The 72089-nt window shown below is 39.0% G+C and overlaps 5 protein-coding genes across 7 annotated transcripts; 3 read left to right on the plus strand and 2 right to left on the minus strand.

Moving 5' to 3' along the window:
* The first annotated feature begins 36568 nt into the window (after positions 1-36568).
* LOC145812882 (uncharacterized) lies at positions 36569-38716 on the plus strand. The gene is made up of 3 exons (XM_082908106.1): positions 36569-37601; positions 37992-38170; positions 38483-38716. The coding sequence occupies exons 1-3, from the start codon at positions 36569-36571 to the stop codon at positions 38714-38716; spliced, it is 1446 nt and encodes a 481-aa protein (XP_082764232.1).
* Positions 38717-48766: 10050 nt separating this feature from the next.
* On the plus strand, positions 48767-54621 carry LOC114307035 (uncharacterized). Of its 2 annotated transcripts, none has more exons than XM_028252395.2 (9): positions 48767-48955; positions 49207-49392; positions 50965-51044; positions 52120-52179; positions 52354-52587; positions 52671-52733; positions 54081-54149; positions 54267-54312; positions 54408-54621. In XM_028252395.2, the coding sequence occupies exons 1-9, from the start codon at positions 48946-48948 to the stop codon at positions 54476-54478; spliced, it is 819 nt and encodes a 272-aa protein (XP_028108196.2). In that variant the 5' UTR covers positions 48767-48945; the 3' UTR covers positions 54479-54621. The 2 variants fall into 2 exon arrangements, with proteins under 2 accessions (XP_028108196.2, XP_028108195.2); XM_028252394.2 differs by having other exon boundaries at positions 48850-49100.
* Positions 54622-56775: 2154 nt separating this feature from the next.
* On the plus strand, positions 56776-59750 carry LOC114307036 (zinc finger CCCH domain-containing protein 39). 2 transcript variants are annotated; one of them, XM_028252397.2, is made up of 3 exons: positions 56776-57066; positions 57147-58091; positions 59215-59750. In XM_028252397.2, the coding sequence occupies exons 2-3, from the start codon at positions 57401-57403 to the stop codon at positions 59466-59468; spliced, it is 945 nt and encodes a 314-aa protein (XP_028108198.2). In that variant the 5' UTR covers positions 56776-57066; positions 57147-57400; the 3' UTR covers positions 59469-59750. The 2 variants fall into 2 exon arrangements, with proteins under 2 accessions (XP_028108198.2, XP_028108197.2); XM_028252396.2 differs by having other exon boundaries at positions 56776-56971.
* Positions 59751-62064: 2314 nt separating this feature from the next.
* Positions 62065-66250, minus strand: LOC114307037 (aspartate-glutamate racemase family). Its single transcript, XM_028252398.2, has 2 exons — positions 64721-66250; positions 62065-62529 (listed from the first exon to the last, which is right to left on the minus strand). The coding sequence occupies exons 1-2, from the start codon at positions 65426-65428 to the stop codon at positions 62248-62250; spliced, it is 990 nt and encodes a 329-aa protein (XP_028108199.1). The 5' UTR covers positions 65429-66250; the 3' UTR covers positions 62065-62247.
* An 878-nt stretch (positions 66251-67128) lies between these two features.
* LOC114306992 (exopolygalacturonase-like) lies at positions 67129-68535 on the minus strand. The gene is made up of 4 exons (XM_082908107.1): positions 68383-68535; positions 67897-68058; positions 67461-67652; positions 67129-67323 (listed from the first exon to the last, which is right to left on the minus strand). The coding sequence occupies exons 1-4, from the start codon at positions 68533-68535 to the stop codon at positions 67129-67131; spliced, it is 702 nt and encodes a 233-aa protein (XP_082764233.1).
* Positions 68536-72089: the final 3554 nt, after the last annotated feature.

A 72089-nucleotide genomic window follows, 5' to 3' on the forward strand; every position in this document is an offset into this window, starting at 1 on the left:
TTGAACCTACTTATTTGAAAAGGAACCGATCGACCGGTGGGTCAACCGGCCGGACATCCGACTGGTTGACCGGTTGGCCCACCCCAACAGTCAAGCACAGTGAAATACTGAAATCTGGTGCGTGTTCTCAGTTTGATGAAATTTTTGTTCCATTCTCATTTTGATATCAATTTGATGAAACCATTGGAGTTAAAAAAGTGACTTTTTCATCAAATTTCAAATCTGATGCAAGGTTTGATGAACCATTGGAGATGGTCTTAGTTTCAAAATTTGTACTTTTTGCTGCTAAGAATAGTTAAAAAAGCATGAGAATTTGAGAATCATGAATTAATAGATTGGGGTGTGAAAATAAAATTGAAAATGTAGACCTATTAATTTAGAGTAGTACATGTTAGGTATTAAGTTCAATTAATAAATTCTATTTACATAACTTCAATTCTCTCAATGCATATCATTTCCTTCAATTTTTTTTATTATAGTTTTATCTCTTTAGTCAATTACATTTAACCTTTACACAAATCAATCTTTTCTCAATCCACACCACTCCGCAAAACCTAACCCTAGACACCGCCAGCATCGCCGCATATTACCGTCACTGCCACATTCTTGGGTGATTCTCCTCCTCCTTTGTCGCATTTCTTTCTTTCTTTCTTTTTTCTTCTTCTTCTTATTCTTCTAGTTGTGTTTGGTGATGTTTGGGTTCTTCTACATAATTGCCATCATCGTTAGCAATGGGCTTGAAAAAACTTGGCCTATGTTTGGTTCTCTTTTGAAATTATGATTGCAATTAAAAATTTCAAAACAGATAACCAAATATACAATTCAAAACTCAATTCAAAAATTATTTTCAAAACTCATAAAAAAACACACAACTCAAAACTCAATTCAAAACTTAAAATCAAACTCTTTTCAAGACTTTATTTTAAAAAAAAAATCAAAATAATAGTTTTTATTTTGTTTTTTTTAATTATTTTTAGAATTATGGTTTGAGTATGGAGTCGTATTTTGAGTTTTGAGTTTTGAGTTCAGTTTTAAAAAGAGAAAAATTATTTGGTTGTGAGTTTTGAGTTATATTTTGAAATTTTGAGTTCTATTTTGAAATTTTTTAGATTTATTTTTTAAAAATATTTAAAAATTTTCTTAATTTTATTTTTGTTATGATAAATATTTTATATTTTAAATATTTATTTATTTATTTTAATGTGCACTATATTTCATACATTTGTGTACTATATTTTTTTTAAATATTAAAATATTTAAAAATTTTATTTTTTATTTTAAATATGCAATTTTTATTTTAATAATTTTTTTATTTTATAAATACATTTTTAAATATTTTAATTTTTTTTTTGTTATGTGTTTGGTTACGATTTGATTGTAAAATTTTGAAAGTAGCATGGAGTTTCAAGTTATGTATTTAGTTATGATTTGAGTGTAAAGTTGTATTTAAATTTAAAATATAAAAATTAAAATATTTACAAAATAAAATAAAATATTTAAAATAAAAAAAATTAAATAAAAATTATATATTTAAAATATAAAAATAAAAATTCCTTTTATAGTTTTTAATATTTTTAAAAAACAAATTTAAAAAAATTTCATAATACAACTTAAAATTTAAAAGTTCAAAACACTTTTTAAAATATTAATTGCGTTTGGTAGAGTTTTGTAATTATGATTTGAGAGTATGAGTTGTATTTTGAGTTTGTGAGGTTTGAAACTATGATTTGAGTGTAGAAAATTTGTTTGGTAAAAAATTTTGAAAATAGTTTTGAAAAGAGTTTTGATTTGAGCGGGGAATTGTTGATGTGACATTTCATATTTGATACAAAAATTTACAACTCATAACCAAACATACAATTCAAAATTATTGTAAAGCATATAAAAAATTTTAAAAAATCAGAAAATATTTTTTTTGATTATATAAAAATTTACATATCAATTGCAAAAAAAAAAAAAAAAAAAAAAAAAATACTATTCCGATCAACTGGCCGGACGACCGGTTAGACAAAATTTGCAAAAAAAAAACTTCTGAAAATCGCGCCTGAGACAGAGTTTTCTGCAAAGTTTTGTAAACGTGATTCCAAACTTCCTACCAAACATCATATTCAAATGTAAGTATGAAATCACGTTTTCAAAACACAACCAAACGGAGCTCTTTTCAAAATTCATATTTTCCCTTTAAATCATAATTTCAAAACTAACCAATCAACCGAGCCCCGCTTTTTCAAATCAGTTTTCGTACTGTTCATCACCTAGAAGAATGAAGGTCATTTCTAGATTTGGCTTAGGGGTTGTGGTCTCTGTCTGTCATTGTTCTCAGTCTTGGTACTCTTCAATGTCTCTATTAATGCCCCTATCTTTCTCTCAATGTTTTAAGTCCCTTGGCCTTTTTTTTAAGCACCACTAGTACTAGTTCTGCTTCGGAGGAATTGCAGAGCTTTGTGTATGATTTGAAGCAGAGACTTGGAGGAGGAAGGGTTATAGATAAAACCCATGAAACAAATACGTTTGTGATTACTAAAAAAGGAACTTTTTCGGATTCCAATGGGAAAGTGTAGGTTTGAAGGAGACCCATCTGTCTTCTTTTTCTGAAAAATTGCAGAGCTCTGTGGATTTGAAACAGGGAGTTGGAGAAGGAAGGTTTGGAGATCAAACCAATGATGGAAGCGACAAGAGGAGAGGAAGGCTATGGAGGGGCGATGACCAAGGCGAGAGACTACAGCGACAGCGACAACTGGCGGTGATAGTGATTAGGGTTAGGATTTAGGTTTGTTGAAGAAGAGGGTAATTTGGCATTATTTAAATTTTTTTTTTATAAAAAAAGGTGTAGTGAAATAAAATCTGACTTTTCAATTTAGGTGTGGTATGAATTGAGCAAAATGGAGGAAATGGTGTGAATTGAGAGATTTGGAGGTGATTTGAAATGTTCTAAATAAATGTAATTTTTGACTTTTTATGAAAAAATAATGTGGAAAAAAATAAAAAATAGTTAAAAAAATAAAAAAGAAGATGTTGATTGATGTGACTTAAATAAATGTATATAAATAAAAAGAATGTATTTTTTTAGTTTACCCCCAAACACTTACTTAGTAGTTTGTAAATAGAATTATCCAAATAAATGGCCTATTAAGCCCTTTGATATAGGGGTGTGATTCTATTTGCATCAAATTTTAGTATGTCTAATTAAAATTTTGAAATTTTCATTTTTATTTGTAATAATCCCGACCTCTGATTAATGTTAATTCGCATTTAATTATGCCTAACAGTAATTTAGAAGGAATTTGGGATTAATTTGCATATGTATTGCATTAATTCTGTGTTTCTATTTGTTTGCTATAAAGTGATCTGTTTATGCGTTGACTTTGAACTGCGAATTGAAAGCCTTATCGGCGACTGATTCAGAAATTGATTAATGTGTTATACTAGTTAGATTTTATGTGGTTTTATGGTACACTTAATTAAAATTCGATTTGGAATGTATAAATTAGATTAAATAATATTGAATTGCATTAGTTTGCCTAATTACACAAATGCCACTTAGTGGCTTGATTGAGACCAACTTTATCACACCTTATTACACTTAGAAGCATCTCTCCTCAGCCATTCTCTTGACCAAACCATAGGAGAGAGAGAGAGTAGGAGAACAAGATTGAGTTCATCTAGAAATTTGCTTGAACTTAGAAGAATTGAAGGCAACTTGGAAGATTAGGCTACTAAGCTTGAAATTGAAGACCTAAAGGTAGAGAATTCATCTTTCAATTATGAATGTGTGTTGTTCTTGCTAGGTTCATGGTGAAATTGGTATTTAAAGTCAAGATTTAGCTCAAAGTGTGGTTTTGAGAGTCCATTCATGCATGCATGCATAAATTTCCGTGCTTTGAGTTTGAATTCTAAGATTTCTTCCATGCATGTGTTAATTTCACTCACATTATGGTCATTCATCTTGTTGTCCATCAAATTATCAAGTTTGATCATGTTTTGGAGGGTTTGGATTCAATGAGATTCTTGCATGTTGTATTGATGGCATGTTCTTAGAGTTCATGTTGATTTTGCACAAATTGGGTTGCTCTTGGGCCATGATTTCTTGAAATGATTTTTAATACATGTTGTTTTATGAGTTATTATATGTTTCCTCAAATACTAGCCCAGAAAAATGAGTTTTGAAGGCTTAAAGGTTGAGTTTCATGCTTGGAGGTCAATCTGGATTTTCCAGAAATTTGACCCACGCTCGAGCGGGTACTTTTACGCTCGAGCGTGAATCCTGAGTACATGCACTTCCGCTCGAGCGTCGATAGTTATGCTCGAGCGTGAAATGCGTATACCCAGAAGTTTGTGTGTTTTGAAGTCCGCTCGAGCGAGGGAACCGACGCTCAAGCAAGACTCTGAGTCTCACGCTGGAGTGGAGATCGAGCGCCCGTCGAGCGTGAAAATCATGCATCCAGCACTTTTTCATGAGTTTACAGTACGCTCAAGCCAGGAAATTCACGCTCGAGCGGACATGCAACTGTCATGACCCGAACCCGCCCCCGTGGGTTAAGGACATAACCGGCCAGTAATCATAAGATTACCTACAGCCTCAAGCCAAACCAAACGTATTTTAACAGAGTTAATGGGGGCCAAACGGAAGCAATTTAAAACTTTGTCCATCGAGTTGTGCTTACGTGGCACATCATAACAAACCATACATATTCATATTAATAACTCACAACAAAATATGTGCTACATAAGGTTCTGTACATACAGGATCATATAAGTCTAAGTCAACCCATCACGACTATATACAACAGATGCAAAGTCTTCGCCAACATAACAGAATATAAATACATAACAAAAGGGCGAAGACGGGTCTCGTGCGTAAGACACAAGGGCTGACTCTCCCAAAACTGTTGTCGTTCCACATAGACTTAACTGGGGCTGGGTTTGGACTTCCCTTGGCTCACTTACAAACACATGAATGAGCGTGAGCAAAAGCCCAGTGAATAATATCAATTAAAGAAGCTATACAGACGATATGTAGAACAACATGCTTCAAACGGCCTTAGGCCCAATTCATATTTCTATTTAACATATATACACAATTTAGGTCAAGTGACTGCAATTCCAAACAAACTGGCCTTTGGCCCATTCAAACTTTTATTTCTGTCAAAATGGTCTTTGGCCCATTCAGACGACAAAACGGCCTTTGGCCCATTCACTCGTTCATGTCAAAACGGCCTCCGGCCAATTTATTCATGTCAAAACGGCCTCCGGCCAATTTATTCATGTCAAAACGGCCTCCGGCCCATTCATTGTCAAAACAGCCTCTGGCCCATCCATTCATGTCAAAATGGCCTCTTGCCCATTCATTTTATTATTCAGATCAGACTGGCCTCTGGCCCACTCATTTGGTATAGCAAAGATTGTCCACCAATCGAATCAATGAACTTATAAAACTTACATAGAAGTAAGGAATTGGACAACAACATATTTCAGATATCTTTGTTAAGATATTACTCACAGTGATCGGTTGGTTGGTTTGCTCTGGAGCTCGACCCTACACATTCCATGAACACAAAAGGGTCACAAACAATTTGATCCGTTCTAAATTCACATTTTCCTCTTTAGGCTTCATTCTTATCTCTTTAACTCAATTACAATGCTCAACACATGCCTAAGAGTACTTGAAAGTGCAAGAGAACAGAAAATGAAACACAGAATGTCTTTTCAAAATTTCAAAAAACAGGGTCCCCGCTCGAGCGTGGACTTCCCTGCTCGAGCGGACCCTTGAGGCCTGCAAAAGTACTGGATATGTCGAATTTACGCTCGATCGCGAACTCTGGCGCTCGAGCAGAAGGCCTCTCTATATGGCTCTCCGCTCGAGCGTGAACTTCCTCGCTAGAGCAGACACCATGTCTGCAGAAAATACTGGGAACACGAATTTTACGCTCGAGCGTCAGTTTACCCGCTCGAGCAGACATCAAAATTTTGAAAAATCCAGAACATGTTCTTGAGCTTCAATTTGATGTTCAAAGGTTCCAAATACACGATTTTGGCTCAAACTTCACATATACATATTCTAACATGGTGTAAACACCAAATTACAACACAATGAAGCTCAATTTCATGAATCAAACACATGCATGTCCCAAATTAGCTCAAACTCATCACCAACACACTAAATTCAAACATTTAAGGTTCATACTTCCATGATTTTCACTTGCATGTGGAATATACACAATATCCTCAACTTAATTGGTGAAGAGGTGGTCAAATATATGGACTTAAACCAAAAATTCAACATGGATCATGCACATTGTACTCAAATATGGAAATTCATAGTAATTCCCTACATGTATGCATCTATTGACTTTAAATTCAACAAATACAACTCAATTCATGATCTAACCCACCATTTAATCTTCAATTCACAAACTCACAATTCAAAGTTATGAATTAAGGGTTGATTACTCACGTAGGAGCTTTAATCTTCCAAACTTGTGCTTAATTCTTGAGTGTAGCTTCAAGATTACCAAGTTCCTTAGCAAATCTCTACTTTGAGCCTCTTCTCTCACTAAATCCGGGCCCTCTCTCTCTCTCTCTCTATAGCATAATTTCAGAAGTTGAACTCAAAAGGAAACAAAAATAAGAGTGTAATGGCCTTAATGAGAGCTCTCTTGGTCACATTATTTTAATATAAAATAATTGAGCACTAATTCATCAAATTCAATCTGATTAATTTGATCCGAATCAATTTTCAATTAAATTTCACCGTAGGCTCTAAAAATTACGCTAATCACAATGGCGCAATCAATTTCGGGTTTCGTGGCCGATAAGGCCTTCAAATTAATTTTCAAAGTAGATAATCAAACAAATATTCCTATGGTGAACAGATAAAAATTCAAAGCCACATATTTTCATCAGTTCTCAAAGTCATTCATCACAACTACTCACACACTTGTCCAAAAGAGCAATAAGCGTCTAGAAGAGATCTAGGATGCATTCATGTAATAAGTATGAATCTGAAAGCATCAAGAATACGCTTAAATGTTAATTGTGAACGATTATGTGTTATAAGTTTGTGATTCGCTTGCATTACAAATTATTTGAATACGTATGCTCTTTAGTATATGCATACCTGTGAATCTTTTGTATAAAGTATAATGCAAGCTTAATCAGAAGGTGAGAACATGTGATTATATGAGATACGAATTGTTGCGCTAATGTGTACAACAAGTTTGTTTTGTTATAATACACATACATGAACATATGAATCGTGAAAAGTTGCATATGTGCATTCGATTATGCAAATGGGTGTTTATGTGGAATATGATTTGAGTATATAATTACTGAGTAAACGTTCAGCATGCGATAGCTGATAATTATGCAATCATCTGTCACGTATGTGATTAATTGTGCCTTGACGATACGTAAAATGAGAATATAATGACATGCCTATGTGTGAATGCACCTATGTGTATTTGTGTCTATTTCTGTATTGGGCATTCCTTATTTGGCATGGCTTAATAAGAATTTGTGTAGATCATGGAGAAGGTAAGGGCATACGAGTTGGCAGACTCTTCCACAGCCCGACTTAATAGACTGCAAAGAATAGTGCAAGAAATGGGAGAGATTTTAAGACAACAACGTCAGTTGCCAGTACGGCAAAAATCTTTGCCACCACCAGTGTAAGAAACACCGAGGAGTTTGCTGTCGAATTTTTGGGGCTTGTTATGGGTGTGGTAAAATGGACCACATGGTAAGGAACTGTCCCCGGACTGAGCAAAACGTGAATGGACCCATGGTCTCAGCTGGATTTGTACCGGCGGCGGGAACTGCTAATCAGGATAGAGTAATTGCACTCGTCCCAGAAAGCACTCAGAATACTGCGACCGTTATCCCAGGTAATTATACTGTTATAAACGAATGCCTATATGTTGACTGGTCCTGGACTAGTGTATGTGTACATCCTTGCTTGGAATATTATTTGATTCGGGTCAGCATATTCTTTCATATTTGCTGTATGTGTATCTAGATTGATTAGACCCACAAGATCGAGACCGTATTCATTGAATGTATATGTTCCATTTGGGAAATTTGTGAAATATGTGTTGGGATATCGATTAACTCTACACATGCACATGTACATCTAAACCTATGCTCGGGGTGATTGTTATATTACTGCCTTCATTAACTAAACCACTGGAATTGTGACTCTGTGATTGTGTGACTGAGTTGAGCACCCCAAGTAATGAACTCTATAATTGTGAGACCATGTATTTTGATTGGTAGAAAATTGACTGGGCTATGTAACTATATTGGGCTTAACTCGTAAACCTATGATTTGTGACTAATTTGGAACATTTGCGTAACGGACCCTATCTGATGTGCAACCAAGGAACTTTGTTTAACGTGTTACTGTGCACCGTATACTTGCATATAAGACTTATTTGGGAACTACTGTATTAATTATGATACATACCTCTTGATATGAATAGTTGTGATGAATGACTCTGATATGACTTAGAGAACTGATGAACTTAGGACAGTTGTGAAACTATCGACTATATACCTAAGCGACGAAGTGTGTCTTACAGAACCAAATGTACCCTATTTGAGAAAACTTTTATCTGATTCGATCTGATGGAACTTATGTTTGATTTGACCTGATAGAACTCTCATTGGATGTGATTTGATGAGACCCTTGCTTGGATTGATTTGATAAGACCCTCTATCTAATTTGATTTTGTAAAAGGGGATTATGAATTGTTCGTGAATAAATAGCCAGATTATTCTTGGCAGGAAAACTGATAGACCCAAAACTTGAATCCGTTGGGAGTACTTGACTTATTTGAAAGACCTTTTGTGGGCTATCAACAGATTGATCTAACCATGAACACCATTGAGAACCAACCTTCAACTATCAAGGGCATATATGTTAAAAATAAACTGAATTGTGCGAATCTAGTGATTGGGTGTCTTAAAGAACAATGCTCGTATATTGTCATATTCTTGCTTACTTGATGCTATGGAATCCGATGACAACAAATTGATTTGATCGTAAACAGCACTGAATATTTATTCTCGACTAATCAGAATATGTTTCATATGTCTGCTTCAGTGTTATCGGATTTTGGGAAATCAGGTTATGGTGAGTGGTACTGTGTTTGTTTTGATGACATTCTTGAGACGTCCTTTCATGCTAGGGGACGTTAAGCCTATGTAGCATCTTTGTTGAGATATCTCTTTTGCCACCGACTGTTTTGTACGGGTGGGTTTATCTAGTCGATCTCGGGTCGGTCACCGACGGTCGTGAACGAGTGTGCTTTGATTCCGAGACGATTATTCATTTGTTTTGTCCGGAATGTCATCATTTAGTATTATGTAGATGTTATTAACATCCAAGAAGCCTTGAAAAAAAAACCCCGATTATCTGAAAGTGTGTGAATTTAGTGCGCCTTGTGTAAATAACTGCTTAGTGCCATTATATTTTGCAATTGAGGCTCTAAGGATGTGTAAATTGTGTTTAACATGTGATTGACTGTTTTGATATTACCTCTGACGCCATGGAGATTAGTATATGAATTGCCTTATGCTTTTGACGACTATCAAATAATGTGGGGAGACTCGATGGAACAGAGAATTGAGCATTGTGGGAGCCGAATATTGGAAGTCTTAGAGATTCCGGAGAGTCGAACATTGAAGAATCAAGATTCGAAACATTCAGCCATTGCCACGAAAACTCGGACCCAACCTTATTCGGCTAGATAGTCGATTAAGCAAGGGGGGAGTGAAGATCGATTTATTACAAAATATGTCGAATAGGAGGTTGGATTTGGAACTAATCCCGAGGCCTAAAGAACAAAAGATATAAATAGAAGAGACATCAGCCAGAAAGATGTATGTGAGAGAGACTAACTTGTCCGTCAGAGTGCTAATTTCGGTACCCCCGACCGGAGTGTTTACTTCCTTTTAGGTGCCCATCGGTGGATCACGAACGTCCCCCAGGATTAGAAGAGTATTTCCAAAAATCACTTCCCCACAACTGGCGCCGTCTGTGGGAATACTGAAGCATATCCATGGTGGACGTGACGAAGGATCCTCTAATAGTCACTGATGAAAACACGCAGGTAGACATTTTCACTCCAACAAACACGCACGGACCGGAGCTTCTCCCAACAAGACGCGTTTTGAACTTCGCCTCACCTTCGACTCCAGAACATGAGGCAATGCAAGCGATCATGGAGCAGGAAAAGCAAAATGAGCAGAGGTTGGAAAACTTGATCGATGAGAACGAGCGCCTCCGTTAGGATTTGGCTTTGGAGGTAGCAAAATCCAAACAAGTCATGCCCCAAAATCCCGAGTGACCTCTGAAAGTAGGTGATCGACGACCTCGAGCCCGGCTTCAAGACACCGATAGCAGCTCCGACTTATTATCCCCGGATCCCAAGAAAAATGGACTATCCGAAGTTTCCAGTTCCTCCGGAAAAAGTCCGCATATAAAGTGGGCCCTCTCGTTCTACACCAGGCCATCAGAAGTGGTGGCACCTCCCGACTCGACAAGAAGGGATAGGCGATGTGAATATCGTGAAGATCACGATCGTGACAGTAACTGTGCCATGAAAGACCTTCAGGAGTTGGTCCGAGATGTTCAGCCCCAGCACCATGCCCAAACGTGTGCAACCAGACCAATTGTACTTCGGCGGGAATCACCTCCGCTTGCAGTCATCCATATGATATACAGCTTGCCAACGCCCTCAGCCGTGCATACAATTCAAACACACCCTGCATCCCAGAAGCAACTCACGCTGGCAAAACGGCCGCATGAAGCTCCGAGTATCACCTTCGACGATTCTGATCTTATTAGCATAACAGTCCCCCACATTGATCCACTGGTCATTGAACTACGTGTCAACCGATTTACTATCGAGCGCATTCTCATAAACAAGGGAAGTACTTCTGAGGTTATGTATTACAAGACCTTCATCAAACTTGGCTTAAACGAATCAGACTTGTCTCCGGCTCCTTATCCATTATTCGGCTTCAACACAAATCCAGAATATCCGTTGGAGAAAATCATACTACTCGTCCGAGCAGGCTCCCGAACAGTGGATATGGAATTCTTGGTCGTCAGGCTGCCTTCGCCGTACAATCTCATCATGGGGCGAACTTGGTTGCATACTATGCGGGCTGTCCCGAGCACCTATCATCAGTTTCTGCGCTTCCCGACAAAATACGGCATCGAGCAGATCCGTGGTTCCCAACAATCGACACAAGTATGCTATCTCCTCTCCGGAAAGACGCCAAAGGATTTACAAGTTAATTCCATCGAGGTGCCGGATCGTGAAAGCCCCGACGATGTCGGGCGGCTCCCGAATGAGAAAGCCACGGAAGACTTAGACTGAATTGAGATTAACGGCAATCCAGAGAGATTCTTCATGGTCGGCGCCTCCCTGAATCAAGCCGACAGACAGTAGCTAGTATCTTTCCTGCTCGATAATCTTGATGTATTTGCATGAACTCCATATGAAATGTCGGGCGTCGACCCAATTGTTTCCGAGCATCGTTTGAATGTTGACCCTAAGTGCAAGCCGATCATTCAAAAAAACTGGCGATCTGCCGCAGAGCACACTACTGTATGATTGAAGAGGTTGACCGGCTGCTTGATGCAGTGGCAATCAGGGAAGTTACCTACCCCACATGGCTCTCTATTACTGTAGTTGTGAAGAAGAAGAACAGTACATGGTGAGTCTGCGTTGATTTCACGGACCTAAACAAAGCTTGCCCCAAAGACTATTTTCCTCTTCCAAGGACAGACCAACTGGTAGATGCTACAGCACGCCATCAGCGCATGAGTTTCCTCGATGCTTATAGAGGCTACCATCAAATTGCCATGCATCTGGAGGACCAGGAAAAAACTACATTCCTCACCCCAAGAGGAACCTACTGCTATAAGGTTATGCCTTTTGGGCTGAAGAAAGCCAGGGCAACCTACCAGAGACTAGTCACCACCATGTTCAAAAAGTAACTCGGTCGCATAATGGAAGTGTACATTGATGATATGGTGGTCAAGTCAAAGGTAAAGCAGAATCATATAGCAGATCTTGAAGAAACATTCGGCATCCTACGCAAATATGGAATGAAGCTGAACGTTTCCAAATGTGCCTTTGGAATCGGCTCTGGCAAATTCTTGGGATATATCGTCAATCACCGAGGAATCGAAGCTAACCCAAGGCAGATCACAGCAATCCTGGAGCTCAGCTCCTCCCAATCAGTAAAAGAGGTGCAAAAGTTAATGGGGATGGCCGCCGCACTCAACAGGTTCATCAGCCGTTCCACAGATCGTTGCCGACAATTCTTTCATACACTACGGCAGGGCAAGGCTTTTGAATGGTCCTCCGAATGCGAAGCCGCTTTCAACGGCCTTAAGACATACCTCCGCTCAGTACCACTCTTGGCAACGCCCTCTCTTGGTGACCCGCTCATTATGTATCTGGCAGTTTCCGACCGGGCCGTCAGCGCTGTGCTGATAAAGGAAGAGCTAGGAGAGCAACGGCCGGTGTGTTATGTGAGCAAGGCAATGGTTGATGCCGAAACGCGCTACCTTCCGCTAGAAAAGCTCATCCTAGCCCTAGTTATGGCGGAGAGGAAACTGATGCATTACTTCCAGGGTTATAGCACTGGGGTGCTAACAGACTATCCCCTCCGGTCTGTACTACGCAGTGCAGAAGCTTCCGAACGTGTTTCAAAGTGGGCTCTGGAACTCGGTCAATACGATATTCAATTTCTACCTAGAACCTCAATCAAAGGGCAGGTGCTTGCCGACTTTGTCGCCGAATTCACTGGTGTCCTGACCGACTTCAAACCTGACGAAATTCGACCGAAGCCGAACTAGAAGATTTATGTTGGGGATATTTGGCAGTTGTATTGCGATAGGTCGTCCAATCAACGAGGCAGTGGAGCCGGAGTTGTCATCATGTCTCCTAACGGCGCAATAGTTGAGTAGGCCATCAAGCTCGACTTCGAAACATCAAATAACGAAGCCGAATACGAAGCCCTCCTAGCCGGTTTACGGAACGCGCACGTTCTTGGCGCTCGACGTTTGCTTGTGTTTTGTGATTCAAAACTGGTGATCAACCAACTAAAGGGGGAGTACGCAGCAAGGAACAACAGCATGGCGGCTTACATGAAAACGGCCAATTCCTTCTTGGCAAAATTCGACCATCATAAGTTAAACTAGAAAACACGTGATCAGAACACCCATGCAGACGCCTTGGCTTGCCTAGCCTCCACCATCAACTCAGAGATTAAAAGGATTATAGAAATAGGTTTCATCCCGGAGCCAAGCATTGGCCCTTCGGAGGAAGTCTAGATTAACATTATAGAATTTGCCCCAAGCTAGATGGATTCCATTGCTGCTTTCCTATCTTCTGACCAACTCCTAGAGGAGAAGAAAGAAGCGCACAAGTTGCGAAACAAAGCCATGAGATACTACTTAGATCCGCAAAGAGGGCTCTATAAAAAATCCCTCTCTGGTCCATATTTGGAATGTGTGCACCCTGTAGCGCGCCCGCGTGGGGGGCCTCGCTGCTACAGTTCGGACTCGATTTTGTATCACGGTTCTTAATCTGGAACCAAAGAGTCCAAATCCGGAAAATCGTTTTGAGAAAACAGATTTTTGAAAAAGAAGTGCCAAACATGGACTGCTTTGCCAGATACAGAGTCGCCACCTAAATATTTTTAAATGGGGAATTTAGGAAACCCTGACTCGGTGCCGAAGGCCACATGTCCGTCATCACCAGAGTTACCTCGGCTCGGGAGCTAGGGTACGATTGGGGAAGGTCAGCTATGAGCACCCCCTCTCGCCCGATCCAAAGATCGGCCTCTACTAACCGTGATATCCGTTTTTGAAAACATTATGTGTTCTTATTCCATTTATTAGCCTAGAATTACTATGTTATGCGCACAGCAAACAAGTATAGACTAGATTGCCTAATTTGGAAATAAGCATTGCATATCCGTTTGTTTTGGAAAAATGTTTTGGAATTTGCTACTCGCTAGTAGGCTAAAACATGGATTTCAACGAGTGTTTCCAACTCAGACAATCCAACCTTCGCCCACAGGCATTCAAACAGTTTATCACATAAGCATCTAGCCACATGGTAAGCATGCTGCCATGATAGCATTCACACACATGAGATATGCTAAAGCATAAATGCTTACCGAGTACTCCGAGCCAAAACAATAAACTAGTTAGCCAACATGCATGGTCCTAGTTCATGTCAAATTGACTAATGCAACACATGCAGGATGCAATTAGAATAGGCTCGGCTAACCTAAACATGGTATGTGAAAATGCACAAGTAGCATGTATTCAAGTTAGGTTTGAAATACTAATGCAGTTAGCATGATGCGCCGAGCCTGGTACATGCAATACTGATGAATGATGCACGCATGCATAGCATAAGGTATGCTAAATTAAACATGTCCTATTACTAACCATCAAAACAGGTAAATAAAAGGGAAGAAAGAGGTGGGGATTGGAAGACATGCACATACACGCACCCACACTTATTACATAATTACCCTCACTCGGAGGGTCCAAATAAATATTATAGTCCGAATAATAAACGCATAAATTATTACAGAATTTCTAATTAATTAACAGAATGAATACGAAAAGAAAGGTGGCCACAGCCCCGCCTTGGGATGCGCGAATGATGCATGCTCGAACCCGTCTCGCCTGGAAAGTCCGCACCATACCACTGCCACCTCTGTTTACACTGCCCTGCTTCTCTAAAAATTTCCAAAGTTCTGGGACAGGTTTCTTGAACACTGTTGAATACCATCGGCTGGAGGAAATGCCCACCGGCCATAGGTAATTTCCATCGGCTGCTGATGGAGTTATCGGCCATTCACAAATGGCCGGTCGGCATTGGATGCTACCGGTCGGCAGAAACTTCCTGCAGAAGACGGTTTTGATAGCAACAGAGGACAGACAGTATATGGCATGGGATTTCAGGCACATGTGAGCATGGACATGTTTCCCATCATGTGTTGAACTCAGGGAAGCATGGCCCTCGATCCTCGAGCCATCAATTGTGCATGAATAGCCTAAGAGGTCAAGGTTGCCAGTTGATGTAAAAATGCATGCAACACACAAATGAGGACCAAGACCCTATCATGTCAAAGTCAAGGGGCCCGGTGACCGAGAGTTAAGACGCGTTACATCACTTATAGTATGAACGCTCCTTAACCTCACACTTGGTTTGACACCCCAAACCAAGTAATGCAATGCATGTTATGCAAACATGGCTCAAAATGCAACATGATACTAATTATGCAAGGCATGTCAAATGCCATGCAACTACTATGGCAAACATACAATGCTAGGCATGCAAGATGCAAATGTGATGCAAAATATGGACCAATATGCCATAAGGCTAGCATGGGACAACACCTTAATGAACCAAATAAGCAACAAGCATATGATAAGCATGCAATAGTGGGCTTAAACCATAAAGGGGCAGACCTTAATCCACCCCAAAACAGTGACCAAAAGTGCCCAAAATGGTGGTCAAACACTCATGCCAATATGCAAGCCAATGGACCTAAGGCTAAGGCATAAAAAGGGGACACTTTACTTCCACTAACATGACCATTCATGGTATGAGTTAGACAAGCAAAAACAGAATCCTAGCATGCAAAATGGACTCCAAACCCACTGATATGGCAGCTTAAAAGGCTCCAATGAGATGTATGCACCAAAGCTCATTTCTAGGCATAAAAGGGCACACCTTCAAAGCATGAAAGAGGTCACATATGCAAACATACAAACATGATTTGTGGACTGAAATATGATCCTAAATGATGCCAAATCATGAGAAAAAAGTCTAAGCTATGCATGCTAGAGGCCAATATACTCAAAGCTTACAAGCCAAAACACAAAGAGATGACACCAAACATGGCAAGCATGACTGAAACAGATGGCCAACAGGCCTTAAACATGATAAAGTAATGCCAATACCTTCATGAAATTAGGCTAACACATGCTAGAATCATGGCCTAAACACAAGATACATTTTTAGGCCAAATAGAGGAATGTAAAGCAAGTATATTAAGCATGCAAAAGGGCACAAATCCGACCAAACACAGAGGTTACATGTGACCTAAAAACACCCAAAAACCTCTGAAAAAGGGCCAAAATCAATCAACCATGCATGTTACCCTTTAAGCCAAAAGGCAAGGAAATGAGGCAATGAAGGGAGAGGGGTGTCCCTCCCCTATACAAGACTTCAAGCCACCTTCCTCACCCCTGAAAATTCACTGGTTTTTAGTGGTGAGAAGACCAAGATACTCAAGCAAACAAGGCCTCACAAAGGAGGCACCAAAAAGGCCAAATAAGGCCTAAGAGGGTGAGTTTGAACTCAAACCACAAAACAACCTTGATGAAAGTTCTTAAGCATGAAAATATAAGCCTTTTTTATGTTATGCACAAAGCCTAAATCAGCAAGCAAGATAGGTAAAAAACTAGTGCAAGTTTGGGGAAACTAAAGCAAAGTGATTACCCTTGAAGAACACCTCAAGAACAGCCAATGCAGCCCTCTTCTTTTGATCAAAATCAGTCCAAAAACTCAAGAATCAACCCTCCAAGCCTCTCAATCTCGGAGCAATGTGTAATGGTGTGTGTTTTAGTGCAAAAGTAAGGCCAAAATACACTTTTGGGCTACCAAACACACACTAAGGGAGGAGAGAGAGGGAAATATAGAGAGAGATGATATATCTAGCAGATATATGTATATAAGCTCTGGTTTTTTTAGGTTTAAAACTCCAACCTCAAACAATGGAGGAGGAGGGCTTTATATATAGACTAAGCAAATGGTTCTTGGTTTCTCCAAGAAACCAAGTGAAAGGGGCCAAGGATGCAAAGGAGTCTAGGCTTCTTGGAGAAGCTAAAACAGCTGGCAAAGCTTCTCCAAGAAGCCTAGCCAAGGGTTCATCCTTCTAGAAGGAACCAAGGGGTTCAAAGGCTCAAACCAGCCAAAACTGCACGGGGAGGAGTGATGGTGCATTCCAGCTGGCACAGCTGGCATGCACCATGCCTCAAGGGTGCAAATGAGTCACACCGGCCAGCAAAATATGTCGCCGACAAAGAAAAGTGCCGACCGGCAGTATATTATGCCGACCGGCCATTGATTTTAAGAAACCAAGGCCGGCGGCACCCCTGAACAGCCGGTGATGTGTGGGGATGCCTCACATGGCATTCCCTCCCCCTCCAAGGCAAAACACAAGTGTTTGGTATAAAACCAGACACTAAACAAGCGAGTTCGGAGATCCCGAGGCAAGGCACGTAGCCGAGACCTCCGGGAACTCCAAACGAACACAAACATGGATGATCACCGGGTGTTCAAATGGTGACGTCCAAGTCTTGAGGACGGTCAAAAATGGGGTGTCTACACACCCAGACAAAGTCGAGGAGCTTCTGACTGAGATACATGAGGGCAGTTGTGGTGCCCATTCTGGCGGGCGTTCTTTGGCCCATCGAGCTATAACGCAGGGGTATTATTGGCCGACAATGAGAGCGAACGCCAAGTGTTATGTGAAAAGGTGTGAACAGTGCCAGAAGTTCTCCCCACTAACCCATTTGCCCACAGAAGAGCTGAACTCTATTACCAGTCCCTGGCCGTTCGCCCAGTGGGGGCTCGATATCGTAGGACCATTGCCGAGGGCCCCAGGGAATAAGTGATACTTGATCGTTGCAATAGATTACTTCACAAAATGGGTCGAAGCGGAGGCATTAACACACATTCGAGACGTTGATGTTAAACGCTTTGTGTGGAGGAACATCATAACACGATTCGGTATTCCAAGAGCCCTTATTTCAGACAGCGGCACTCAATTTGATTGTGGTGTTTACCGAGAACTGTGCGACAAATATGGTATCCGGCCGTATTTTTCTACACCGGCTTATCCCCAAAGCAATGGTCAGGCCGAAGCTTCGAACAAATCCATCCTGGACGGCATCAAGAAAAGGCTGGAGAAAGCCAAAGGCAAATGGGTCGAAGAATTACCGAGTGTATTGTGGGCTCGTCAAACAATGCCAAGGAGATCAACTAGAGAAACTCCGTTTGCCCTATGCTTTGGCAACCAGGCGATCTTACCCCTGGAGATTGGCCTCCCGACCCTCAAGTCGCAAGTTTTTGATATAGGCTGAAACGACATGATGATGGCTTTGGATTTGATTCTAATCGAGGAACAAAGAGACCGCGCCCTTGCGTCCATGGCACGGTACCAGCAACAATTGGCGAAATCATACAATCAATGAGTTTAGTTGCGCCGCTACACACCAGGATAATTGGTCCTGAAGAAGGTGCTTCCAGCCGACAGGAAGTCGGCTGATGGAAAACTTGGTCCAAACTGGGATGGACCCTATCAAATAGATTCCATCGCAGGAACAGGGGCATATTGGCTGAAAGATATGACAGGAAGGAGTCTTCCAAGGCCTTGGAACTCGACCCACTTGCGAAAGTTTTATCATTAAACCCGACCTGTGGGGAATGATTTTAGTGTTAAATGATTTGCCATGTACAAATTCCACTTTTGTAATATAAGGATTCTAGTCGAAAATTGTTCTAAAAGTGTTCCGGAAAAGCCTCCGGATTCGGAGCGCCCTTCGTGGATATCACGATCGACCACTCAAAGTCTCCGGATTCAGAGCCCCTTCGGCGCATGATGCCGTTGGGCCGAAAAAGCCTCCGGATTTGGAGCGTCCTTCGTGGATATCACGATCGGCCACTCAACGTCTTCGGATTCGGAGCTTCTTTGGCACATGACGCCGTTGGGCCAGAAAAGCCTCCGGATTCGGAGTGCCCTTCATGGATATCACGATCGACTAATCAAAGTCTTCGGATTCGGAGCGCCCTTCGTGGATATCACGATCGGCCACTCAAAGTCTCCGGATTTGGAGCCCCTTCAGCGCATGACGCCGTTGGGCCGAAAAAGCCTCCGGATTTGGAGCGCCCTTCGTGGATATCATGATCAACCACTCAAAGTCTCCAGATTCGGAGCGCCCTTCGTAGATATCACGATCGGCTAATCAAAGTCTCCGGATTCGGAGCGCCCTTTGTGGATATCACGATCGGCCACTCAAAGTCTCCAAATTCGGAGCCCGTTCGGCGCATGACGCCGTTGGGCCGAAAAAGCCTCCGGATTCGGAGCACCCTTCGTAGATATCACGATCGGCCACTCAAAGTCTCTGGATTCAAAGCCCCTTTGGCGTATGACGTCGTTCAAGCCTGAGCCTGGAGCTGAATAAATACCTAAAGAAAATGCCGGATTCGGAGTCTTATCAACACCGTTTTTGGGCATGTAACGAGCATACTGAATAAATATTTAGTGACGTGCTCCATTAGGACGAGCCAGCTAAAACCGTTTATTCGAACAATCTCTGTCCAACAAAGCACAAAACATGCAAACATATATACGCCAAAGAATTACATAATTACGCAATTTGACAGGTAATTATAAGGTAACAGGAATATTAACAACATAGCATCTTATTCATCTGATAAGTAATTACATAATTTTCGATGTAATCCGCACCTGAACATTGCAACGAATATTTTTATGCGGCCTCTCCCTCATCGTCGCTCTTTTCGACCTCAAAGGAGAAAAAAGGAAAATGATTGTGTCGGTACCGCGGCAACGCCGAATCGACACCCTTTGCTTGAAGAGCCTCTGCGGCTTGAAGTGCCACGATCCAACCGTGCTTAAATCCCTGATTCTCACATCGGCAGACCTCCTCTGCAAGCTTCTCCTTCATTTTGTCGATCCCAACCTTCCGGCCCGCATGAAAGCCTTGCTCATAACCTTTGGATCTCACATTTTCTACGGCAAACATGCTAGCCGTGTCTCGATCAGCAATGGCATGACTCAATAGCCGTTGGGTCACCCTTTTCGTCCACGATTAGATTAGATCGACCCGCCACGTGCAGCTCGGCGGCTTTAGCCATCCTAAGCTCATTAAGTTCGCGCTCGGCTTTCTCCGCCCGAACCTCCGAACTGCGGACCCTTTCGTCCATCTTCTCTATCTCCCGCCGCGCGGTGCGCAGGCGCATGCCGACTTCATAAGCGGTGTACAACCCCTTCACCACCCCGTGGATTCCCTTTTGAAAGACATCGAAATCTAGTCGGCCAACCATCGACTGTTGCACCTCCGGTGGAAAAATCTGTCGAGCAATTCGACTGCCACCACTGGGTCCCTGATAATGGAGTCCGCCTCCGTCATCAGTCGTTCCCCACGAAAACTGCGAAACTCAATGGTCGCGGTCGCGAAGAGCTTCCCCGTTGCTGTTTCTCCTTTCGGGGTGATTTGCTTCGACGACTTGGAGGCTGACATTTTTTCCGTTCTTTGGACGCCCCACTTCCCGCACGGGTGGTTTCTTTGCCGCGATTCATCGCAGTATCAAGCTCAGCTAAAGTTTGACCTTCGCCTTTGTTGTTGAAGAAAACTCTATTTGCCATTCGCGATAAGTTGCCTTGAAAACACAGTAAGCGAAGTTACTGGCGCAAACAGCCACCTCCCATTTATTTCTAATACTTGCAATGCCCCCGAGGCAATTTCATTAACGCTACTCTCCAAACAAACTATCTAAACGGTAATTTTTGATCAGTGCCTTTGAAGTTCATACACTGGCTGGGACAAGGGCAGATTTACTAATCTAGCCGGCCACGTACCCTGGCCTCATACCAATCGATATGTGCCACAGCCAGTTCATTCACCAATTTTTGGCTTTTAAAACGGCCTAACCATGTAAATGGCAATTTTTGATCAATACCTTCGAAGTTCATGCACTGGCTGGAGCAAGGGCAGATTTATTAATCTAGTCGGCCGCGTACCCTGGCCTCATGCCGATCGATATGTGCTGCAGCCAATTCATTCACCAATTTTTGGCTTTTAAAATGACCTAACCATCCAAACGGCAATTTTTGATCAATGCCTTCGAAGTTCATGCATTGGCTGGGGCAAGGGCAGATTTATTAATCTAGCCGGTCGCGTACCCTGGCCTCATGCCGATCGATATATGCCGCAGCCAGTTCATTCACCAATTTTTAGCTTTTAAAACGACCTAACCATCTAAACGGCAATTTTTGATCAATGCCTTCGAAGTTCATGCACTGGCTGGGGCAAGGGCAGATTTATTAATCTAGCCGGCTGCGTACCCTGGCCTCATGCCGATCGATATGTGCTGCAGCCAGTTCATTCACCAATTTTTGGCTTTTAAAATGACCTAACCATCTAAACGGCAATTTTTGATCAATGCCTTCGAAGTTCATGCATTGGCTGGGGCAAAGGCAGATTTATTAATCTAGCCGGCCGCGTACCCTGGCCTCATACTGATCGATATGTGCCGCAGCCAGTTCATTCACCAATTTTTAGCTTTTAAAACGGCCTAACCATCTAAACGGCAATTTTTGATCAATGCCTTAGAAGTTTATGCACTGGCTGGGGCAAGGGCAGATTTATTAATCTAGCCGGCCGCGTACCCTGGCCTCATGCCGATCGATATGTGCTGCAGCCAATTCATTCACCAATTTTTGGCTTTTAAAATGACCTAACCATCTAAACGGAAATTTTTAATCAATGCCTTCGAAGTTCATGCATTGGCTGGGGCAAGGGCAGATTTATTAATCTAGCCGGCCGCGTACCCTGGCCTCATGCCGATCGATATGTGCCGCAGCCAGTTCATTCACCAATTTTTAGCTTTTAAAACAGCCTAACCATCTAAACGGTAATTTTTGATCAATGGCAAGGGCAGATTTATTAATCTAGCCGGCCGCGTACCCTAGCCTTATGCCGATCGATATGTACCTAACCATTTAAACGGCAATTTTTGATCAATGCCTTCGAAGTTCATGCACTGGCTGCGGCAAGGGCAGATTTATTAATCTTGCCGGCCGCATACCCTGGCCTCATGCCGATCGATATGTGCCGCAGCCAGTTCATTTACCATTTTTTGGCTTTTAAAACGGCCTAACCATCTAAACGGAAATTTTTGATCAATGCCTTGAAGTTCATGCACTGGCTGGGACAAGGGCAAATTTATTAATCTAGCCAGTCGCGTACCCTGACCTCATGCTGATCGATATATGCGCAATTTTTGGCTTTTAAAACATCCTAATCATTTAGTCGGCAATTATACAACATTTGACCCAAAGCAATTCCATTCATCAGTAACAGCGAGGTACAAAATGAATTTTCATTAAGCAAATTGGGCACAAATTGTAACCATTTTACATATGAAAATTACTAAGCAAAAAACTGTAAAAAGCTGAAAAATACACGCAAATCCTAAAACAAAAAACAAGCACCTTTGAAATCAGCCATCGAAATCAGACTCCAGCGGCTCAACATCCACTTGCTCATATGGAATTGGCGTAGCCAAAGACAAATTAGTGGCAGCAAAGACTTTGAGCCAGCCATGTTTAAAGCCCCGATTCTCAAACTTAGGGACTTCGTCTACGTATTCATCATAAGCAGATTTTTTCCCGACATCAAATGCGATGGAAGCCTTTAGGTCAGCTATTTCTTTCGCCGCCTTCATCTCTTCCAACTCAGCCTTCAATTTAGAATTCACCTCCTGGGCCAATTTAAGCACGGCGTCGCTCGCATTCGCTCTCCTCGGCGACCGATCTCAAGTCTTTAGCATTACGGGCTCTCTCCAACCTGGCCTCGGCACTAGCGCCCTCGATCTGCGCCCTACTCCTTTGGCCCTCAACCTCCATTTGTAAACGGCCAATCTGGTCCACAGCATCATGATAGCGATGACCCATGTCGGCTATCCTTCCGACGGCCTGCAAAATAGGAAGTTAAAACCAAAATAATGTGTAAGGAGAAAAGACAAAGTCAAGATATGTACCAAAAGAGCCGATTGCGCAGCCAACGCGATTGCAACTAGATCCGACTCCGCCCAAAAAGTCGCCTTATCAGCAGGCAGTGAAACGAATGTCGCCAAACTAAGTGTAACCGCTGGATCTTTGATTACCGAAGCATCAGAGAAGATCGGCGTATTTTTCATCTTCGGCTGAATAACAAAAGATACAATCACATCCGATTCCTCTAAACGAGGCCGTTTGTCGGCGCGATCTTCTTTTGAGCCGGCCTTGATATCGACAGGGCGCTTCTCCACCCTTTGCTCAGCTTCTACACTGGCCTGTACCAAGGGTTCCGTTTCAATGCTTCCTCCTTTTGCCGTCACTTCCTTAATAACGGGCAGGGAGGACTGAGACTGAGACTGAGATTCGACAGCCCGAATCTTCTCTGCCCTTCGCCGAGCAGCTAGCCTTTCCGCGTTCGCTTTCTTGGCAAGCTTGGTAAGGCTCAGCCCAGCCATATCTTCTGGGTACGCGCCGGGAAGATCCTCCAAACCCTGAAAAATATCGCCAAGTGGACGGTCCTCTCGACCCAAAGTGGACAGATTATCAGCCGAATTGAGGCCGGCTTCCTCAAATGCTAATTTCAAAGCCTCGTCAACCTTTGTTTCGGCTTTGTCTAATTCGGCGGCCTCAGCTACTTCCGGTCGCTCCGAATCTGATTCCTCGCAGCCGACTTGCCTCAAAAAGGAATTGGGATATTTTCCGCCACCGAAACTCCTCACCGATCGGAATTGGGATATTTTCCGCCGATCGACAAGGTCGTATAAGTCGGCTTGTAGCGGAGGGGAACGTGGGCCGCCCTCCCCTACTTCTGAAGACTCCGTCGACCGAAGTACTTGAGCGTAGTCTTGATTTCTGAAAGGACGGCATCGTCAGTTGAGGTCAAGATTTTCTTCAAATCGTTCCCTGCAAAAGCAAAACCATAAGGTCCCAAAAATGAAGCTTTATAAATTTAACAAATGAATAAAAGATGATACTCGGCCACCTGGTTCGCCCCTTCGTCTAGGAATACGATCAAGGCGATCCACACCTTCGTCGAATTCCCAGTTTCCTTGGACGACGACCATAACATCATCGACTCGCTTCCCAGAGCTGGAAAGCATAGTCATTAGTTGATGGTCGGTGCCTTTGGCTCTAAGGAAATAACGCCCGTGCCGACTAGAAGACTTGGCCAAGGCGTAGCAATGCCGAATAGCGGGGATGCCAAGGTTAAGCCCAAGGCGGTGGTTTAGTGTGACAATCCCCATCACAATCCTAAAGAAATTGACGTTGGGCTGCGAAGGGATTAACTCCCAATGGCAAAGCACGGCCTTAAGGAGTGGGTGAAGGGGGAAACGGACCCCGCCCTCTGTAATTGATAGAAGAGGGAAGACGATGATGTTTTCATCAACCCTCTCCATATCAAGGGTGCCATCTGCCACAAAAGACAGACGGACGTCATCAGGGATGGAAAAATGGCGTCGGAAGCTAGAAATTCGATCCGGTGAGAGGAGATCTTTCAAATGTTTCGCCATTCTCCCCAGCCAATATGATTATGCTAAGCCAAAAAACAAAGCAAAGAAGGAGAGAACTTACAAGTGGCGAAGGAGGTAGAGAAGAGTAGGAGGTCGCAGAGGTAGTTCGGAAGGCAATCTAGCGACGGGCGTCTAAAAGCGTGTATCTATTTGAAAAGACGTCGAAATTTTAAATCACAATAAATGAGAGTGTACAAAGAGGCGGGAAGTTGAAATGACAACCGAGAAGTGTGTGGACAGACATTCGCGTTGGAATATGATCAGCCACTGAATTTTGACTCTGACTCTTCGAGTTCAAAGCCAAACACTCCAGCCAACTGCCGCTAGTGGAGTGCTTGGGGGGCAATTGTGAGGGCCGAATATTAGAATTCGTAGAGATTTCAGAGAGTCGAACATTGAAGAATCAAGATTCGAAACATTCAGCCATTGCCACGGAAACTCGGACCCAACCTTATTCGGCTAGATAGTCGATTAAGCAAGGGGCTGAGTGAAGATCGGTTTATTACAAAATATGCCGAATAGGAGGTTGGATTTGGAACTAATCCCAAAGCCTAAAGAAGAAAAGATATAAATAGAAGAGACATCAGCCAGAAAGATGTATGTGATAATTGTGGTGTTTAACTTAGAATACAAGTAATCTAGAACGAGAGACTGACTTATCCGTCGGAGTGCTAATTCCGACACCCCCGACCAGAGGATTTACTTCCTTTCAGGTGCCTATCGGTAGATCACGAGCGTCCCCCAGGATCAAAAGAGTATTTCCAAAAACCACTTCCCCACAAACATTGAACTGAAGTGTAAATTGTTGAATGAATTGATAACGTGTGTATGATTTAGAAATTGACTGCTTGATATTACTATACCTTATTATCGATACTATAGGGATATGTGAGTTACGTATGTCGTGTGGTTGATTGTTTCGTTGTTATCCTTGTTGACTCGGGAATCAGTGTCTGCATCCACTTTAAATTCCTGAAGACTTTTGGTTGACCTTGGATAACTGTGATGAGTCACAGGACTAAACATCGAATCGGATTGTGAATTACGAAATTATTGAAGAATGAATTGAACTTTCGTGACAAGGGAATAGACCGAACTCCTATGGTAAAGTTAGTTGGCATTTGAAATAAAAATGTTGATGACCGATTGTGAAGAAGGAAATTATTGAATTGTGTCTAAATATTTTTCGGTGCCAACAGGTCGAAGTCGAATATCAGACAGTGGCAGAACTACTTCAACCTTTCTCTATTTTGGAATGGAAATAAGAATGTGTGGCTACGAATTTCGTTATGGGGCTACCTTGAGCATCCAAGGTATAAGTCCCGTTTGGGTTACTGTATGTAGAATTTCTAAGTTTGCTCATATCCTCCCTGTAAAATCTTCATGTGATGCTTATAGACCAGCCACTGGTTACATCGATAAAATTGCTTGTTTGCATGGGGTCCCAGTATCTATTGTTTTAGACAGGAATCCTAAAATGTGCTTGAATTCTGATAAGCCTTCAAGAGGTAATGGGGACTGAATTGTGATTCGACGCTGCTTGCCGTCCGAAAATCAATGTATAATTAGAAAAAACTTTTGGGAGAAATGCTCCAAATATATTAAGTAGATCTTTCAGGGAATTTGGAAAGTCTATTCGTTGTTGGCAGACTCTGCTTACAACAACAGCTTCCACTCTGGTATCGATGTGGCACCGTGCAAAACCTTGTATGGTGGAAAAGGTAAGCCTCTGATTGATTAAGAACAGAATGTTGCTTGATTTTGAAACTAAGTAAACAACTATAAAAAAGGATTGAAACCGTTGAATGAAAAGTGTTCCGAACTTTGTTCGACTAAAGGTAAAATAAGTTTGGAGGACCAAACTTCCTAAAGGGGGGAAGACTGTGATAACCCTGTTCTGTAGTATACTAATTGGTCCTTAGCATGAATATGATTATGTGTTTGATATGATTTTGTGTGCCATTATGTGAAAATATGTGGTTTTGAATTTCTATATGTTTACCGTAGGAATATCTGTTTGACTATCTGCTTTGGAAATTAAATTGAAGGCCTTATCGGCCACAGAACCCGAAATTGACTACGCCATTGTGATTGGCGTAATTTTTAGAGCCTACGATGAAATTTAATTGAAAACTGTTTCGGAACAAATTAAATAGATTAAATTGGTGTTGTAGTGCTCAATTGTTTAATCTTATTTAATTGTGACTAATGAGACTTATAAAGAGGGACACTACACACTCAATTCCTCTCTTTGTTCATTTGAGCCGAAAATTACTCTAAGAAGAGAAGAGAGGGTTGGTTAGAGAGAGAGAGTGTAGGAGATTGAAGGTTTGGTCAAGAAACTTGGGAATCTTGAACCTACACTCAAGAATTAAGCATAAGCTTGGAAAATAAAGCTCCTAGGTGAGTAAATTCATGAGTTTGAACTGGTGATTTTGTGAATTAAAGACTAATTGGTGATCAAGAACAAGAGTTGTGCTATAATTGATGAATTTGAAGTTAATGTGCAAATGCATGTATAGGATCACTATGATTTTTGCATAATCAAGCATGTATTAAGTTGAATATGGAAATATGAGTGTTGAATCATACATACAAGCATGTTTTTGTTGTGTTCCATGAGAATGAACACCATTTGCATTATTTGGAATAGAAATGAAGTCAAGATTAGCATGCATGTTTGAATAATTAAAGATATGGAGCTTGTATGAGGTTTGAAGACATGAGTTTGAATTATACAAAAAGAACGTTAATTAATTTTGAAGATTGGCTCCATGTTGTTTGTGTACTTATGCTATATGTTGTATTTCTCCATTTTGGTACCTTAATTCGAGCTTTGGAGCCTTTGAATGTCAGTTTGAGCTCAAGAACATGTTCTGGAAAACCCAGAAATTTTGATGTCCACTCGAACGGGAAATACGTGCTTCCAGAACTTTTTGCAGACATGGTGTCTGCTCGAGTGGGGAAGTTCACGCTCGAGCGGGGAGCTATGTCGACAGACCTTCAGCTCAAGCGCCAGACTTCACGCTCGAGCGTAAATTCGAAGCATCCAGTACTTTTGCAGACCTTATGGGTCCGCTTGAGCGGGGAAGTCTACGCTCGAGCGGGGACCCTGTTTTCTGAAATTTTGAAAATGCATTCTGTGTTCCGTTTTCCGTTCTCTTTCACTTCTGAGTACTCTTAGGCGTACATTGAGCATTGTAAATAAGTTAGAAGAATAAGAATTAAGCCTAAAGAGGATTATGTGAATTAAGAACAGATTGAATCGGTTGTGACCCATATGTGTTATGTGACGTGTAGGGTCAAGCTCCAGGGCAAATCAATCAGCCGATCACTGTGAGTAATATCTTAACAAGGATATCTGAAATGTGTTATTGTCCGATTGCTTACTTCTATGTAAGTCTTATAAGTTCGCTAATTCGATTGGTGGGCAATGTTTGCTATGGATAAATGAATGGGCTAGAGGTCGTTTTGACACGAATGAATGGGCCAGAGGCCAGTTTGGCATGAAAGTTTGAATGGGCCAAAGGCCAGTTTGACATGAATGAATGGGCCAGAGGCTAGTTTGGCATGAATAAATGGGCCAGAGGCCAGTTTGACATGAATGAATGGGCCAGAGGCTAGTCTGACATGAAAGTTTGAATGGACCAAAGGCCAGTTTGACATGAATGAATGGGCCAGAGGCCAGTCTGACATGAATGAATGGGCCAGAGGCCAGTTTGACATGAACGAATGGGCTAGAGGCCAGTTTGACATAAACGAATGAGCCAAAGGCCAGTTTGACATGAACGAATGGGCCAGAGGCCAGTTTAACATGAATAAACGGGCCAGAGGCCAGTTTGACATGAATGAATGGGCCAAAGGCCAGTTCGACATGAAAGTCTGAATGGGCTAAAGGCCGGTTTGACAAATGAAAGATGAATGGGCCAAAGGCCAGTATGTTTGAAACCATAGTCACTCGACTTAAATTGTGTATATACATGTTAAATAGAAATATGAATCGGGCCCAAGGCTGTTTGAAGTATGTTGTTCTACATATTGTTTGTATAACTGCTTTATTTGATATTATTCACTGGACTATCGCTCACGCTCATTCACGTGTTTGTAGGTGAGCCAAGAGAGGTCCAGACCCAGCCTCAGTGAAGTCCGTGTGGAACAACCAAGGCTTTGAAGAGTCAGCCCTTGCATCTCACGTATGAGACTCGTCTTCGCCTTTTGTTATGTAGTTACGTTCTGTCATGTTGGCGAAGACTTTGAGTCTGTTGTATATAGTTTTCATGGGTTGACTTAGACTTAATTGATCCTGTCTGTACAGAGCCTTATGCTACTATTTTCTTAAGTGAGTTATTAACGGATATGCGTATGGTTCGTTATGACGTGCCATGTAAAACACAGATCTATGGACAAAGTTTTAAATTTTGCTTCCGTTTGGCCCCCTTTACTCTAATGAGTTATGTCCGGTTTGGTTTGAGGCTGTAGGTAATCTCATGATTACTGGTCAGTTATGTCCTTAACCCTTGGGGGCGGGTTCGGGTCATGACAGAGTACGACCCAAACCCGCCCCTATAGGTTTAACATCATAACCGGCCAGTAATCTGTGGATTACTGAAGGCCTCTGAACAGAAAAGCACATGATAAGGGGGCTGCGGAAGCAATTATACAAAATATACAAGGTCCAATGAGCTGTGATGACATACATGGGACAGAAGATTTCAAAACTTATATATATACACAAGCGTGTCGGTCAGAGGACCTCAATATTTACAAAACATTTACATAAGTGAAGTTCCCAAGACCTGACTTTACAAACATTCAAAAACTAGCATAAGTACAAAAACAGCCATGCAACTAGACTTCGATCGGAACCTCCTCGGGAGGCACAACGGTTGGCTGACAAAACAAAAATGAAGGCCGTTAACTCTGGCCCGGGTCACACGCCGGCTCACCTACATACATAACATAAACTGTGAGCTAAAGTCCAGTGAATAATAACAGAGTAAAGGATTTAATGAATGATGTCCATCACCGAGTTAGAAATCAGATTCTTATCAGAAACAGAGTCTTACACATATTTAGATTCCAAATAAAAAAAACAGACTTATAATCGTTTTCATAATCAAATTTTGCATATAGTCACACGTGGTACATCTCTTAGCGTTAACAAATCCGATGGCCTATAAAGGGACAGCCTTGAAGGCATTCTAATGACTCATGTGCACATAGACGTTTCTGATGACCCATAAAGAGACCTGATGACCCATGAAGGGACGCATATCATATGATTCTAAGGATGCCATGAATAACTTTCAGAATCCTGGACAACCATTCATTCATTTCAAACATAGCATGGCATTTCAGAGAACTAATTACTTCGTATCATAATATTCAAAAAATACTTAACATTAAACATAACTTTACAAAGTTATTACTCATGGATGATTGGTAGCCCTAACTAGATGGTAAGGCGGCCCTTCACTTGTTCTGAGGCACGTGACCTACATGAACACACACTTGAAACACACGTTCGAATTGTACATAACTTATGTCGTTTGCTCTTAGTGTGTTTCTAACCCTTAATCCTCATTATGGAGTCTTAAACATCGCTTAGAAATGCCTAAGATGGAATAAGGATGCAGGAATGCGTTGGAAAACATTTCTCAAGATTTGCTAAAAATAAGGTCCACGCTCGAGCGTGGATTTCCTCGCTCGAGTGGACATACAGACAATGAAGCTTCGCTCGAGCGTGAATTTCCTCGCTCGAGCGTACTGTAAACTCATGAAAAAGTGCTGGATGCATGATTTTCACGCTCGACGGGTGCTCGAACCCCGCTCGAGCGTGAGACTAAGAGTCTTGCTCGAGCGTGGGTTCCCCCGCTCGAGCGGACTTCAAAACACACAAACTTCTGGGTATACGCATTTCACGCTAGAGCGTAACTATCAACACTCGAGTGGAGGTGCATGTACTCAGGATTCACGCTCGAGCGTGAAAGTAACCGCTCGAGCGTGGGTCAAATTTCTAGAAAATCGAAATTGACCTCCAAGCATGAAACTCAACCTTTAAGCCTTCAAAACTCATTTTTCTGGGCCAATATTTGAGGAAACATATAATAACTCATAAAACAACATGTATTAAAAATCATTTCAAGAAATCATGGCCCAAAAGCAACCCAATTTGTGCAAAATCAACATGAACTCTAAGAACATGCCATCAATACAACATTCAAGAATCTCATTGAATCCAAACCCTCCAAAACATGATCAAACTTGATAATTTGATGGACAACAAGATGAATGACCATAATGTGAGTGAAATTAACACATGCATGGAAGAAATCTTAGAATTCAAACTTAAAGCATGGAAATTTATGCATGCATGCATGGATGGACTCTCAAAACCACACTTTGAGCTAAATCTTGACTTTAAATACCAATTTCACCATGAACCTAGAAGAATAACACACATTCATAATTGAAAGATGAATTCTCTACCTTTAGGTCTTCAATTTCAAGCTTAGTAGCCTAATCTTCCAAGTTGCCTTCAATTCTTCTAAGTTCAAGCAAAATTCTAGATGAACTCAGTCTTGTTCTCCTACTCTCTCTCTCTCTCTCCTATGGTTTGGTCAAGAAAATGGCTGAGGAGAGATGCTTCTAAGTGTAATAAGGTGTGATAAAGTTGGTCTCAATCAAGCCACCAAGTGGCATTTGTGTAATTAGGCAAACTAATGCACTTCAACATTATTTAATCTAATTTACACATTCCAAATCAAATTTTAATTAAGCCTACCATAAAATCACATAAAATCTAACTAGTATAACACACTAATCAATTTCTGAATCAGTCGCCGATAAGGCTTTCAATTCGCAGTTCAAAGTCAACACATAAACAGATCACTTTATAGCAAATAGATGGAAACACAGAATTAATGCAATACATATGCAAATTAATCCCAGATTCCTTCTAAATTATTGTTAGGCATAATTAAGTGCGAATTAACATTAATCAGAGGTCGGGGTTATTACAGTCTTTCCCCCTTAAAAGAGTTTGGTCCTCCAAACTCGAATTACCTTCATTCTAAATCAACATTAGGTCCAATGGGAACAAATCCGGATATCTCTTCACCATGTCTTCCTCGGTTTCCCAAGTTGCATAGGTTCCTCCGTGGTTTTGCCAATCAACTTTTACCAACGGTATTTGTTTATTCCTCAACTTTTTGATCCGGCGATTCACAATCTGGATAGGTCTTTCCTCATAAGTGTAGTCATCTTTCAAAAGCACATGTGTCGGTTCAATGACGTGGAGTGGATCCCTCAAGTATTCTCATAGCATCGATACATAAAAGACGTTATGCATATGTTCCATTACTAGGGGTAAGGCTACCCGATACGATACCGGATTGATCTTTTCGAGGACTTCATATGGTCCAACATACCTTGGCGCCAATTTGCCCTTAACACCAAACCTAGTTTGACCCTTCATCAGTGTCACTTTAATGAACACATGGTCCCCAACTTCGTATTCCCTATCTCTTCTTCGAACATCAGCATAGCTCTCCTGCCGACTCTGCGCAGTCTTTAGACGTTGCTGGATCGGTTTCACTTTCTCAGCTGTTTTTTGCACAAGTTCTGGTCCCAACAAAGGTCTATCACCTACTTCAGCCCAACATATCGGAGAACGACATTTTCTTCCGTACAAAGCTTCGTAAGCAGCCATTTCAATGCTTGAATGATAACTGTTGTTATACACAAATTCAGCTAATGGCAAATAGGTCTCCCAATTCCCTTGGAAGTCTAACACACACATTCTGAGCATATGCTCTAAAGTTTGGTTAGTTCGTTTAGTTTGTCCATCTCTCTGTGGGTGATAGGCACTAATCAACCTCAGTTCAGTCCCCAAAGCCTGTTGCAAACTCTGCCAAAATCTTGATACAAACTTTGAGTCCCTGTCAAACACGATAGATACTAGCACTCCATACAATCTCACAATTTCAGCCATATAAATATTAGCCAATTTATCCACATTATAAATAGTTTTGACAGGCAGAAAATGGGCAGACTTAGTTAAACGGTCAACTATAACCCAAATAGAGTCCATACCTCGGGAAGAACGAGGCAATCCCATAATGAAGTCCATGGTAATGTGTTCCCATTTCCATTCTGGTATTAGGAGTGGTTGTAGCAACCTAGCGGGTCGTTGATGTTCAACTTTAACCTGTTGGCAATGTAGACATCTAGCCACAAAATCAGCAATACTCTTCTTTATTCCAAGCCACCAAAAATTCTGTCTCAAATTGTGATACATTTTCGTGTTCCCCAGGTGCATGGCAAACTTACTGCTGCGTGCTTTGGTCATCACACGTTTTCTCAAATCACAACAATCGGGTACACAACGACGGTTTTGAAATTTCAGCACGCCATACTCAAACACAAATCCCGGCCTCGGCTTTGAATCAAATTCCTCTATGATCTTTCTCAAGTATTCATCTTCACATTGTTTTTGTTTGAACTCGTCAAGAATCATAGGTTGAGCGGAAATGGCAGTTAAAATCCCACCTTGTTCTTGCACACTAATCTCAATCTCTTTCTGTTCCAGGTCAACTAGCAGTTCCTTTCGATTGGTCAGCAAGCATGACAAATTTGCACTGGATTTTCGGCTCAAGGCATCTGCTACGATATTAGCCTTCCCTGGGTGATATAAGATCTACAAATCATAATCCTTGATTAACTTTAACCATCGCCTCTGCCTCATATTCAATTCCTTTTAGGTGAAGAAATATTTCAGGCTTTTATGATCGATATACACCTCACAAGTTACCCTATACAAGTAGTGACGCCAAATTTTCAAAGCAAACACCACAGCTGCCAATTCGAGATTATGCGTCGGGTAGTTCTTTTTATGAGGTCGGAGTTGTCGGAAAGCATAGGCAATCACTTTTCCGTTTTGCATCAATACACACCCCAAGCCTTTGTGAGAAGCATCACTGTAGACTTGAAACCCATCAGTACCATTGGGCAAAGCTAAAATTAGTGCAGTCACTAACCTGGTTTTCAATTCCTGAAAGGTTGCCTCTCTTTGTTCATTCCAGTCAAATGACACATTTTTCCGAGTTAACTGGGTCAACGACATAGCAAGCTTGGAAAAGTCTTTCACAAATCTTCGGTAGTAACCTGCAAGTCCCAGAAAACTTCTAACTTCTGTTACGTTCGTCGGTCTAGGCCAATCCACAATAGCTTCAATCTCCTGAGGGTCAACAGAAACACCATCCTCATTGATCACATGTCCCAAAAATGCTACATTGTCAAGCCAAAATTCACATTTGGACAATTTAGCATACAGTTTCTTTTCTCTCAAAATCTGCAAAGTAGTTCTCAGATGGTTCCCATGTTCTTCCTTGTCATCAATAAACACAACAATGAATTCATCAAGATATTGTTTGAAAACCCTATTCATTAGGTCTATAAAAGCTGCAGGTGCATTTGTCACTCCAAAAGGCATACCAGGAATTCATAATGTCCATATCTAGTTCTGAATGCAGTTTTCTCTACGTCTTCTGCTTTAACCTTTAACTGATGATAACCAGACCTAAGATCAATTTTAGAGAACACTTTAGCTCCTTGGAGTTGATCAAACAAATCATCTATTCGAGGTAAGGGATATTTGTTCTTAATAGTCACTTAGTTCAATTCTCGGTAGTCTACAAACAACCTCAAAGATCTATCCTTCTTTTTGACAAACAAGACTGGAGCACCCCAAGGTGAAGTGCTCGGACGGATAAATTTCTTATTTAACAGCTCCTGAAGTTGAGTTTTTAATTCTTTCAATTCTGAGGTAGACATTCTATAGGGGGTCTTGGAAATAGGTTATGTCCCTGGAAACAACTCAACAGTGAATTCGATCTCTCTATCCACTAAGCCCCCAGGTAAGTCATTCGGAAACACATCGGGAAATTCACAAGCAACAGGGATAGTTTCTACATTAGTTCCGTCAGATGACGTAGTCAATATACAACACAAGTAACCCCTACATCCCTTCTTAAGCAGTTTTCTGGCTTTCAAAGCTGAAATCAGATATGGGGGAGGAACTACCCCATTCCCAGTAAAAGTAAATTCAGGCATACCCGGTGGTCTAAACACAACAGATTTACTTGCACAGTCAATGGTAACACAATATTTAGTCAACCAGTCCATTCCCAAAATACAATCAAAGTGGTCAATGTTCAAGGGCAATAAGTCAACATATAACATCATATCGCCAATCATAATATCACATGCTGGATAAACATGAGTGCACATCATAGAATCCCCAAACGGCGTAGATACAGATAACACATATGTCATAAGTTCTAATGGTCTAGTCAATTTTCGAGAGAAAGCATGCGATGCAAAGGAATATGTAGAACCAGAATCTATCAATACGCATGCATCTTGAGAACATATAGAGAGTGTACCTGACACCACGGTATAGGTGTTTGGTACGTCACCAGGCACTAAGGCGAACACTCGACCCTGTCTCAGAGGTTCTTTCCCAGTATTGGCCCTCGTATTCGTCTTGGATCCAGAAGCGGATCTAGCTGAGCTTGCCGCTGGTTGGTTGGTATTTTCGAACCTGATAGGACAATCCTTCATCATATGACCAGTCTTTCCACATCTAAAATAGGCGCCCAAAGCTCGATAACAATGCCCCTTGTGTTTCCTACCACATTTCGAGCAAGTCGGCATAGTACCACTACTTTGGTTTGAACTACTGTAAGATCCTGTGTTTCGCCTCTTATTCCCAGAAAATGAACGACCCTTTTTGAAACTGTTTCCATATCTTTTCCCCGTCCAATCAGTTCGTGGGACGAGAGTTTGTTTCTTCGCTGTTAGAATGGACTCTGCCATTAATGCCCTATCCAAAACATTCACGTACGTGGGTAGGTTCAGGACTCCCACCCTATCCAGTATGTCTAGATCCAACCCACCTTCAAACTTGCGAGCCTTCTTGTAGTCTGTGTCCACCATGTGAGGAGCAAACCTGGCCAACTCAGTAAACTTAGCCTCGTACTCGGCTATAGACATTCTGCCTTGTTTGAGTTCCTGGAATTCTGAAACCTTCCGGTCTCGGAAGCACTGGGGAAAGTACTTGTCATAGAAAATTGAATTGAATTGAGTCCACGTCATATTCTCGTAGCCATTTCGAATCAGTAACCACCACCTTCGGGCTTCATCCTTCAGAGTATAGGTGGCTAGGAGGACTTTCTGGACTTCAGAACAAGGGAACACCTCATACAGTTTCTCCATTTCAGGTAACCACTTCTCTGCTTTCAACGGTTCAATTCCACCATAGAATGTTGGCGGTTTCATTTTCATGAGCTTCTGTGTCAAGTTGATGAAGTCACAGATGCCCATTTCAACTTGAGCCGGCAGGGGTGGAGGTGGTAAAGGTTGTTGCCTCTGTTGTTGCATTACCACTTCGGTTAAGGTTGCAAGCATTTGTTCCATTCTATTCATTTGGGCATCAGAGGACCCTGCTATGTCATCATTCCTTGCATTGTCCATTTGCTATAGGTAAACAAAACTTTATGTATTCAAATTCACATGTTTATACTTGAACTTATGCTTTCACTTTCGAACAATACACATAAACATGCAGATGAAATGCCCCTACTTCTTACTAGGACTTCCTAAGCTCATATGGACCTGTGTGTGCGGTAGAACACGTGCTCTGATACCACTCTGTCATGACCCAAACCCGCCCCTATAGGTTTAGCATCGTAACCGGCCAGTAATCCGTGGATCACCGAAGGCCTCTGAATAGAAAAGCACATGATAAGGGGGCTGCGGAAGCAATTATACAAATTATACTGGGTCCAATGGGCTGTGATGACATACATGGGACAGAAGATTTCAAAACTTATATATATACACAAGCGTGTTCTACCGCACGCGTTCTACCGCACACACAGGTCCATATGAGCTTAGGAAGTCCTAGTAAGAAGTAGGGGCATTTCATCTGCATGTTTATGTGCATTGTTCGAAAGTGAAAGCATAAGTTCAAGTATAAACATGTGAATTTGAATACATAAAGTTTTGTTTACCTATAGCAAATAGACAATGCAAGGAATGATGACACAGTAGGGTCCTCTGATGCCCAAATGAATAGAATGGAACAAATGCTTGCAACCTTAACCGAAGTGGTAATGCAACAACAGAGGCAACAACCTTTACCACCTCCACCCCTGCTGGCTCAAGTTGAAATGGGCATCGGTGACTTCATCAACTTGACACAGAAGCTCATGAAAATGAAACCGCCAACATTCTATGGTGGAATTGAACCGTTGAAAGCAGAGAAGTGGTTACCTGAAATGGAGAAACTGTATGAGGTGTTCCCTTGTTCTGAAGTCCAGAAAGTCCTCCTAGCCACCTATACTCTAAAGGATGAAGCCCGAAGGTGGTGGTTACTGATTCGAAATGGCTACGAGAATATGACATGGACTCAATTCAATACAATTTTCTATGATAAGTACTTTCCCCAGTGCTTCCGAGACCGGAAGGTTTCAGAATTCCAGGAACTCAAACAAGGCAGAATGTCTATAGCCGAGTACGAGGCTAAGTTTACTGAGTTGGCCAGGTTTGCTCCTCACATGGTGGACACAAACTACAAGAAGGCCCGCGAGTTTGAGGGTGGGTTGGATCTGGACATACTGGATAGGGTGGGAGTCCTGAACCTACCCACGTACGTAAATGTTTTGGATAGGGCATTAATGGCAGAGTCCATTCTAACAGCGAAGAAACAAACTCTCGTCCCACGAACTGATTGGACGGGGAAAAGATATGGAAACAGTTTCAAAAAGGGTCGTTCATTTTCTGGGAATAAGAGGCGAAACACAGGATCTTACAGTAGTTCAAACCAAAGTAGTGGTACTATGCCGACTTGCTCGAAATGTGGTAGGAAACACAAGGGGCATTGTTATCGAGCTTTGGGCGCCTGTTTTAGATGTGGAAAGACTGGTCATATGATGAAGGATTGTCCTATCAGGTTCAAAAATACCAACCAACCAGCGGCAAGCTCAGCCAGATCCGCATCTGCATCCAAGACGAATACGAGGGCCAATACTGGGAAAGAACCTCTGAGACAAGGTCAAGTGTTCGCCTTAGTGGCTGGTGACGTACCAAATACCTATACCGTGGTGTCAGGTACACTCTCTGTATGTTCTCAAGATACATGCGTATTGATAGATTCTGGTTCTACACATTCCTTTATATCGCATGCTTTCTCTCGAAAATTGACTAGACCATTAGAACTTATGGCATATGTGTTATCTGTATCTACGACGTCTGGGGATTCTATGATGTGCACTCATGTTTATCTGGCATGTGATATTATGATTGGCGATATGATGTTATATGTTGACTTATTGCCCTTGAACATTGACCACTTTGATTGTATTTTGGGAATGGACTGTTTGACTAAATACTGTGCTACCATTAACTGTGCAAGTAAATCTGTTATGTTTAGACCACCGGGTATGCCTGAATTTACTTTTACTGGGAATGGGGTAGTTCCTCCCCCATATCTGATTTCAGCTTTGAAAGCTAGAAAACTGCTTAGGAAGGGATGTAGGGGTTACTTGTGTTGTATACTGACTGCGTCATCTGACGGAACTAATGTAGAAACTATCCCTGTTGCTTGTGAATTTCCCGATGTGTTTCCGAATGACTTACCTGGGGACTTAGTGGATAGAGAGATCGAATTCACTGTTGAGGTGTTTCCAGGGACACAACCTGTTTCCAAGACCCCCTATAGAATGTCTACCTCAGAATTGAAAGAATTAAAAACTCAACTTCAGGAGCTGTTAAATAAGAAATTTATTCGTCCGAGCACTTTACCTTGGGGTGCTCCAGTCTTGTTTGTCAAAAAGAATGATGGATCTTTGAGCTTGTGTATAGACTACCGAGAATTGAACAAATTGACTATTAAGAACAAATATCCCTTACCTCGAATAGATAATTTGTTTGATCAACTCCAAGGAGCTAAAGTGTTCTCTAAAATTGATCTTAGGTCCTGTTATCATCAGTTAAAGGTTAAAGCAGAAGACGTAGAGAAAACTGCATTTAGAACTAGATATGGACATTATGAGTTCCTCGTAATACCTTTTGGAGTGACAAATGCACCTGCAGCTTTTATGGACCTAATGAATAGGGTTTTCAAACAATATCTTGATGAATTCATTGTCGTGTTTATTGATGACATTCTGATTTATTCTAAAGATAGGGAAGAACATGGGAACCATCTGAGAACTACTTTGTAGATTTTGAGAGAAAAGAAATTGTATGCTAAATTGTCCAAATGTGAATTCTGGCTTGACAATGTAACATTTTTGGGACATGTGATCAATGAGGATGGTGTTTCTGTTGACCCTCAGAAGATTGAAGCTATTGTGGATTGGCCTAGACCAACGAACGTAACAGAAGTTAGAAGTTTTCTGGGACTTGCAGGTTACTACCGAAGATTTGTGAAAGATTTTTCCAAGCTTGCTATGCCGTTGACCCAATTAACTCAGAAAAATGTGTCATTTGACTGGAATGAACAAAGAGAGGCAGCCTTTCAGGAATTGAAAACCAGGTTAGTGACTGCACTAATTTTAGCTTTGCCCAATGGTACTGATGGGTTTTAAGTCTACAATGATGCTTCTCACAAAGGCTTGGGGTGTGTATTGATGCAAAACGGAAAAGTGATTGCCTATGCTTCCTGACAACTCCAACCTCATGAAAACAACTACCCGACGCATGATCTCGAATTGGCAGCTATGGTGTTTGTTTTGAAAATTTGGCGTCACTACTTGTATAGGGTAACTAGTGAGGTGTATACCGATCATAAAAGCCTGAAATATTTCTTCACCTAAAAGGAATTGAATATGACGCAGAGGCGATGGTTAGAGTTAATCAAGGATTATGATTTGCAGATCTTATATCACCCAGGGAAGGCTAATACCGTAGCAGATGCCTTGAGCCGAAAATCCAGTACAAATTTGTCATGCTTGTTGACCAATTGAAAGGAACTGCTAGTTGACCTGGAACAAAAAGAGATTAAGATTAGTATGCAAGAACAAGGTGGGATTTTAACTGCCATTTCCGCTCAACCTACGATTCTTGACGAGATCAAACAAAAACAATGTGAAGATGAATACTTGAGAAAGATCATAGAGGAATTTGATTCGAAGCCGAGGCCGGGATTTGTGTTTGAGTATGGCGTGCTGAAATTTCAAAACCGTCTTTGTGTACCCGATTGTTGTGATTTGAGAAAACGTGTGATGACCGACGCACACAACAGTAAGTTTGCTATGCACCCAAAAATGTATCACAATTTGAGACAGAATTTTTAGTGGCCTGGAATGAAGAAGAGTATTGTTGATTTTGTGGCTAGATGTCTACATTACCAACAGATTAAAGCTGAACATCAACGACCCGCTGGGTTGCTACAACCACTCCCAATACCAGAATGGAAATGGAAACACATTACCACGGACTTCATTATGGGATTGCCTCGTTCTTCCCGAGGTATGGACTCTATTTGGGTTATAGTTGACCGTTTAACTAAGTCTACCCATTTTCTGCCTGTCAAAATTATTTATAATGTGGATAAATTGGCTAATATTTATATGACTGAAATTGTGAGATTGCATGGAGTGCCAGTATCTATCATGTCTGACAGGGACTCAAAGTTTGTATCAAGATTTTGGCAGAGTTTGCAACAGGCTTTGGGGACTGAACTGAGGTTGAGTAGTGCCTATCACCCACAGACAGATGGACAAACTGAATGAACTAACCAAACTTTAGATGATATGTTCAGAATGTGTGTGTTAGGCTTCCAAGGGAATTGGGAGACCTATTTGCCATTAGTTGAATTTGTGTATAACAACAGTTATCATTCAAGCATTGAAATGGCTCCTTACGAAGCTTTGTACGGAAAAAAATGTCGTTCTCCGATATGTTGGGCTGAAGTAGGTAATAGTCCTTTGTTGGGACCAGAACTTGTGCAAGAAACAACCGAGAAAGTGAAACTGATCCAGCAACGTCTAAAGACTGCACAGAGTCGGCAGAAGAGCTATGCTGATGTTCGAAGAAGAGATAGGGAATACGAAGTTGGGGACCATGTGTTCATTAAAGTGACACCGATGAAGGGTCAAACTCGGTTTGGTGTTAAGGGCAAATTGGCGCCAAGGTATGTTGGACCTTATGAAGTCCTCGAAAAGATCAATCCGGTATCGTATCGGGTAGCCTTACCCCTAGTAATGGAACATATGCATAACGTCTTTCATGTATCGATGCTACGAGAATACTTGAGGGATCCACTCCACGTCATTGAACCGACACATGTGCTTTTGAAATATGACTACACTTATAAGGAAAGACCTATCCAGATTGTGAATTGCCGGATCAAAAAGTTGAGGAATAAACAAATACCGTTGGTAAAAGTTGATTGGCAAAACCACGGAGGAACCTATGCAACTTGGAAAACCGAGGAAGACATGGTGAAGAGATATCCGGATTTGTTCCCATTGGACCCAATGTTGATTCAGAATGAAGGTAATTCGAGTTTGGAGGACCAAACTCTTTTAAGGGGGGAAGACTGTAATAACCCCGACCTCTGATTAATGTTAATTCGCACTTAATTATGCCTAACAGTAATTTAGAAGGAGTCTGGGATTAATTTGCATATGTATTGCATTAATTCTGTGTTTCTATCTGTTTGCTATAAAGTGATCTGTTTATGTGTTGACTTTGAACTGCGAATTGAAAGCCTTATCGGCGACTGATTCAGAAATTGATTAGTGTGTTATACTAGTTAGATTTTATGTGATTTTATGGTAGGCTTAATTAAAATTCGATTTGGAATGTGTAAATTAGATTAAATAATGTTGAATTGCATTAGTTTGCCTAATTACACAAATGCCACTTAGTGGCTTGATTGAGACCAACTTTATCACACCTTATTACACTTAGAAGCATCTCTCCTCAGACATTTTCTTGACCAAACCGTAGGAGAGAGAGAGAGTAGGAGAACAAGATTGAGTTCATCTAGAATTTTGCTTGAACTTAGAAGAATTGAAAGCAACTTGGAAGATTAGGCTACTAAGCTTGAAATTGAAGATCTAAAGGTAGAGAATTCATCTTTCAATTATGAATGTATGTTGTTCTTGCTAGGTTCATGGTAAAATTGGTATTTAAAGTCAAGATTTAGCTCAAAGTGTGGTTTTGAGAGTCCATCCATGCATGCATGCATAAATTTCCATGCTTTAAGTTTGAATTCTAAGATTTCTTCCATGCATGTGTTAATTTCACTCACATTATGGTCATTCATCTTGTTGTCCATCAAATTATCAAGTTTGATCATGTTTTGGAGGGTTTGGATTCAATGAGATTCTTGCATGTTGTATTGATGACATGTTCTTAGAGTTCTTGTTGATTTTGCACAAATTGGGTTGCTCTTGGGCCATGATTTCTTGAAATGATTTTTAATACGTGTTGTTTTATGAGTTATTATATGTTTCCTCAAATATTGGCCCAAAAAAATGAGTTTTGAAGGCTTAAAGGTTGAGTTTCATGCTTGGAGGTCAATCTGGATTTTCCAGAAATTTGACCCACGCTCGAGCGGGTACTTTCACGCTCGAGCGTGAATCCTGAGTACATGCACTTCCGCTCGAGCATCGATAGTTACGCTCGAGCGTGAAATGCGTATACCCAGAAGTTTGTGTGTTTTGAAGTCCGCTCGAGCGGGGGAACCCACGCTTGAGCAAGACTCTGAGTCTCACGCTCGAGCGGGGGTCGAGCGCCTGTCGAGCATGAAAATCATGCATCCAGCACTTTTTCATGAGTTTAGAGTATGCTCGAGCGAGGAAATTCACGCTCGAGCGAAGCTTCATTGTCTGCATGTCCGCTCGAGCGAGGAAATCCACGCTCGAGCGTGGACCTTATTTTCAGCAAATCTTGAGAAATGTTTTCCAACGCATTCCTGTATCATCATTCCATCCTAGGCATTTCTAAGCCATGTTTAAGACTCCATAATGAGGATTAAGGGTTAGAAACACACTAAGAGCAAATGACATAAGTTATGTACAATTCGAACGTGTGTTTCAAGTGTGTGTTTGTATGTGTGTTCATGTAGGTCACGCGCCTCAAAACAAGTGAAAGGCCGCCTTACCATCTAGTTAGGGCTACCAATCATCTGTGAGTAATAACTTTGTAAAGTTATGTTTAATGTTAAGTATTTTCTGAATATTATGATACGAAGTAATTAGTTCTCTGAAATGCCATGCTTTGTTTAAAATGAATGAATGGTTGTCCAGGATTCTGAAAGTTATTCGTGGCATCCTTAGCATCATATGATATGCGTCCCTTTATGGGTCATCAGGTCCCTTTATGGGTCATCAGAAACGTCTATGTGCACATGAGTCATCAGAATGCCTTCAAGGCTGTCCCTTTATAGGCCATCGGATTTGTTAACGCTAAGAGATGTACCACGTGTGACTATATGCAAAATTTGATTATGAAAACGATTATAAGTCTGTTTTTTTTATTTGGAATCTAAATATGTGTAAGACTCTGTTTCTGATAAGAATCTGATTTCTAACTCGGTGATGGACATCATTCATTAAATCCTTTACTCTGTTATTATTCACTGGACTTTAGCTCACAGTTTATGTTATGTATGTAGGTGAGCCGGCGTGTGACCCGGGCCAGAGTTAACGGCCTTCATTTTTGTTTTGTCAGCCAACCGTTGTGCCTCCCGAGGAGGTTCCGATCGAAGTCTAGTTGCATGGCTGTTTTTGTACTTATGCTAGTTTTTGAATGTTTGTAAAGTCAAGTCTTGGGAACTTCACTTATGTAAATGTTTTGTAAATATTTAGGTCCTCCGACCGATACGCTTGTGTATATATATAAGTTTTGAAATCTTCTGTCCCATGTATGTCATCACAGCTCATTGGACCCTGTATATTTTGTATAATTGCTTCTGCAGCCCCCTTATCATGTGCTTTTCTGTTCAGAGGCCTTCGGTAATCCACAGATTACTGGCCGATTACGATGCTAAACCTATAGGGGCGGGTTTGGGTCGTGACATTATTGTACCTGAATATAAATATATTAATAAAGACAATACATTAAATTTTAAAATAAAATATTATTTTTTTCTCATGGTATATTCTAATCACTCATACATATTCTTCATATTCAAATTTTTTCATCTTTTTTTTTTTTCAAGTTTTAATTATTTTTTCTTCATTTTCTTTCTAATTTCAAATTTTCAATTTATCCTATCAAAACTTACTATTATCATCAATATTATTATATTTTATTGTGTTGTTACTTTCAAAATAGAAAAAAGTTTAAACAAAATTAAATAATAGATGAGAATAATAATCAAAAATATTTTTTAAAATAATCTATCAAAGATAAGGTAAGGTAAGTATTTACATAAATATTAATCTAATATAGGAATAGATTTTTTTTTTCTTTAATTTTTAGATCTTGAAACACGTTTGTTTGATTATTATATTATTCAGATTGATCATCAAGGAAAAGCGATCTAATGATTTGACTTGGCACATCTGCACTTATCCATATCAACCTTGTATTTGAGGTTGATTTTTTCAAATCTAATTCAAAGAAGAGTCTTTTAAAATTAAAGGAACAACTTTCTTTAACAAATTTAGCACATCTTCATCAAAGTCCAAATTTGAACGGTTCAAACTCAAATTTATAAACTCTTCTTGAAATTTCTCTTCAAACAGATCATAGAAAATATTCTCCATATTGTAACTCATTGAACTCACATAAACAAAGTATATGCTCTTCCACAAAAATAAAATTAACACCAACCCTTCCATAACTCTGATTCATGCTTCCAATAGACAAAATATGATTAAACATATTATTAGTTCCATGATAAAAAATCAGTGGTTTACTCCAATTCATAATCGAATTTGGAATAAATTTTGATGTGAAAGGCCATTTAATTAGATCACCCTGTTTAGTGATTTGGTTCACGTGATCTTTATAATTTTTCAATGCATGATCTCTTATCGGTCTTTCACTATGAAAACTTAGCAGGTTATAATCATCATCTATTACCTTATCCTCTTCCACAAGAACCTCCTGAGCATCACTACAACTCGTAGGCATGAAACAAGAACTTAGCAAGCTCTGATACCAACTGAGCCTAGGCTACAATGGCACCAAGGAGAGCGACTCATGGACGACGTTTATGAAGCTGACACCACAAAGGTGCAACAACAGATTGATGCCCTGACCGAGCAACTTACAGCGTTGTAATAACAACAGGAGCAACACCCACCTCCAAACCCACAGTTTATGAAGGATGAAGACAGTATAGGGAAGGCAAAAGACAACCCTTTTGCTGGAAATTTCCATAGAGGAAGGGTTCAACAAGGTATGGAAGCGGGTTCACGTCAGTGGGAAACAGGTTCAAAAATTGACCTCCCTAAATTTCAAGGCAGTGTTCAACCTGAAGAATTCTTGGACTGGCTTTTTGCTGTCGAAGAGATTCTTGACTTCAAGAAGGTTCTAGAAAACAAATGAGTCTCCTTGATAGCCACACACTTCAAAGGAAGAGCAGCAGCTTGGTGGCAACAAACAAAGTTAACTCGAACCAGACAAGGAAATAGTAAAACTACTTCTTGGGAGAAGATGAAGAAGTTGATGAGTTCTACATTCCGTCAATCAAATCATGGGCAAATGTTGTATCAACAATATCAAAGAAAGCTTGAATCGAAAAAATTGTTCCAAGGTAATTCTGATTCACGATATTCTTTGCAACTCAATAATTATTATGCAATTGTGGATACAGATTATTCGAGAAACATGACTATGGCTCTGCTAAGTTTTGGTCAATCAAGTCTTATAGGTCAACAAATTTGTCACGCTCCACCAAGTATTGAAGAAGAAAAGGTTTTGTGTATCTTAATGTTTCAAAATTTTGAAGACCCAAACAAACATTCAATTGACGTAGATAATCAAGTTGATTTCAACAATAGTGAGAACATTGAAATTGATGAAAGAGAGGTCACTGAAATTACTTTGATCAAGAAGTTTAAAGAAGACGATGAAGAGGTGAAGCAAGAGAAAAATGTTGAAGTTAGCCAAGAGCTTCAAATGACAAAACTATCATCTATTGATTATTATGATAGTTGAGAGGGTAATTTATAAATAAATATTGACCGAGCTACGATCCTTTAGCCTCTGTTATGGGCTGGACTAAAGACCGAGGTATGGACTTCGAGTAGTTTGGTCCCATATTGTATGGACTCCAAGCTGGGCAGAGGTCCTTTGGACCGAGCGACCTAAACAAGTGGGCCTGGTGGTTAGCCAAGGTGTTGGTGAGAAAGGAGGCCGGGCTTGGTTTAGCTCGGCCGAATGCCATCAACATCATTGCTTAATTAAGTGTATGACCGAGGTGATCTAACTCGGTTAGATTGTAACAGTTTAAACAAAAGAGGTAACCATCTAATTTGGTTGGTGGAAAGCAAAGTGTTATTATGATAGACATTCTTCATTGGACTTGAGACTCCTAAGAGGGCTTTGCTAAGGAGAGTAGAGTCCTACTAGGATTGTGCAAACCATCTCACTTTGTTTGTAATGAGTAAGATGTGTGACTCCTAGAAGGATTCTTATAAGGAGAGTTGGAATCCTACTAGGATTATGGCAAGCATAATCTATAAAAGCTCATAGCAGGACCTATGTACAGGTATCCCAATTCTTACTCTAGAATACACAGAGCTTATTATCTATTGTCCAGTTGCTGACTTAGGCATCGGAGGGGTTTCCGGTACACATCCGCCGGCTAGCTCACGTTTGTGTTTTCAGGGAATAAAGTGACGACGTTTGGAGGAATGCAAACTTGATCAACAGAATTATACGAGAAGATTATTTCGTACTCGTACAATAGTCATCAGATCGTAAAAGGAGATCAAGTTGAACTCCATGAAAAAGCAGAAATAAAAGATGGGGTAATAAAGTTGACATGTGCACCAAAGAAGTTGATTGTGGATGCAATTTATGTTCTAAGGATGTCCAACTAAATCTAAGACAGAGCAGGGCCTAGAGAGTATCCGACATCAATATAAAATACACTTCATTGATTTTTTTTGGTGTGAAGCAATTTAATTTGATTTTCAATACTTGTCTAATTAATCTTGCCAACTAGTTGAAGCATATAGAGAAGAACTTTCAGAAAAAGAAACTTTTCTACATATAACTTTTGAAAAAGGGGTAAGCAACTGAAATATTCAAAATATCTCTTTATTTGACATGAAAGATGGTAGGTCTCTAGTTGGAACTCGATGACGAGTTCTTTTAAAGAAAAGAAGTATGATGTAGAACAAAATTCTATAAATTTTATATTTCTTAATTTTATTATTTTGGGATTAACTGATAGAGACGGAGATGGACATGGAGATCGAATTGAAACACGGGTGGAATAGTGGGGTACAAATTGTCACAATTGGAAACCTAAGATTTAATTTGAAAAAGACGCTAAACCTTGGGATTTTTTTGTAATTTTTTCAAAAAAATAGAAGTATTTTGATGAACATCGGTTTATGCATACAGACGCCTTTCGTGCATTAACACTCCATTTGTTGGCAAATGTTTTTTCAAATAATTTTTGTTAAAATATTTAATTACAATCTTAAAATTAATGTATTAATGGTTAATTTAGTAATAATTTTACTTTTGGTGGTAGGTGTGGTGGCGGGGTGATATTAGTAAATTTTTAATTTGAAAAGTATTTACATTTTGACCACATAAGTTTATTTTTCATTAGTTTTCACATGCTATTGGCCTGAATTTTATTGAGGGTTTATCATTAAAAATCCCTAGGGCTGAAATCGAGAATTAAGCTAGGCAGTAAATTGTTTAAATTTAATTTGACACCTTAACAAGTTTAAAATTGTATTCAATCTTAATTTAACGAGTCAATCTCGAACGAACTTTTAACGAATCGAACACGAATATATTAATTTTACAATGCATATAAGTTTATTGAACCGAAGATTAAATTATTCAAGTTTAAACTGTAAATTTAACAAGTTTAAAATTATATTTAAACCCTTAAAAAAGCTATCTTTTTTAGAATTTTTTTGTTTTAGTGATTTTTTTTTATTTTAAAAAGTATGTCAAAATTATTTACTTTTTTGATACGTCATGTTGAGACAAATCTAAAAATATATATCTTTTTGAAAATTTCAAAAAAAAATTTGAAAAAGTCAAAAATAAATCCAAAAAAATTACTTATTTTTGTCTTTTCTAATTCTTTTTTAGAATTCCACACCTTGGTTTGAATGTTGTGTTTGGTTAAAATTTTCAAAATTTGATTTCATACCAACTTTTGAAAACATGTCTACCCGATTATCCTTTCGGATGTTTGGCCGGTTGACCGGAACCGTGGTTTTTTTTTTTTTTTTGACGCCTGCTATTTTTATATTTTAAATAAAAAGTATTTTCGGAATTTTTAAATTTTTTTTACGAGTTTTGAATAGAATTTTAGGTTATGTGTTTGGTCACAAGTTGTAAGTTTTTAAATCAAATATCATATATTACATCAAAAATTTCAAACTCAATTCAAAACTCTTTTCAAAACTTATAACCAAACAAAATTTTCACATTCAAATCATAATTTTAAAACTCACAAACTCAAAATACAAGTCTATTATCAAATCATAATTCTAAAACTCTACTATAATTTTTCAGTTCATCTTGTCGAGTTAAATTTAAATAAATAATTTTAAAATACAAGTCTCTTTTCAATACACTTTTTTAAATTTTTTTTTAAAAATTCATTAAAAATAAAAATAAGTAAAAATAAAAATAAATAAATAAATAAACTCTAAAACGATAACAAGTGGCCTCGTTTGAGAATAGACTTTTTTAATAACTTTTTGTCATTTTGACTAAAATATGATGTAAAAAAAAATAGTATTTTTATAATGACTTTTAATTTTTTACGAAAAAATATATAAAAAGTAGAGAAAAAAAATATCTTTAATATTTTAATATAAGTTTTTAATTTTTTAATTTTTTTAATAATTTTTAAAATTTTAAATTAAAGAATGACGTTGCTAAACGAGACCTTAAGAATAATGCTTGGGACCCCCTTTTGGGGTCACCCCTCACCCCCCCTTTGCCACGTGGCAGGTGGTGATTGGGGGAGCAGAAAAAAAAAGAAAAAGAAAAAGAAAAGATAACCAATGAGAGAGATAGGGGGTCAAAGGGGATGGGAGGAAAAGGGAGATGAATCATTGTTGGAAACCTTAATCTCAAATAAATTTTTAAGAAAGTGAATTGGGCTCGAAAATTTGGACCCCGATAAATATCAAAAGAAACACGGGCCTTAAAAACAGTAGGGGGCCCAGTTCCGGTCCTTGACCCTTGTCTGGGTTCTTCCGCCTTCTTCCTTGATTTTCATCAAGAAGGGGGCCAGAGAGGATTGATCACTACATGCCAAGCCTGTGCAGTGATTTCCATGGCTGCACGTAAGTCCTCTCTCTCTCTCTCTCTCTCTCTCTCTCACTCTCTCTCTCTACATATAGAATATATATGTACTAGTACACTTGTAACTAAGTCCCTTCTTTCCTCTGCAATTCCTACTCAATTTTGCTTCCATGGCCACTTTCTCAGGTCCCCCCCCATGCCTCCAATGTTGAATTAGGGTTCTCTTATGTATTTATTTGTCATGTTTATAAGCTTATTTGTGAAAGGTATGATTTTGGTTTGTGATTTTCAGCTACTTTTGGAGCTTCCACTGTCAAAATTTCCAACTTTAATTTGGGATTTGAGAGAACCAAATTAGGTACATCACAAGCATTGCATGGCCTTAGAACTCGAAGGCCTCTACAATATCAGAGTTTAGTAATATCGAAGCAGTTGGGGAAAGCTTTAATTGGATGTAGATGTTCTTCTAAATCCGAATGTAAGTTGATAAGCTGCTTCATGTATATATATATATATTAGTTTCATGTGTGTTTGTACCCAGATGAGCATATGTATGTGTGTATGCATGGACTGTACTGAAATTCATACCTTATGGTGAATTTTAAAAACATTGATGTGGTTGTGGTGCTGTTATGTAGTAATTAAAGTTTGTTTTTTGCAAAGCTATAAGAAAAGGGAAATTGGGGGAAAGGAAAGAAAAAGAAAAAGGGAAAGAGAGAAAATTAATTTCTTTGATTTGTTTGGCTTTCTAAGGGAAACAAGAACAATTAGTTTACAATAAAGAAGTTTCATTTGTCATTGGATGGTAGAGGGTGGATATCAAAATCACGATCCAGGCGATCTTAAATTTCCAAAACGATCGAAACTGTAGTAGAATTGATATCAGATTAGGATTGCAAGTAGGATCGTGTGGGATCATGTAGGATCATGGGTAAGATCGTTATTTTTCACCTTATTTAATATGCATCACATTTGTTGGTATTTTTACTTTATTATTATTATAGAAAGTTGAATCTTACTGTGTTCTGTGCCACACTTCTCTTCTTGGTTCGTATCCACCTTCTGCTGCAATCAATGAAAGAAAGAAAAATGAAATCTTTTGTGGAATCTTTTGTGGTTTTTCCATTACTTTCCTTGTTTCCTTGAACCAAACTACATTAGGTATCTTTGAGAAAGAACTTTGGAATGCAATCCTTATTTCTTTTTCTTCTTCCTTTTTTTATTTTTTGGTGTGTGTGGAATAAATTGAATTGGAATGCCATCTGAGTCATTCAAATAGTTTATGATGACATTCTAGGTTAACTCATTGCAAGACTGCTATCTCAGATAATCTACTGAGATGGCATCAATCAAGTATTCACGTGTCTTTTACTTCCCAGTGCCACCAACGACTATATGGCCATTGTGCTACATTTCTATATGTTGCATACAACAGTTGAAATGCTAATTTATAGGGAATATAGCTGCGTACCATAAACTTTTTAGCTTGAGTGGTATCTCATGCTATTCTGGTCGAGGGAGCTGCAGGGTTTGCGGTATCATGTTCTTCTAACAAGCATTTAATGTATCAGAACGCTTGCATCTTATCTCATCATTTCCTTACTTCTATGTCCATTCTTTTTTATCAAGGCCATCCTTGCGTTTACTGGCTATCAAAAGGGAAGCCTTACCATTTCTTCATTTGTGCTTAATATGACCCAGCCATGGAAACCTATTTGTTTTTTGATACTCTACCATTGTGTTCCTCCTCCAATGATACTATACTCCAAGAAAAATAATTGTAGATGGTACATTGATTCTTAGGCTGGCCACAGTTTGTTATGTTGTTCAAATGCTTCTCCCTGCCTCCATTATCCACTACCCTGCATTTTGCATGAATCACATTTTTTGCTTCACTTCACTTTTTTTTTTTTAGTTATCATTTGTCAAGTGGTGACTTTATTGCTTTACTGTTATCGTAAGAAGCTTTGGAGTGTGTACTCTAAGAAGTTTTGTAAGCATCCTTTCTGTTCGTGTTATTAACTGTTTTCTTTCATTGATGCCATTGCAGCTGTTACAAATTTGGAAGATGGTTCTGAAGAAGTGAAATCTTCTGGTTCAACAAGCCAACTCATTCCGACTTCATATGAGGTTACTACCTTTGCTTATCTTACCTGGATGAAGATCCTTCTTGCCCCTCTTCCCTGGACTGCTGATGGTCCGGTGAATTATGCGTGGAGTAAAATTTGCATAGTTTGTCCAATCTATGTTTGTAAAAATCTTATGGAAACTACAGGGTCCAAAACTGAACACACTAGTAAACACATTCATTTTTTCCCAGTGGATTTTAAAGATAGATAACTAAAAAGTGGTGAAACCAATGATACATTATATTTTGAACCATATAGGAACTCATTTGTTAATTGACTATTAATATTTCACTGTGAGGGCATTTTTTAACTGAAATTCTAGTACTATCCATTTCATGGGGATTAATGTTCTTTATATACACAGCGCACACCTTATTCATTCTGTCATGCCACGTAAATGTCAAATACTCAAATTACATTTTGTTTCTAATATTTCTAGATGTAAATCATTTGTTAGTATTTTTTTTACTAACAATTCCTCAAATTTCAGTTGAAATATAATCTGTTGTTTCTACAAAATTGCTCTGTTGGTATATATTGTCATAAATCCATCCACATATCCATGTTTCCAACTCTATTGGTATATAATTGTCATAAATCCATCCACATAGCCATGTTTTCAAATCTATTTTATTGGCATTTTATTTCTTACCAACATCATTAAGTGATTAGCATGCAATACTAAGAAAAATTGGAGAAGGAAATATATACACATCTAAGTAAGTGATTAACATGCATTACTTGAATACATGAAGGTTTTTTTTTTGTGTGTGTGCGCGCATGCGTGTCTTTCATGTACGAAGTTGTCATTTTTCTTTGTTTTGTAATCTTTCACTATAGTTTTCCCCTTTATTTTGAAGTTCACAATGGTCTTGGCACCAAGTAAATCCTACATTAAAGTTGTTATATGCCGGGATAAGTCCTCTTTGTGTTAAGCAAGAGATGGTACCTTAGTTCTATTTAGCAGGATAGTTTGACTTTGCCAACACATGCAGGCTCTCAGACAGATACACAAGTCTAAAACTACATCTTGTTAAATGTTTGAGAAGGTTACCTAACTCGAATGTTATTTGCAGGTGGAATTTCTTGTCACTCAAATGTGTGATACAACTTCAATTGCAGAGCTTGAACTGAAGGTGAGTAGTTGTAAAATCTGTTGTACCTCTTCTTTGATTTGTAATTTTTGTACTTAAATGGACTTGATTCTCATCATTTAGTTTCTAGTTAGTTGATTAAGACATTCCGTCTTCAGTGAATTTTTGTTTTTTGTTCATGCCTTTCTCATTTCATCTTTTTCTTCTTATTGTTAGCTCGATGGATTTCGGTTATATGTATCAAGGGACCTAACGGGAAAAAGTATACCTGCATCACCACCAATTTCTACTCCTGTCAGTGTGAGTGCAACTGTCGAGGCACCTCATGTAAATGGATCTGTCTCTCCACCATCTTTAGCCATCTCCAAACTACTGTCTTCTTCAAGCAGGGTTCAAACGCTGCTTGATAAAGCTGCAGATGAAGGATTGGTGATAATTCAGTCTCCAAGGGTGAGAATTCAAGTGCATTTTTTCATCCGATTATTATTTGTTTTTTATGGAAATTGTGGTTACTTAAATCAAATGGTATGTAGGTTGGATATTTTAGGAGGTCTCGAACCATAAAGGGGAAGCGTGCACCTCTATCATGTAAAGAGGTACTCTGTTTTCTATAGTTTTTATGAAGGGATATAGGATGCATTCCTCCCTGGAAATTTATTTATTTCTTTGTTTACGAGAACTTAAATAAGAGACCACATGTAAAATTATTTATGTTGTCTGTTTAGCATTTGAAATGAATTCATGTTGATTGCTGATTTGCTTTTGTTCTTTGCTCTGAAACATTTGACATGATTTTTTTCTTCTCTTCCGTGCATTTTTAAACTAAAATTATTTAGGGGATGGAAAATCATTCTCATCATTGGTGTACTCTTGTTTCCTCTTTGAAATGTCCATTGTAATCCATTATTATTTACTCACATGCAAGGTTGTTAAAATCGGGATCCCATGTGGGATCGTTGAAAGGGACTTGTGGATCAGATTGTAGAATTGGGTCGAGGATCGTAAAATTCTACGTTCAATGTAAAATAAAATGAAAATTTATCAATAATGATAATATATATGTTATGTAATTTTAAAAAGATTAAAGAAAAATGATAAATTTGATATAATGCATATTTTATGTTACAACATCAATTAGAAGAGACATTTGAAAAAAGTATTTATAGTCAAATTTTTTAGATAGATATACACATATACATACATATATATAAGAAATAAATAAATAATAACAAAAAAAATTGTTAGGACTAGGATCGTAATAGAATCAGGATTGTATGTGATTCTATACATTTTTATGAATAGGATCGCAATAACTTTAAGATCCTACTAAATTTAAGATCCTAGTGTGATCCATATCGTTTGGCACAGTTGAAATCGCAGAATCGTAAGATCCTACTATCAGGACTCTGATAACTATGCTCACATGCTCTTAACACCCCACTAGCATATAAGCAGAAGTATACAAACCTTGTCCAACTATAAATATAAACATATGATCGATAGGGTTCAGAATTTAGTGCGTCATATTTATGGTTTCTTTATGCTTTGACTATTTTCAATCAGACTGACCAACTCTGGTCCTCAGAAGTTCGTATTTGTTGTTCCATTATCAACTTCTCTCAGAAATGAATTCTTAGGTGTTTGTTTCATTGGGAGTTGATTGAAAAGCTAAAACAGTTGACAAGAAGATAGTAAGATATTTGTGGCATTTGGATTTGCACATTTTACGTCACATACTACCCTTTTATAGCTTTGGTGAGGATCAGATTTGAGTACGCTGTTTGCCATCTATCATCAACGTGCAATCCAATGCCACTCAATTTATTTTATGTTGGTTCATCTACATGTTTAAACAATAACTTACGGGGATGCTAATTATCATGCTTCTGTGCCATTGCAAGCCCCATCACCCTTATTGACACCATTTGCACTATGCCTAACAGAAGCAAGCAGTGAAGGAGGGCCAAGTGCTTTGCTACATTGAACAGCTTGGTGGGGAGATCCCGGTTGAGGTATGGACCTTGTTGAATCTGCATTCATGTATGCAATGTGCACATTGAATGAGAAAATAAAAGATTTTTAGTGCCAATTATTGCTGATGTGTTTTTCTCGCATTAATTTTTTGCCAGTCTGACGTATCCGGAGAGGTTATCAAGATTCTACTAGAGGATGGTGGTATGTCTGGTTCTCTTTCCTTTAGTTTTTCCATTTTCCGTGCACACATATATCTAACATATTGTGTTCTCATTTGATTTTTATTCACTTAACAGATCCTGTTGGCTATGGTGATGCTGTTATTACAATCCTTCCTTCTTTTCCTGGGATAAAAAAGCTACAGTAGATGGTTTTGTTTTTGACATTACATTTTTTTTCCCGGTTTAAAAAATTTAGTCTTTTGAGCAAAACTTTTTGATGTCTTTACAAGAATTGGAAGGTGTTGATCACTTGGCATGTAGATTAATTTATTGCTTTGTTTTATTCTAACTTATTATCTTGAAGCCTCGGAGAGAAAATCTTGGTAAAATAATGGTATGAAACAAACGAATCTCAGAGACTATATTTATCAATGTTACAACAAATGAGCATCAATCTGCAAATGCTATTTTTGGAAGTATGCAAGTGGGCCATGGTTAAAGGTGAGAATATTAGAGCCCTTTTGGTATTGTTTCAGTTTTCTTGGTTTTGTTTTTCTTGTTTTCAAAAACAAAACTACTGATACCAGTTTTTGGAAATAGTCTTTTGAAATAGTCTTTTGAAAATTTGAGGGTTTTTTTAAAGAATTTTATTGTTTAACAGTTTTTGGACAGAGTCCAGCAAACAAGTTTTCTTTGTTTTTTAGAAAATGATAATGATACCAAATGGGATTTACTTGCAAATTTGTATCATTTGTAGTGCATCCTGTAGTGTTTCAAAATGACATCGTTTTTGTGGTTATGTTACATTATTTTTTGTTTAAGTTTTGTCTCAAAATTATGTTGTTTTGGAGACTACATGATGTACTATAGGCAATGCACTAAAGATTGAGATTCTTTGCCCTCCAAAAATTTAGAGAGTACTAGGTGCATAGAACCGAAGTGCATAGAACCCTTTATAGAAAAATACATGTTCATCGAAAATTACATCTCATTTAGATACGTTTAAAGTGCTGTAAGGATTACCTTTTAAATGATTTGATAAAGGATTAGAGGCCATGTTTATGAGTTAGAATTGGATTAGCAATTTCTGAGCTGCACTAAATCCACTGAATTCATATTTTGCCCGATTTGGTTGTGCCAATTTTACATTCGCTTATATATAAAACAGCAATGATAGAGACCCCCTTTGTGGAGGACCCCCACAACCCCCTTTGTGATCCACACCATTCATGATGTGGACCCCACACATATATGAGTGGGCCCCACACATCATGAATGGTGTAGATCAGTAAGGGGGTTGTGGGATCCTCCACAAAGGGGATCTAACTCATTTTTCTATATAAAATTAGCTTATTTTACATTTTGTCAATTTTTTTTTTTTGAAATAATTTCTATCCCTCACCTCTTTTTCCTCCCTCCCCTCTCTACCGCCCTTCCCAACTATTCACCACCCCTCTCCTATCCAATCTTGTCACGGCTAGCCCCACCCTTACACTATCTCTCGATCACCCTAATCCCTTTCCCACCCCTCCTACTCACACCCAAGGCTCAGCCTTGAGGGAAGGGCAACCATGCACCGGTCATGGACGTTTGAATTCTCTCTTAAAAAAATGGGTCTCAAATGAAGTGGAATGAAATCAATTAATAAAATATATATTATAAATAGAGTCATTATTTATTTTTATTAAATAATTATCATTTTCTAAAGACTTAGAAATGATTATTTTATTCTATTCAATTTTATTCTAGTGAACCAGACACCACATTATAGTACTGGTAGTTTAAAAATGAAATTTTACTAAAAGAATTTAAAAAACAATTGAAGTGATAAATTACTTGAAAGTAATAGATGATTGTTTATCAAATGTATAAAATATTGCTGACTATACTAATTACAATTACATATGGAAAAATAATCATTTTTTAGTTAAAATTAATCAAATTTTATATTCAATCAATAATGATTATGATTTATGTAAATTTTAATAATTATAATTTATGTCAATTATAAAATCATACGAAATTGCATAAGAAATACAATATTATAATTATTGTGAAAAATAAATTAATCATTATTTACTCACTAATTATTTTGTCGAGGTAAAAAAAGAAAGAAAAAAAAAAAGAAAAAAGAGTAAAGACATAATTTTACTAACAATTTTTAGAAAAAAAATCTTATCTTTAAATTCACTTTTAAGTCTCGAAAAAGATAAAATTGGCTCTACTCACGCCAACCCCTTTCACACCTCATCCATCCACAACAATAGATATGGCAATGAAAGAGAGATCACAAAAAGAGAAAGAGATTAACTAAATTTCCCTCAAAATTGAAAGGTAGAAAAGGAAAAGACTGAAAAAACGCCTTAGGTTTAAATTTTGAATTTATCACGAACCCAAAAAAAAAAAAAAAAAAAAAAATTACTGGTATATTTATTTTTATTTTCTTAACCTCACAAAAAGATAGTATAAATTAGCTAATTTCACTTTTTTTTTTTTTCCTTAGGTTTTCTCTTTCCCTTTCCTTTTCCTTCTCTCTCAAGAAGAAGAAAAGATAAAAATGGAGTGCCCCCACAAAAAGTTCATTCTACCCTCTGCTCTTTGCCCATTTTCTCGAAAGCCATGAATTTGATCTGATCTCTAATCTCTTCACGTTTTGGACTCGGATCCCAAGAAAATCACACAGATCTATGGCTCCAATGGTGAGTTTCACTGAGACTTCCTAGTCCAACTCTCTCTCAATCCAAAAATACACAGGGTCATCTTCGTCATTTCCGAAATTTACTCTACTTTTTCGGTAAAATTGCTTTCGTTTTCAATCTAGGGTTTAGTGATCTTCCTAGGGTTTTGCAATTTCTGATGTTGAAATTTTTACAGATATGGATTGCTTTTCTGCAAATCGAACACCACTCAAGATTGCTGATATCAGACTTTGACTTTTATCTGATTAACACAGAAGTTACGTGTTCTTGATGAGATAATTACTCATTCACAAGTTTTTGCCCAAATTTCACGAAATCAGGGTTTCTCTGATCAAAATCCATCTGGGTTTAGTCTAATTCCAAATTAAACTACGTTTAATGCCAAGTTTTCATCTGGCTCTTTTTTTTATTTGATCCCCGGAAGAGAAAATGGATCAAACCCTGAAAACCCTAAATCATACCCATCAAAATTTCAACCCACCCATTGAATCTGGTGATTGTGCTGTTAATTTCTGGTCTCAATCACTCACTTGTCACCAACAATTTGCAAATGTATCTCATGTTGAATACCCATCTTTCAAGAAGCCCAGAACCTCTGGATTGATCAACCAACCGACTACGGGCATTCCCTTGAGGACTGAACTATGCTTGCAATTCAAAAAGGGTCATTGCACTTTTGGGGACACTTGTCGCTTTGTCCATGGCATAGGGATTGGGGGTACCCGAAAGCCTGTGCCTCATAGGCAGGAATTGATGGCCAGAGAGACCAATGTGATCAAGAATGGGAATGAGGATCATAGAATTATCAGTGCAATGAAACTGTGTAGGAGGTTTTGTAATGGGGAAGTATGCCCATATGGTGAGAGATGCCATTTTCTTCATGAAGCGCCCGGGAAATTTAGGAAGAGTTTTGCCGTAAGTATTGGGACTAGTGGACCTGGAGGGTTTTCCAGGAATGGGTGTGATCAATTGGAATATAAGCCATCTGTGCACTCAAGTTTGGATGCTAATGGAGTGGCTCAGAAGCCAGTGTTTTGGAAGACTAAGATCTGTAAGAAGTGGGAGGCGACCGGTAACTGTCCATTTGGCGTGAATTGCTGCTTTGCTCATGGACATACAGGTATTCTAAGTGTTCGTAATATTAATGTTAAACATTTTTTATTGAACATAAATAATCTTATTTCTGATTATGCACTGCTAAAATTGATGGTTTCAAGTTTAATCATCATGGAGATGTGCGAGCAAGTTTTGCATTGACTGGCATTGCTCAACTTAAGCCAGTAAGCTAAATGTTTGTTATTGGGTATTACTTGAAAACAAAATTACATCTAATATCATTCAGAAGCTGGCAAATCCATTATTAGAATGTTATTTTGGCTGTTTCAGCCATTATTTGTTTTAATGACGAGGCTCTTTTCTTCTGGGACCTTTGGTATCAGACACTTTTAAGTTCAACTCTTCAAGGGGCTTAGATGGTAGAAGAGGTATCAGGATTTTGATGCAATAGATGTAGAATTATGTTTGGGCTTAATGGCATAGACTATTGCTATGTCAGATAAAATTGAGCATTGCTTATTGCAGTTATCTTATTTATGTGAATGAGTTGTTGGCAGTTTGCTTGCATTTGATTTCAGATTTATGCCCGGTTCATGATGATTGATGTCATCTTTGCATATTTGAAAATGTTATTTTTTGATCACGTGGTAGCTCTTTAAGTTGTTGCGTATAATTGTCATTTTATGGTTCATTGATGAATGTAATTTCAGTATATTGAGTTGTTCTAACTGGAGAAATGAATACTCACATATCCATGTGAAGGATTGATACTTATTTAAGATGTCGCATGGAAATTTTGGTGGCTATTGCATCTGATAATGCATTGAAGACGTAAACATGTCATTATATATGGGCATGTTTATTGAAAAGGAACCATTAGAAAATGTTGCAGTTGTCACAAATCATTTTAAGGGATTGACATGGCGTTGGATAATGAATTCTCTCCCCTTGCCATCTATACAAATTTTATGATAAAGTCTCAAATTCAAAACCTCTCACAGATACGTCACTCAAATCAAGCTAAAATTTTCTCCAAATTGTAAACTAGTCACCATTACTTGCTTTCATGACTCCTAATTTTCCAGTGGCAACATTCTGGACGACCATTCAATCGCCCCATGGAAACTCAAGTCTTCAGGGAACATAACTTTCATTTGTCTGATGCTTCCTGTTATGGTGATTTACAGAACTACAGAAGTCTGGATCCCAGGCACAGGCTGCAATGGAATCCGGGAATGTTTCTCCTTCAAAGATGATACCTACTACTGCTACGCATACATCACTTAGTAGCACAAGGAATGGGATTGCTTGTGAGCAGCAAATGCAGGTTAAGAAGCGCTTATTCAAGTGGAAAGGATTTGAGAAGATGAGTCGCATCTATGCTGATTGGATTGACGATATGCCCCTCAAGCATAGCTCACTGAGCAAGGTGGGGAGCTGAATTTGAGTTTGATGTCATCTGATGTTGCATTGCACCATTTTGTACAGGTTGGAACAACTCGACTTGGGTTTAGGGTCTTTGAAAAAACTGATTTAGTCACCTTTCTGAAATTTTCAAAGTAGTAGTACAAAAAAATCCTTTTAGAGGCTATGACCTGAGATTGAGCATGAGCTAGGTCCCTTATATAGAATGTAAGTTCTTTATATTGTTACTACATACTAGCCACAAGTGGAAATTATAAACCATATACTATCTCAATGGTAAATCACAAGTTATAGTAAATCATGTGTTCTCAAAGGATTTGCTTCATGCTTGTTTAGTCTGTGATAATTGCATTTGCAGGGTTACAAACTTCCATTTCTTTTCAATTTCCCAAGTACTAAATGTGTTTTTGCAAACATCACATTTGTTCCCAACTATGAATTTTCTAATGAACTGGTTTAAGTGTGAGGATCTACTGACATCATATGCAAATACTGAGAAAGTGGTTTTCCCTGAGATGTTAGTATAATAATAATTATTGTTATTATTATTATTATTATTATTATTATTATTATTATTATATCAAATTGTGTGTGGTGCTCTAGTCAACACGCCTTCAAAGGACAGCTCAGGAAACCAAAACTGTGAATGGGGCTGAAAATGCAGCCTTCATGTTCAAGAACCAGTGGCCTGGTGCTAATATTTGGCATATGTTGACACCAATTTGTGTAATGGTTATATGTGTGAATCAATAAATCTTGTATGCTTTTAAGTTTTGCAAAGGTCACTTGGATGTTGCTCATGTTTGTTCTTGCTTCTTTTGTTTGTAAAACAGACTTGATTCATTCTGGCTATTATTGGTTTTGGTTCTTCCTCAAATTAATTTTGACTCATCATGTGGGAATACCAGTTACTTGAAAATGCCTATTTCGGTTCTTGACATATAGTCAGGATTCTATCTCAAAAACTGTCCTCCAAACCCAGTTTATTCATAGCCATCTCAGGGTACGAGAATCTCAAGACATAATCAAACTACTGCGAATAAATTAGGACTGAAGGACAATTTTTAGGACAAATGATACTCAGCCTAAAACATATGGATATAGGAGAGGGGTTTACACCAAAACGTAAAATTAATTGGTGATTTGAGTAAATTTGGTAGTGTGTTTGGAATTACCAGCATGCTTTTGATCTTGAAAAAACTAACACCTTGTTTAGTTTCAATAAATTGAGTTCACTTTTCAGAAAATTAATTTTTTTATTTTTTGTGTTTTTTAAAAAAAAAATTAGTCAAAATTTTTAATATTTTAAGATTTTATTTTATTTTATTTTTAGATGTACCTAACCTAGATACACTTAAAAAAAATATAATATTCATAGAAAAAATCTATTAAAAATAACATCAAATACAAAAAATACAAAAAAAAAAAATACAAAATTTATTATATTTTCATATTCTTGTGTATTTATTGAATTTTTTAAATATTTTTTTACAAATATTTTACATTTTAAGTGCTTCTAAGTTATGTACATCTTGGAAGTAAAAAATTTACTTAAAATATTAAAAAAAATGCACTAAAAATAAAAAAACCAAAAAAAATAAAAAATTTAATTTTCAGAAAATCAATCAAAACCAAATAGTTGAACTTTTGATTCAAGGCATTGATTTGGCTCCATCCAGCTTGAGCCAGGCCGGCCTTGGATAAGACTCCATCTTGATCAATTTTCTGAAATTTAATTTATTTATTTTTTTTCCTTTTTTCTTTTTTTTTTTTTTAGTGATTTTTTTTAATATTTTAAGCAATTTTTTTTTTTACTTTTTAGATGCACCCTACCTAGATGTACTTAAAAAGTAAAATATTTGTAAAAAAATATTTTAAAATATCAATAAATACATAAAAATATGAAAATATACTGAATTTTCATAAATATTTTTGTTATATTTTTGGTATTTAGTGAATTTTTGAAAGTTTCTTTTAAAAAAATATTATAATTTTTAAATGTATTTATCTTAAGTGAATCTAAAAAATAAAAAAAAAATCTTAAAATATTAAAAAAATTCACTGGAAAAAATAAAATTTAGAAAATTGAAAACCAAATAAGGTGATGCTACTTCCATTATGGTGAAAGTGAAAGATGTTTCACCCAATACTATAGGACGTCAATCTGGATTTTGATTGATTAAACTAAAACATTATATCCAAAAACAAAAAAACAAAAAACAAAAAAAAAAAATCATCCGGGTTTCTAGAACTGTTTGGTATATCCAAATACAGAATATGCAGCAGTTCAATTATCATTCATGTGTAATGTTACAGTAAATAAACTACCTTTGAATCTATGAGCCAACAAATTGCAAGTAGAACAGAAACCACTTGAACTAATAGTGAATTTCTAGCCTATCAAAAGCACAAACAGTGATATTCATTTTCAAAGATGTAGATTAAAATTTTAGCAACAAACTACAAATTGAGATATATTCCAGGCTCATGATCAGGACAAGGATTAAGAACTCGAGCTAGGTTTCAAGGCCTTACACAAAAGAATTTTTTATAAGCCATACACTATCATAATTTGTTTACTTGACAAAATACGGCACTTTTTTCATCACCAATTTCCAACATAATTCTCCCCCAATAGTAATTCATCATTAACACAATAAAAACAACCTAATGAACAGTTTACAACTCCCAATTCAACGAAACACAACAATAAGATTATGAACTAAATCAAAAATAAAATACAGAAAAATTAATAATGATACAATGAACCAAATGCATAGCAATCTAGGTGGTCTTCACGTACCTTTTCCAGCAGATCGAGCCCACTTAATAGTTGACCGGGCCAATGCATCCATTGGATCCACGCATTTCTTGAGAAGAGGATCATCCTGTGGCAAAAGCTTTCGCATGTCATCTGAAGCAAGGACAACAGTATTCACAGCCCTAACGAGAAGAACTTGTAGTGCTATTCTTAACAAATTTCGTGCCCCTTCCATATCCTTTCTGTTTAAAGCTTCAATTGCTGGAATTACAGTATGCTCCATGGTCGCTTTATCTGGCAGCACAACCTCAAAACCCTGCATATACAGGAAAAGGAACCAATAGTTACTAAATAGTAAGGTGTTCACTAGAATTATTAAGGTGTTATTCCAATAAAGAAGAGGTGATCACCATAAATGGGATGAGGTAGTAAAAAAAATATAAATTTATTATTTATTTAATTTGAGCATATAGCCCTTCATAGAGTAGTATGGCAAAAAAAGATTCATGTTACCGACGCTACTTGATTGGGACACGAGGGTTAGTTTGATTTAGAGACATCCTATAAAGTGATATGCCAATGGAGGATTACAACCCACATGTTAATGGACTCACCAAAAGAACTGAGCTAGTAAAAAATTAGAAAACTAAAACAAGAGGTTGATTAGTTATTTGAAATTATTTTGTCCAATTAAATGATTATGGATATTTTATTAAAAAATATTTTAAAACAATGCTCCATAATTTGAATGGTTTAGACAACATAAATCACCCCAAAATATGAATCTTGTCCTCCAATGCTAAACACCATGTCTATGAACAATTACTACTGTATAATTATTCTCACCAACCTAAAATGAAAACATTAGTGCAAGACCATTGCAAGGCAGGATGGCTTATTAATTACAGATTCTCTATTTAAAGGCAAAGCTAAAAACATAACCTGGAATCTAAAACATAATCGGATTATTTCAGTTCCATGCCAAACCAAAACATGATCTAACTATTGATGACTATGGAAAATTACAACAAACCTTGCTAACTTCAGTTGAATGGTTTAGTATGATTTTGATCTAAACACAGTTCCGTGATATCAGAGGTCATGACCTAGCAGCTAGTGTGATGGATCAACTAGGACAATATGAGCAATTTGACTTAAACCTACACAGGAAGAGAGCGAGAACTGATTTCAGACAGGAATTTTTGAACTTGCTGGACAGTATGACGTAATAGACTAAACATATATTCACAAACACATTTAAGCATATTACATATTTGACAAATAACACTGGAGGTGGAGGCTACCTAAAATATTTTGGGAAACATATTTAAAATGGAAGGAAAGTGACCTCTACCTCATAGGATATTTGTGTATTTGAACATCTAAGTGAAATAATTTTTATTGTATTCTACATGGCATTGGAACATACAAGTTGCCATATATTACAAAGTACAACTATCATCAAATTTGAGAAAGGTATGCAAAAATAATTACACAAAATGACAATATGATTTTAGTTTTCGGTGTTCTCGATCTTTTCCTGCTAACTGAAAGGCTTGCTAAATTGTGGCTAGGAGTTGCTCCTACAGTAAAAGGACACTTAAATTCATACATATACATATATATATGTATAACACCCTGTTCATACCCCATTTTGGTCTACCAATAGGTCCTTAAATAGATAAGTATAATATAACCTTCCTTTATCACATTTGTAATTTTCTTTATATCTATAAATGGGTAGGAGTCTATGCCACACCAACCAGCTAAGGTGGTTTTGACTGGAGGATAGGTAAAAGTATACTGAATAAAGTCACTGGTTGCATCCTAAATGACCCCTAGAGTTGAGAAAAAAAAATAGACTCAACTAAATGCCAAGAATTTCCTCTTTTTTTCTTAATTTTATTTGAACATAACCTGAATTGCTATTTAAAGGTGTTGTAAAGATTTGATTTCATGGGACCACAAAAGCACTCATAAAAATTTCTTCATACATTTTATCTATGATAATTTCTTTTCCTATCTTTAGATACCTTCTATGCTGTAGCAAGTTTTCTAACACTGACAAGATCTATCAAATAAATTATTTATTCTATCAATAAATTATTTCTTCTCCTTTTTCTTTTCTTTTCTTTTTTTCAAAGGAACTCTGAAAAGTTCCAAATTCCAATGGTTCTAACTCTGCTTCCATTTTCCTTCATCTCAACCACCAGAAGACTGAACTTGGCTACAGCGAAATGCTTTGGGGGTTGTATACCTTAATTTGCTCTATTACACATAAAGTTACAAATATTACTGTCATCATTCCATGAATATCAAGTTTAACTGTTTTTTCGCCCTATAAGTCTATTTAACTATCAGAAGTCAAAGCTGGAATAAGAAAATTAGAAAAAAACATGAGTTCAACAATCTTTCTGGTGGTAATATATGAATTCCAGAATTCCTCCTAATCAGCTTCAATGCTGAAAACTAATTGAGCAAAAAGGTACACAACAAAAGATTGATACCTCATTCTGAAGTTTCTCCTGATAAAAACCTGCCTTCAGAATTGCATCAGTGGCAAGAACCCCAATCTGCAGAGAACTTCCCGCTTCAAGAGGCCTCAATTTCGCTTCCTTGAGCTCCTTTGCGACGCATTCACCCATATGAAGGAAAGGAACAGAAGATCCCCTTGAAACTTCATCGTGCCATGAATGAGATATGTGACAAGGCATTATTATGCATCGAGCTCCAGAATCCTCAAGAAAAGCCCTTTTCCGTCTTAAATTTTCAATTGGAGCGTGATCCTTTTGGAAATGCTCATTTTTACTCACAGAGGAAGGGAAAGATTTTCTCTCATGCAATGAAAGCTCCTTGCTTAACACAGGATCGGAGCAAAGAACAAACGGTGGGCTATCATCTCCATCTTTTGTACTCCACTGTACAAGTTTTTTGAAGAAATTCAAAGTAGAATTAATAGATGTGCCACCAATGATTCCTACTGTATTTTCTTGATTGAGCAAGGAACCACCAGAATTGCAGCTTGTTGAAACTGTACTTGAACTGGGATTTTTATTGGAGTCGATTAAGTTACCACTGTCATCGGTTTGTAAGAGAATCGAAGATGGAGGAAAAGCTAAAGCTGGACTTGTCCTTGTTGCATATTGGCTTCTATGCTTATTCATATAACCCAATACAGGTGGAGGGTAATTCAAAGAGTGAAAAGCTATTGTCATGCCTCTATCCCAGATTTTCTGTATCCAAGCTTATTACTTAAGCTGATACTTGACAGACTTGTGTTTGTTTCTCAAGAATCTGCAAAGCCCCAAAACTCAACCAAGATATATCAGAATCTTACAAGTTCCACCAATTGTAGAAACTAATGGATCTTTGTAAATATCACTAGAAAACATCTAAAACCTATTTACAGAAATTGCCTTTTTGATTTCTGTGTTCAAACACTCAAATCCACTACCAAAAAATTTTCAATTTTCACATTCCAAAACCCAATCGTTATCTGAAATCCAGCATCAAAAACCAATTAAAGACACAAACCCTATTCTAACTATGCAAACTTTTTAATGGGTCTTTCAAAAATCAGCTTCCAAAAGCAAAATCAGCCTCTTCTAACCAGATTTCTCTGTCTGTCTTCACCAAAATGCAAAACTCCAAAACCCAGATTTCTCTCTCTGTCTAGAATTCTTGAAGCAAACAAAAAAACCCAGCAGCAAGATCAAATTCGTAGTGTGAATTGGGGGCTGAATTGAAGAAATCAATTAAGGTAACCCAATTTCCAAGTTTAAAGAGTGGTTTATAAGCACCAATCATTCAAAGTGAAGACAAGATAGAAACAGACTTATCTTGAGTAAATCTTCCAAAATTGATACATAGGCAGGTGGTTGTGGGACAGTGGGATGAGAGTCTTGGAGCTCCAAACGGTCACTATGTCCTCCCAACCAAACATCATCTCCTGTAAAAACCCATTATCATACTTTTGTCTTCTGGCGCAGTCCTACTGTACCAAATTAACCTTGTTTTTTTGCCTTTAGTCTAATTTCAATCTTTTTCTTTTTGTTTTTACCTTTTGCAATTGCCAAAAAATTACATTTTAATATATATTTTTTTATTTATAAAGAAATGAAAGTTAAATTTGTGTTAATTTTTTTTAATTTATCTTTAGGTCGGTCTAATTTGAAATGATCTAAAAAATATTTTTAAAAAATAATTGAAAAAAACTCCCAAAAAAAAAATTAAACTTTTGTGGAATTTTTAAAATTCTTTATTTTACGGTTTAGATTTATTGAGTCTAACAGCATTTTCAATCAGCCTAGTCAAAATAAATAAACCACTTTATTTTGTATGAAGTATACAAATTCTATTTTTGTATGATATATTATTACCTTAAAAATTGATTATTTACTCTTTACCAATTGAATTGTCAATTTTTTTTTTTTTTTTTGATACATGGAAAAAGAATTGAATTGTCTTTTGTGCTATTATTCCATCATACTTTCCATTTGATTAAATGAGGGGTACCTAGAGCAGATGAATTTAGTTGCACGATTGTACCCACAAATTTTATATCACATCTCTCATGCCTTTCTTGAATCCAAACTACAATTTTTTTAGAAAATAAAATGCCATGGTCTAATCAAACTATCAAACTTACACAATTTTTATACCAAAAAATAAAAGAAAAAAGAAAAAAAAATGGTAACAGTAACTTATGTAATGAGCCGGTGGCAACGTGAATAATTCTACAAAAATACTTGGAGCACTAATTAGTGCTACCACTAATGATGTGGCAGTAGGCCCCACCCACTGTCACAGTGTTGCTATGCCTTGATTTTATTTTTATTTTATTTTTTTGAGGTTGCCACCTGTTTAGAGCTGTTGTTAAAGCTGGTGTTTTAGTGGTCTAGCGGGACTGATAATTCTATGGCAAACTGCATGTGGATGAAAAAGACAACAACTTCTTCAAGCAATTAAAGCTCAGGATGATATTAATGTCGGCTAAGCCGATGTCTTCACAAGGAATTGTGCTACTGCAATTAAGAGTGATTGCAACATTTGAAATTGATATACCTCTTTTGTTCCTGTAGTGAATATCGCTGATCTTTACAGAAGATACCTAAACTGCACAAGTTAAGAACATAGTTAGCAACATTGTTTAACAAAAATTGACTAAAAAGCATACATATATATATTACTTCAGGTATTTTGTTGTTTTTCTTTATCAGATGTGCAGAGGTAAGATGTATTTATTACCTCAATTGAGTCTTTAGATCGGTTACGTTGATCGATGATGATGAGATTTTGAATATCATTCATGGTTATATCTTCAAAAATGATATTGGAAGCTTGGATTTGAGGTGAATTGTGGAAGGTTTTGATCCTCACACCATTTGTTGTTTTTGTCAAGGAAGAATTGGAAACAAAAATCCCTCTAGCACTGTCTTCCTATGGTTTTCCCAGGCTACCAATGCTGGCAAAAGACCAAATAAAATAATTTAGGCATAGATCTAGAAAATATAATTGGTAATGGAAATGAAATATGGAATTCATGAAGATTATTATGTTTAAGATTTTATCTCATGCCATGTCCTGGACCACAAGTAATACTAGATATATTCACGTTAGATGAGCCTTCACCAATAGAAATGCAGTCATCATATGTTCTAATAATAGAATTAGATACACAAACTTGATCAGAATGACTAATATGCTTTTCATTATTATTTGAGCTATTTTCAGATGCAGTTATATTGAGGCGTTCAACTACAAAGTTGCTGCAACTAGTGATTGTCATGTGGAAACCTTTACTATTGACCAAATTAATATCCCATATAACAGCATTAGTTACCTTCTGGACTTTGATAGAATGCACCAACATATAAGGCATGAAACCATTTTCAGTATCACATAAGGATCCACCATTACAAGAACAAAATTATTAGTGCAAGTATTATCATTGAGTTGCAAGAAAACAATGCAAACATAGAATTTTTTCTAGAATAGTGTCCAAATAATTGTTTTTTCCATAAAGAAAATGTTGTGGTTGCACTTCACTTATTTTAAATGGCTTACACTCTACTAGAATGAATGCAGTTCTCCCACACTATATTTTGAACACTTTCCATTGTAATTTTTTTTGAGCCTATAGCGTTAATTTAGAAGTACGTGAAGTTACGATTGATAGAGGACTATTGCAATTATCAGGCGAACGATAATTGCTATTCAACCATGTAGACTGACCTTGCCCATCAAAAATTCCTCCACCTAAGACTGTCAAACCATCAACATCTTGGAACAAGAGACATGCTCTACCACCGAACTCAGACATATTCGAGTTTGCCACTATGGTTTCTTGAATTTCAACAGTCACAGGGTTTGATGAGTGTACGGGGAGCAAATATTCCAGCAAGCCCGTACTCCTTTCTTCCAAGCTCCGTTTACGTCCGATCACCAGCGAGCAAATAACGGTGAGCTGCCCGGCGGTGTGTGGCCGGAAAAACCCTCCGACGATCAAGTTAGCACACACCTTAGGATAGGGAGAGAGAGAGGAGCGTTTGAGTGTGAGAATTTCCTTACCAAATGTTCGTCCGTCCGCATATGGGGGGCGCAGACATGCTTATATACCCTCTGCGCCCCATATCCACTCCCAGTCATCTCCTAACACGTGACTCCGCTATCCCATCTGTCAGTATAAACCTTGCTGAACATCACCTAATCTCAACTGCCTGCCTTCTCAGCTGGAGCTCGGCAGCCGAGCTGCTCTATCCACGGCCGTGCTGTGCTTCATACCCAAGCACTTCACTGGCTAAGCCCAAGGAGGACCGGGCTAGGCGGCATCTCGGCAAAGCCTAGCCCGGGGCACCTCCTGTGGTCGGCCTTCCTGCTGATCAAACGATTACCTCGGCTGACCACGCCTTTCCGGGCGCCGGTCACTCAGCTTGACTAGCTCCACCATCGCCTGATCAAGCAGCTCGGTCTAACCGAGCACTGCCTTGCCGAGCAGCTTCTTTACGGTCTGGGGCGGCACATGCTTGGCCCAACTCCTGCCCGGCCCAACTCCTGGCAGCCCATCTCCGGGCGGATCGCCGGTCATCTCGGCCCTATGCACCATTAGGCTCTCAACTTGCTCGGCCGTTGCCTCGGCCCAATTCCAGATCATAAATCTCCCTCTCAATTGCCCCTTAATTCCGTCCGCGCGAGCGTGACTGGGATTACCTATACTACGACCGGGGTAACATTTCTTCAGTCTTCAAAATGCCAAAGGGCGACCGGGCTAGTTAACATTACTGTCTGCAAACTTGCCCGGTTATATTCCTCGGCTGACGTCCTCTTCTTTGAAAGTAGCTCGGTTGGCTCTTCGACTCTTCAACTTGTCTCTTCAGTTCTGACGTCGCCATAAATGGTGACACGTGGCGGGCTGCCATTGGTTCTCGAGCAACCAACCCGCCGTTTTTGCCAGAATTTTGAATTTGGGCGGTCTCTCCTGTCTATACATACAAGACCCTTCTAACTCAATTTCCTCCTACTATCATTCTGCTATCCGACTCGCCAGAGCTCTAGCATCTTCCTCCAAGCCCCGCTTGCCATTCTTTGCGTTTGTGCTCGAAGGACAAGTAGTTGCCCCTCACTGGTAAGACCTTCCATCCCTATTTTGTTGCTATCTTCTTCAATATTTCACGCATTAGGGCACTAAAACTTAGTTCTTAGGGCTTAGGCCATAGAGACCGTCCCAAACCTCCCACTGTTCTTGGTGTTCTTTATTTTTCCTGAAGAACACTGAAGAATTGGGGCAGACCGGGCTCCTGGTCTTCATTTGATCCAAAAAACCAATCTTACCGAGAAAATAACATGTTTGTCTCAACCCCAGTAAAAACCGAGATAACAAAAGGAATTGGTCGCTCAGCCGGGCTAACATCTGGTCTGCTTGGGCGACCGAGCTCCTTAGTTAGCTTAGACGACCGAGATGGTTTGGCACTCTTAATGATCGAGCTAAAGTCCAACTCCTTTCGCCCGACCGCGCTCACACTTGCCATCATTTTCCTGCAGAGTCCAAGGGAACCACTGTCCATTCCTGAGGCTCTCAAGGCCGAGCAACAACCAATTACCACAGTGCCAAACCCCTCAGCCGAGCTAACCTAGGTCGGCCATAAATGGGGAAATTTTGATTTCTTGTAGATACTCCGGCTGCGCTGGCTGCATTCAGGGAGGAGTACGGCATCCCGGCCGACGTCCACCTTGAACTTGCAGAAATTGAGACAACGCCTTGGGGCAGGGAGGAATGCCCCTTCACCATGCTATCCATCGTCGAAGGGGGCCTTCGTTTCCCACTCAATCCACTGATTACCGAGTTCCTACGCCGAACCAGGCTAGCACCCACCCAAGTGTCCACCAACACTTACCGAATAATAAACGGCGTGCACGAGCTAAACAACCGGTTAGGCTTAAGCCTAAGTTTAGCCGAGATCCTGCGCCAATACACCCTAGGCCACACCGGCGACGGCCTCGCCTATTATCTTAAGATTAGACCGGGCAGAGAGAAAATCGTGACCGGCACACCAGACAAGGATCTTCATGACGATGATTTCTTCTGGGTGTCAGGCAATTACGAGACAGCCGAGGCACTGGGCTGGATGATAAGCAAAAACTTTGGCAGCACATGTAAGCCGCACAAATTAGCTCAGTTAATATACTGTCTTCATGTTTCTGTACTTAGTCATTTTCTTTCTTGTTTCTTTTGCAGCAATCCAAGCCTTGCAAGCCATCTATCATTTCCCCAACGTAGAGGCAATCAGGACCGCGCTCCGCTACCGCGACCGAGATTGCAATCAATTGCTCGGCTACAGTCCCACATACAAATACTCCGCTCCCCGCCGGAGTAAAGTTACAGACTTCCTCCGCACTCCAACGCCTCCGCCAGATCCAACTCTGCCAGACGTTCCACTCATTCGTTTGACAGAGGAGCAAGAGATGGCCAAACGAAGCAGAATCAAGAACCTGCTCACCGCCACATCTGCCGAGATGTCGAGCGTGTCACCCGCTCGCCAGCAGCCGGTCAATCCAGCGGCGCTGTGGTCGCTCTTGCCTCTCGAGTGACCGGGCAGTCCAGTCGAAAACCTGCTCCTCGCCGTGCTGGTAAAAGAGCTTGCGTAGACCCATCTACCGAGCTCGTCGCCGAGCTGAGTACCGAGCAACCATCTGACAATCCTGCCCCAGTGCCGGCCTGGCGTCCACAACTGAAGCACTGGGGTCAAGACATCTCGGCAACGGCTTCAATCAAGGGCGATAAAGAGCATTTGCTCGCCTTCGATCTTTCCAAAGCTCTTCTTCTACCGAGCGACGTAGTCGGCAGCGACCACGTCCCTGACACTCGGCTGGTAAAATCATCGGTGAAGTCTATGGCTAGGGTAAGTCAACGTACCTCTGAAATTTTCATAAGTGTTTGCCCGGTTCCTTTTCTAATCAACTTTGCTTCTTGCAGGCCATTCAGAAACAGCACCTAGTAATGGAGCGCATCCATAGACTTCGACAGAAGGCCAATGACACAGCCAGCCAAGTCCAGAGCCTCCAAGCTGAGCTCGGCCGGGCAAAGTCTTCACTTTAGATGGCAAATGCAAACAACAACAGACTGCTCGGTCAGCTGGACGCGGCCGTTAAAAAACAAGATGAGCTCCAGGCCGAGGTAAACGCGCTCAAAAAGTCGCGGAAGAAAGACTGCTGGGCTGCTAACAACGCCGGCTTCAACGAAGCCGAGCAGAGCTATAAGAAACAAGTCTTTGCTACACAAGACATTTACTTCAAAGCTGGCTGAAAGTCCGCTTGCAAGCATCTCGCCAGGGCTCTGACACCGACGTATTGGCCAATCCTCCTGCTGCTTCGCTACCG

The sequence above is a fragment of the Camellia sinensis genome, chromosome 15 (genome assembly GCF_055761805.1).
Source record: "Camellia sinensis isolate YWXY chromosome 15, ASM5576180v1, whole genome shotgun sequence".
NCBI lineage: Eukaryota > Viridiplantae > Streptophyta > Magnoliopsida > Ericales > Theaceae > Camellia > Camellia sinensis.

What these genes read in the sequence shown, in the direction of transcription:
- LOC114307037 (XM_028252398.2), bottom strand. Translation starts at nt 65,428, where the DNA reads ATGACAATAGCTTTTCACTCTTTGAATTACCCTCCACCTGTATTGGGT. An exon ending in AGGAGAAACTTCAGAATGAG is followed by an intron (nt 62,530 to 64,720) that starts GTATCAATCTTT and finishes CTGTATATGCAG; the next exon opens with GGTTTTGAGGTTGTGCTGCC.
- LOC114307035 (XM_028252394.2), top strand. An exon ending in TGATAATTCAGTCTCCAAGG is followed by an intron (nt 52,588 to 52,670) that starts GTGAGAATTCAA and finishes AATGGTATGTAG; the next exon opens with GTTGGATATTTTAGGAGGTC. An exon ending in GATTCTACTAGAGGATGGTG is followed by an intron (nt 54,313 to 54,407) that starts GTATGTCTGGTT and finishes TTCACTTAACAG; the next exon opens with ATCCTGTTGGCTATGGTGAT.
- LOC145812882 (XM_082908106.1), top strand. Translation starts at nt 36,569, where the DNA reads ATGGAACAAATGCTTGCAACCTTAACCGAAGTGGTAATGCAACAACAG. An exon ending in TACCTATACCGTGGTGTCAG is followed by an intron (nt 37,602 to 37,991) that starts GTACACTCTCTG and finishes ATCTGATTTCAG; the next exon opens with CTTTGAAAGCTAGAAAACTG. An exon ending in AGATCGAATTCACTGTTGAG is followed by an intron (nt 38,171 to 38,482) that starts GTGTTTCCAGGG and finishes TGTTATCATCAG; the next exon opens with TTAAAGGTTAAAGCAGAAGA.
- LOC114307036 (XM_028252397.2), top strand. Translation starts at nt 57,401, where the DNA reads ATGGATCAAACCCTGAAAACCCTAAATCATACCCATCAAAATTTCAAC. An exon ending in CTTTGCTCATGGACATACAG is followed by an intron (nt 58,092 to 59,214) that starts GTATTCTAAGTG and finishes GGTGATTTACAG; the next exon opens with AACTACAGAAGTCTGGATCC.
- LOC114306992 (XM_082908107.1), bottom strand. Translation starts at nt 68,535, where the DNA reads ATGTCTGAGTTCGGTGGTAGAGCATGTCTCTTGTTCCAAGATGTTGAT. An exon ending in GCAATAGTCCTCTATCAATC is followed by an intron (nt 68,059 to 68,382) that starts GTAACTTCACGT and finishes ATCAAAGTCCAG; the next exon opens with AAGGTAACTAATGCTGTTAT. An exon ending in ATATTAGTCATTCTGATCAA is followed by an intron (nt 67,653 to 67,896) that starts GTTTGTGTATCT and finishes GGAAAACCATAG; the next exon opens with GAAGACAGTGCTAGAGGGAT.